The sequence below is a fragment of the Rhinoraja longicauda genome, chromosome 1 (genome assembly GCF_053455715.1).
Source record: "Rhinoraja longicauda isolate Sanriku21f chromosome 1, sRhiLon1.1, whole genome shotgun sequence".
NCBI lineage: Eukaryota > Metazoa > Chordata > Chondrichthyes > Rajiformes > Arhynchobatidae > Rhinoraja > Rhinoraja longicauda.
This window is the reverse complement of record NC_135953.1, coordinates 93,370,200-93,434,059: the sequence shown is the minus strand read 5'-3', so window position 1 is coordinate 93,434,059 and position 63,860 is coordinate 93,370,200. Positions and strand designations below refer to the sequence as shown.

Here is a 63,860-nt window from a genome sequence, read left to right as displayed (position 1 = left end):
GTAGGGAGAGGGGAGGGGGAAGGAGAGGGTGCTGCACCAATGCAGGAAAGGTTTGGGCCCAACGGGTCCACTTGGTCTAGTATTTCTATAAAAGAGATGCTGCCTGACCCAGAGTTACTCCAGCACCATGTGTCATTTTTTTGTAAACCAGCATCTGCAGTTCCTTGTATTTTCCACATTTCTATGTTGCAATGCACACTTAATTAAAATTAAGTCTTGCTTTAGATTAATTCTTGCTTTTACCATTTGGAGAAAGAGATCAAACAACAAGGATAGTAGGCGAGAAACTGGTTACTAGCCCATGGTTTAAACTGCGAATAACAGACTTTTTATTATTTCCAAAATAAATTTTATTCTTAAGATACAAATACACGAAATACAATAATGCATAGCTCTCTTTACACTCGTCGTATCCTTCAGTTCGTACATTCATAGTGTTAATCCTTCTACACATTAATAATGTTCACACATATTGTGTATAACATACCACTGTCATTCATGTAGCCTTCTGAGATGATACGAAACTCAAGTGTTTGAGAGGCTTCTACACTCGACTTAGTCCATCAACAACCAGAGGCTGCAATTCCATAGCCTGCTTCACCACAAAGCCTTTGCATTAACAGCAAGGCTCAGCAAGTCCCTCGGCACTTATTCCTGCAACTAGGAATGTGCCCATTGGCAGGATTCCCTTATGAATATTTCATTGCCTGGGAAGACCAACGGATTTCGATCAGACCAAAGGGATGATTCAAGATGGCAGCAGCAGTGGGGACAAGGTGCTGTAAGGAAAACAATGATGCTGTAAGCGGGGGGTGGGGGGTCACCTCCCGCGTCCTCGGTAGCGATCGTTCACTCAATGTTATTCCCTTATCATGTATCTGTACAATGTGAATGGCTCGATTGTAATCATGTATTGTATTTGTGCTGACTAGTTAGCACGCAACAAAGGCTTTTCACTGTACCTCAGTACAATAAATTAAGCTGAAACTGATCTAGTTTCAGATCAGTCCGAGGTCAGCTGCGGGAGGCGCCCCGGAGCATGGTGTTAGAGCGACAGCCACGTGAGGTGACGGATGGCTCGTTCGTGGGTCAACATGTCCAGATTGGGGCGTTGGTGGAGTGGGCTGCTGGAAGCCCTGCAACAGCCCAAGGGTCAATTAGATAAGGTGCAGCTTCAAGAAGCAGAGTGCATGGTTTAGACGTGGCCAGCAGGCCGGCAGTGCAGTGGAACAGTGGTGGAGGGCACCAACAACTTTGCCTGGCCAGGTAAACCCTGCAACTCCAATCCAGTGCTGCTGCCAGGACAACAGGCCTTTTAATGCCAAGTTAAGACTCTACATTTTTAACATGGGCAAATCATCCATCATGGCACTGGAAATGTGCTGACTCTTGTGTATTGTTTCAGTGAAATCTACTATTCCTACACTCTTGTATTTAAGTATGATTGTGCCTATGTGTAGTAAGATTTTTACAGAATGGTATGGCAAAACTGAATTTCACTGCAGGTGCTCCTCAGCTTACGATGGGGTTCCGTTCCGAGAAACCCATTGGAAACCGAAAATATTATAAGTCGAAATGCATTTAATACACGCGATCACGTGACGGAAGCGAGCTGCGGCAGAGTGGGGGCATGGCTACGTTCTGCAGCTGCGGCTCACCGGCAGTCTCTCTGTCTTTTTTTGTTTTTGTCTTTTGTCATCGTTTAAATGTATGTTTTGATTTATTTTTAGCTCTGTATATGTGGGGGGTGGTGGGGGAAACCTTTCTTCTAATCTCCTCCTCAACGGAGATGCGACCTTTACCGTGTCGTATCTCCGTTCGCGCTACGGCCTAACACCGTGGAGTCGGCGGCCTTAAGCTGGGATCGACCTTGAAGACTCCGGTCTCAGGGCCTGGACTTACCATCTCGGAGGCTTCGGCCGTGGGCCCTGCAGACCGCAACATCTGGAGTTCGCAGGTCCCTGGCTGGCGACCAGCTTTCGGGAGCTCCAGCCGTAGCAGCTTCGACCGCCCCGGAGCGCGAGGTTTGATCGACCCACTCGCAGGCCCCACATCGCCCTGCGTGGCTCGGCCGCGGCACTTTCCATCGCCGGTGGGGGCTCAGGACCTTCATCGGCCTGCTCGGCTCGGCCCTGGGACTTTCCATCGCCCGGTGGGGGCTTCAAAAGTCAGGAGCCTCGATCGCCTCGTGGCACCACGGGAGAAGGATGAGGAGGAAATAAGACTTTTCTTTGCCTTCCATCACAGTGAGGGTGTGCCTGGAGCAATCACTGTGATGGCTGTTTGTGTTAAAATTGTAATTGTGTGTCTTGTGTTTTTATTGTCTACTGCCGGACCCTGACGTGAGAGGACGCTGGCGCTATTTGTTCGTCGCTTCTCCGTCAGGATAGTTCGTCTGTTTGTTTTTATGTCATGACTGTTTTTGTAAAGCGTATTTGAGCACTTGGAAAATCACTATATAAAATAAATGTTTATTATTATTATTATGTGTAGCTGCCGTTTGCACTATCGCAAATTCGAAATATCACAAGTCGAAGCATCGTAAGCGGGGAGCACCTGTTCCTAGATACATGTGACTATAAATTACCATGGAGCCATTGAATGCCTTACACCATGATCTTCCAGCAGCACAGTATAGGTCTTTGGGAACATTCCATAAATCAGAGAATCCTCTGTTTTGCATCTCCTCCAGATGAACCATGGCAAGGTCCCTTGCATCTCTCTCCAGATGTTCTTTGCACATGTGCAGATCAAAAAAACATGGGCAACCTTCTCTTTCCCATTGCAGTCATCCTGAGAAGCTGACTGCATAGATAGTATCTGACAGGAGGAGCCCTCTCACCGCCTGCCTCGCGAGGTCTAGGTGCTTGTTGATAAGTTCTGGTGATGAGGTCTTCTGACAGATGATTTTGGTCAGGATACCACACTGCGGATAGACACAAAAAGTTGGAGTAACTCAGTGGGACAGGCAGCATCTCTGGAGAGAAGGAATGAGTGTCGTTTTGGGTCGAGACCTTTCTTTAGACCCACACTGCGGGATCCATCAAGTCTTTGTTCCATGGTTCCATGTTGACCTCTGCCTGATGGACCTATGTTAAAGGGCGATTTCTAAAATAATTTTTCCGCAAAGTAATTTGGAATTTAAATGACATTTGGACAGTTACATGGATAGGAAAGGTTAGAAAATATAGAAACAAGGAACTACAGGTGTTGGTTTATACTAAAGATCGACACAAAGTACTAAGGTAACTCATCAGCACCAACAGCAGCTTGCATCTGATGACCAGGTTCCGACCCGTTATTGATAGGCTTTGATGTGATTGCCCCCACTGCCTGGCACTCTTCTTTATGCCTGTTGGAATTCCATCCTTCCTGAAGGAATCAATACATTGGTGCAGGTCCTTTGCCAGGGAATGACCACACTGCATCCAATAACTTTATCACACCCAGGGATCCCCATCTCTCCACTTGCCCTGTCCCTTAATACCCTGCCCCTTCCCTCGCCCCACCCCACCCCTCTTCTTCTCTGCTTGCCCTGCCCCCTTATACCCTTACTCTCCATTGCCCAATATCTCCCCTCGACCCTATCTCCCTTCGACCCTAATATCTCCCCTCGCCCCTAATAACCCCTCGCCCCTAATAACTCTCCTCGCCCCTTTCTGCCACAGCCTTGCCCCGCTCCATTTGCCCAGACATCTTACCCCTCCCCTTATCCCTTATACCCCTTCTCTTACCCCTTCCTTCTCCCCTCCCCTTAGAGCCTTTCCCTCTCCCTACACCCCTTCCCTCTCCCCTTATACCCCTTCCCTCTCCCCTTGCCCCACCCTCTCCCTTTATACCCCTTCCCTCTCCCCTTATACCCCTTCCCTCTCCCCTTATACCCCTTCCCTCTCCCCTTATACCCCTTCCCTCTCCCCTTATACCCCTTCCCTCTCCCCTTATACCCCTTCCCTCTCCCCTTATACCCCTTCCCTCTCCCCTTATACCCCTTCCCTCTCCCCTTATACCCCTTCCCTCTCCCCTTATACCCCTTCCCTCTCCCCTTATACCCCTTCCCTCTCCCCTTATACCCCTTCCCTCTCCCCTTATACCCCTTCCCTCTCCCCTTATACCCCTTCCCTCTCCCCTTATACCCCTTCCCTCTTCCCTCTCCCCTTATACTCCTTCCCTCTCTCCTTGCCCCACCCCTTATACCCCTTCCCTTGCCCCACCCCTTATACCCCTTCCCTTGCCCCACCCCTTATACCCCTTCCCTTGCCCCACCGCTCTCCCCTTATGCCCCACCCTTCTCCCCTTATACCTCTTCCCTTCCCTCTCCCCTTGCCCCACCGCTCTCCTTGTCCCGCCCTCTTTCCTCTTTCCTCTTTCCTCGCCCCTCTTCCCCCTCCCCGGTCAACGCCAGTTGAGTTGCGGGTTGCCCTGCTCGCGCATGCGCTGGTGCCCGCCGCGCAGGAAGTGGTGCGCGAGCGGGAGCGGAGCGGCGCGTGGTTGGTGGCCGTTGGCGGCGATGAACAGCCGGTTGCAGGAGATCCGCGAGCGGCAGAAGCTGCGGCGCCAGCTGTTGGCCCAGCAGGTGAGGGAGGGGCCGCCGTCGCCGCCCGGCGTGGGGCGGGGGTCGCAAATGGCCGCCGCCACGGGGACAGGACAGGACAGGACGCGGGCTGCGTCTGCTCTCTCCAGGCCTCTGGCCTGCGCTCCATGTGAGGCGAGCCGGGCAGCTGCAAGCCAGCCGGCCTCTGTAACCAGTCTGAGCCTCATCCAGGGCCCGGCTCAGGGTGGTGTTTGAAGCTGGGTGGTGAATCTGTGGAATTCATTGCCACGGAAAGCTGTGGAGGCTAAGTCATTGGATATTTTAAAGGCAGGGATAGACAGATGTTTGATTAGTTCGGGTGTCGGGGCAGGGGTGATGGGGACAGAGCAGGAGAATGGGGGTTAAGAGGGGAAAATTGATCAGCCATGCCCATGATTGAAGGGCAGAGACAGTAGACTTGGTGGGCTGAATGGACAGGAACCCTGCTTCCTGTAAAACTACCCCCTACTCCCAATTCCTCCGTCTACGCCGCATCTGCACCCAAGATGAGGTGTTCCATACCATCTGAAGAAGGGGCTCGACCCGAAACATCACCGATTCCTTTTCCCCAGAAATGCTGTCTGTCACGATGAGTTACTCCAGCATTTTGTGTACTTTCGATTTAAACCAGCATCTGCAGTTATTTCCAACGCTTCCATACCATCGATGCCCTCATTCTTTAGGGAATAGGGGTTCCCTTCTTCCATCATAGACGAGGCCCTCACTAGGGTCTCCACGATATCCCGCAGCTCCGCTCTTGCTCCCCCTCCCACCAATCGTAACAAGGACAGGGTTCCCCTAGTGCTCACCTTCCACCCCATCAGCCGTCGCATACAGCACATAATCCTCTGATATTTTTGCCACCTCCAACAGGATCCCACCACGAGCCACATCTTCCCATCTCTACCCCTTTCCGCAGAGACCATTCCCTCCACAAATCCCTGATCAACTGGTCCATTCCCACTCAAACCACCCCCTCCCCAGGTACTTTCCCCTGCAACTGCAAGAGATGCAACTCCTGTCCCCATACCTCCCCCTCGACTCCGTTCAAGGACCCCGACAGTCTTTTCAGGTGAGGCTGAGGTTCACTTGCACCTCCTCCAGCCTCATCTACTGTACCTCCTGTTCCAGGTGTGGACTCCAGTATATTGGTGAGACCAAGCACAGGTTCGGCGATCGTTTAGCTGAACTCCGCTCAGTCCACCTGAACCTACCTAATCTTCCGGTTACTGGACACTTTAACCCCCTTCCCATTCCCAGGCTGACCTTTCTGTCCTGGGCCTCTTCCATTGTCAGACTGAGGCCCAGCGCAAATTGGAGGAACAGCACCTCAATATTTCATTTGGGCAGCTTACACCCCCAGTGGTATGAACATTGACTTCTCTAACTTCAAATAACCCTTGCTTTCCTTCTCTCACCATCTTGTCCCCTTCCCAGTTCTCCGACCAGTCTTACTGTCCCGGCCTACATTTTATCTGTTTACTTTGTTGTTACCTTCTCCCTGCTAACAATGATCTATTCTACATGTTCCTTGATCTCTATTCCCTTTGCCCTGTTTTGACACCTTCACACGTCACTCAGAAGAAGGGTCTCGACTCGAAAAGTCACCCATTCCTTCTCTCCAGAGATGCTGCCTGTCCCGTTGAGTTACTCCAGCATTTTGAGTCTATCTATTGATGGGCTGAGTGGCCCAATTCTGCTCCTAACATTTATGAACATGATCTTCAATGTGTGGAGGCACACGCAGCTGCAGATGCTGGAATCCTAGGTGGAGTCAGGCAGCATCCGTTGAGGGAGTAGACAGGCAACGTTTTGGGTTGAATCCCTCAGATGCGGACCTGTTCTATATTCAATTCAATAGTGTTACTTTTCCCTACATTCACCACAGGATCATAAGTGATCCCCTTGCAGAGTTTCAAATCTAGGTATGCCTTTGGTGGGAGAGGAGAAAAGCAAACTTACAGTATTTAAATTTATAAAAAGGTGTGATGCTGCAAACCTACAGTAGTTTCTAAAAGTAAGTAGAAAGGCAGCAGGCGAGAGAGTATCAACGCTGCAGGTTAATCCAAACATTGCGTATTCAGCACAAAAACAGAAATGGACCAGACAGCTTGTGTGGAGTGTTCTGATGAATTATCATTGCCCTGACATTTTAACTATTCACTCTTTGCAGATGCTGCCAGTCCTTGGTACATGCAGCATTTTTGTGTTTTCCAACATTTGCAGTGTTTTCCCTGTGGAATACTTGGGGCTGGTGTTAAGGTTGTGTGCCTATAAAATGGCGCTGTTTTTAGAAGATCAATAATCTCTAATCAGTACAAATGCTGTTTTATTGTGCATCTGTAGAATTTCGAGAGGATCCTTGTGGACGTGCGAATTTTCACAGATGCCTCAAAAAGAAAATATGCTGATGTGCTTTTTTAGTCACCATATCATTGTGAAGGGACTGGCTAGGTTGGTGGTGGCTTGGAATCTGAACCTGTCAATCATCTTTACAGCAGCATCCTTAAGTCAACCACCTTCTCTTTTGTCTTGCTAGCATTGGAGGCTAACTGCAGTGATGTAAGGTTCTTGTTTTCTTTCCTGTCCCCATTATCGTTGTTGATCTGGGCGACAACAGTGATGTGTAAGAAGGAACTGCAGGTGCTGGTTTAAACTGAAGATAGACACAAAAAGCTGGAGTAACTCAGGGGGACAGGCAGCATCTCTGGAGAGAAGGAATGGGTGAAGTTTCGTGTCAAGACCCTTCTGACTGGTGTAATTGGCAAACTTTAAGATCAAAGTGGCATTGAACTTGGGCATAGAGACATGGATGTACGAGGATAGATCAAGCGGCTGAATACACAATTGTGAGGGGCGCCAGGGTGGAGAAAATGTTATGACCAATTTTAACTTACTGAGGTCTGCCAGTGAGAAAGACCAGGTCCATTGCAGATAGAGAGCCTCAAAGCTAAGGTCAAGAAAAATTTGAAAATGTTTATTTGGTATTATTTTTGTTGAAATCTGAACTGTAGCAATGAATAGTTTCCTTACATAGATGTTCTTATTGACAGGTTATCCACAACTGAATATAGTGCAAGAGAGATGGTGTCCTCTGTAGACCTATTTTTTTTGTGTGTACAGATTGCAAGGGGCTGAGATTGTCCAGAAGAGTGATACAGATGTGGGCCACTTTAATCTTTAAAAGCATTTCATTATGGTCGTTAGGAAAAAAAACTGCAGATACTGGTTTAAATCAAATGTAGACACAAAATGCTGGAGTAACTTAGCGGGTCAGATAGCATCTCTGGAGAGAAGGAATGGGTGGCATTTCAGATCAAGACCCTTCTGAAGAAGGAACACTTGATGTTTCGGGTCGAGACCCTTCTTCTGAAGAAGGGTCTCGACCCAAAACATCCCGCGTTCCTTCTCTCCAGAGATGCTGCCTGACCTGCTGAGTTACTCCAGCATTTTGTGTCTACCTTCATGATGGTTGCTGTTAGAGCTGCTGGGTGGCATCATTGAGACTGGTTAATTCATTTTTCTTTGGGACTATAATGATGGAAGTTTCCTTGAAGCAGATGGGAAGAGTAGACTGTTAAAGTGGGAGGTTGACGATGTCAGCAAAGACTTTGACTAGTTGATTGATGCATGATTTCAGACCCTAACAAGGAATTTCATCCAAACTGGCCGCTGGTTTACCGAGAGTTTACCTTCGTGAAAGCAGATTTGAATTTTGCCACAGATATATGGGACAGAACCAGCAAGGATGGGGGAACGTACCTTGTGGAACTTTATTTGCCTGATCAAAATGGACGTAAATGTCACCGAGTTCATCTGGTAGAGATGTGTTGTAGCCAGAGTTTACCCCCAATTTAGACTTGTACCGCTGCCAGTTACCTGGAAGCAGCTTGATTGAATTGAGCCTTGTCTTGGAATCCTCTGTAGGCATCCGTGATAGCCTTTCAGCGATCATACTTTCTTGAAAGTGTGAGATCATCCTTCTTAACAGCCATGGGTCTGAACTTTGCAGAGAGTGAACCTCCCTGTTTATCTGGAATTTCTGGTTAGGATAGATCTTATTTGTCTATCCAAGCGGTAACAGGGAGAACGTGCAAACTCCACACCGACAGCACCCAAAGTCAGGATCTCTGGCACTGAGGCAGAGGCTTTATCAGCTGCACCACTGTTCCGCCCTTCTTGATGAAACCGGTGGTGACTGAGGTCTATTCATTCTGGCTGGATGAAGTGGTCTTGAAGTGGTTGAAGTTCACTGTCTTTCTGTTTAATTTACTGATTGTATGCCACCTTGCCACCTTCCCATCAGCTAACAATGAACCATTCTACATTTCCTTATCATCGTCTGCTTTGATCTGTCGTTTTCACACCTTACCCGTCCATATCTCTAGACTCCCTCTCCCCTGACTCAGTCTAAAGAAGGGTCTCGACTTGAAACATCACCTGCTCCTCTTCAAGAGATTCACTTGATTCCAAATGACTATACCTACCATATGCCTCCTTCTTTTCGTTGACCAGAGCCTCAATATCTCTTTATTCACAAAATGCTGGAGTAACTCAGCAGGTCAGGCAGCATCTCAGGAGAGAAGGAATGGGTGACGTTTCGGGTCGAGACCCTTCTTCAGACTGGGGTTCCTACAGCTGCCAGTCTTGCCCGTCAAAGGAACACGCTGACCATGATCACTATCGCATTTAAAAACCTCCCACTTAGCAGATTTACTTTATTGCTTTACCTACAAAAGTCCTCCCCACAATCAACTACTAAAGTTCCCTTCGAATACCATTAAAATTGGCTTTGCCTGAATTTGGTACTTTTGGACCAGTCCTATTCTTTATCATTTGCAATTTTAAAACTAATAGAATTATGGTCACTTTCCCAAAATACCCATCCACGAATACTTCAATCAACTGGCCTGCCTCATTTCCCAAGATGGGATTGGGTTTATCCCTTCTCTCGCAGCCCCATCTACATTTTGATTGAGAAAAGTTTCCTGAATACATTTACAAATTCCACTCCATTCAAACCCTGTGCACTACGACAATCCCAGTCAATATTTAGAAAGTCAAAATCCCCACTATTACAACCCTCTTATTCATGTAGATCTCCTGTTATCTCCCTACATATATCTTCCTGATGATTACTGAGGGCCTATAAATATAATTCCATCAAATTGATCGCTCCCTTATTTCTCAATTCCACCCATTTAGGTTCACTGGACGATCCCCCAAGGATATCCTCATTAAACCACTATGATTTTCTTTCCCAAAAATGCAACTTCCCCTCCTCTTCCACCTCCACCTCTATCCCCGCTGTAGTGTTTGTACCCCAGAATGTTGAGATGCCAGTCCTGTCTTTCCCTCAGCCATGTTTCTGTAATAGCTAGTTGTAATAGTCCCAGTCCCATGTAACTATCCATGCTTGGAATCGATCAGTGTTACTTGTTAGGCTTTCTGTATTGTAATCAGCAGTTCAAAACCATTAGTTTTCCCTTACTCCCCGCCTGTCTTGTTTATTGAGGACAGAATAGACGGTAGCTGCTGGAATCATGAGCAAAAAACAAAGTGGAAGAACTGAATGGGTCAGGCAGCATCAATGGAGATATTGGAAAGATGATGTTTTGGGTTGGGACCCCTCTTCAGACTGGTGTAGGGGGAAAAAGCTGAAAAAAGGAGGTGGAGTGGGAGCAAAGACTGGCACGTGATTGGTGGTTAAAGATGGGAAGGCCATATTGGCAGATGGGTGGAGATAGTGATAAAGGTTAGGTACAAAGGAGACAAAAGAGTGTCAAAAACGTACTTTGTTTTCGCAGTCAATCGGCAATAATGAACATCATTCACCCATCCCTCCCCCCCGGTCCGTTATAATGACGGTTTACTGTATTTGTGTCAACCTTCTCATCTGCCACCCTTCAAAGTCGCCACCCTTTGAAGTAATTTCTAGCAAATGTCCCTGCCTCAGAAGAGATTCCAATGATCCAAAAATCTGACCCCTGCTGCAGTAGCTCAGCCAAATCAATCTGCCCTAATCTCCTGTTCCTTCTCTCACTTACATTATTGCTATCGGCATTAAAATATTAAATCAGATACATTTTATTATACTCCAACCTTTCAAAAAAATATTATTTTCTTCACTTTTCTTTAAGAATACCTCTTTACCTTTCTATGACCTTTCTAAAGAATGATTCCTTTTGTGTAGCTTAACTAATAAAGTTGTTTTGTTTCCTTAGCTCGGAGCTGAAAATGCAGATAACATAGGAGCAGTTCTAAACAGCAAAGAAGAACAGAGGGAAATTGCTGAAACAAGGGAAACTTGCAGGTTAGTATGAAGGCATTTGTTTTCTGAATCTTTCTAGATAACGTATTTAAAAGAAAACAGTTTATAGGATGTTAAATTTAGATTGCCAATAACTACAGTTTGATCTGTACAGCCAGCAATAAACTCAATAAACTTCGTTCAGGGAACATAAAGCTGCATAGAACAGCATTCTTAAGTTGATGTTCAAAAGAGATGTGACTTCTTTACATAGTGCAATCTTGCATAGCTTCAGCATCATTCTTTAACAAAGATGGAAAGGGAACTATTTCAGTTTGCGGATAGCATTCCCTGACTCTTAGATTCCTTCACTTGGAGCCTATATTTTTAGTGCAATTTACTTGCAAATTTGGTGAGCAAACAACTTTGAAGTTGTTGGCAGAAGTTGCTCTTCAGAAATGTAAGTTAATACATCCTTTGCAGCATGTGTATTTGCTTTTCCGTAAACCCCAAGCTTGGAATCTGCAACTGTACAAATGAAAAATTCTAGGTGTTTGTCTGCGTCCCAGAGTACAATGACATGTTATTTAATAAGTTCAATTATCCTCATTTCAACTTTAGAAGACCAATTTGGTATACTGTAGAATTTTCCTTTTGTATTTGGAAAGAAACAATATGTACTTTGGAGAGAAGCAATTTTCAATTGTACAAGTGCCTATGCTTGGATCTTATTTGTTAACTAGGTGATACTAACTTTATAACTTCATGTAGTAGTCTTCAATTTAACTTTTGATTTAAGAAAAAAACAAAATTTGTAGATTAGTATCACTGTGAATCTCACTTTCATGTTTGCACTTGTTACTTCTGAGAAATTTTACAAAACATGCAGATGCTGCAGAATCAGGCATTATCTGCCATGTTTTGCATTTAAATTTGAATGTTCAACAAATATTACAGCAATCCGAAGAGCAGATTCTTGTGTTTTATTGATGCTAACGAGGCATTGTCAACTGAGGAAAATATCTGAAGTTCACTGCTATTTTGAATAATTAATAATCTCAGTATCTGTAAAAATTATATTCCAGCATAAAATCAAGTTAAATTGAGTCATCAATTTCAAGATCCAGATCGATCAAGAAAATGCACTATTGCCATCAGTGCCCCCTTGTAATATGTTGTGGTTTGAAGTATTTGTTTCTATTCCTATTTATTGAAATCTGCTTGATATTTTGTACTTCAGTTATAAAATCCAAGCCAGGTATTTAAAGGATTGCTTTTGAGCAGAATTTTTTTTTTCAGTGACTAACTTAAGAATTTTAATTATTAAATCAAATATTTTTAATGGAAGAAACTGGCAAAGTTTATCAAATCATTTCTGTTTATTCGTTGTGCAACTGCAGAGTTGTTGCAAATAGGTAACTCGAGTGTTGTACTTTCACATTCTCTGCAGCTGAGCCATTTCATTATGTAAAATGCAACGGTTTTATTTTGATCATTGGCAATTGAGTAACAATGTGGTTGTAATAGTTGGAGTTGATTATAATATTCTCAACTCTAGTGCTACGTGATGACACAGTAAAATTACTCTTTCTATTGCAGCAACCCAGCCTCTATTGAATTGTGCTGTGGATAGATGTGTGTGCGGTCATGGTTCGCTTGAACAAAATAGGGTACTTTGTTTCCTCCTGTGATTAAGAATGGTACTGCACATAATATATACAGAAGTTTATGCATCCATTTTTTTGTACTTTGCATGGTAGAACAGCCATGTCATTAGTAAGACTAACAATTTGAGGTTGAATTATGGGGAATTCTGTTATAATTCTTTTTCACGTAACACAGAGTTGAGACTTGTCTATCATGAAAGTATGTCTTTAAAATTTTAGGAATATTTTTCTCCACACGGATTAAGGGTTCATTCATTCATTATTGAAATAAGTGAAAGAAAGTATTTCCCTTGTTCATAGAAAAGCAGATGTGCACTATTATTTGTAAATATACCTCTTAATCTAATGATTGTTTGTGTTAAAATTTATTTCATTAAGAAATAATTCTTAATGAATTATTAAGAATTCATTGTTCCTACCCAGCCCAGAAGGAATTGGGTTGGAAAGTAGTTTGACCAAGAAAAATAACAAGCTAAACTGAGCTGATGGCCTTTAATTCTTGAAGTAACACGGTTTTGGAAAATTGCTCATTTGTAGCATAGATGAGTATTTTTATAATTGCGAACTATCTGTTTATAGATGCATAGAGATTGAACAGAGTGAAGAAAAGGTATAGATCAAAATTGCATATATCATGAAGCTGGTAAGCACTGTTTGATGAAAAGAACTGATGGGAATAAGCTGCACTGAAGTAATTAACAGTTTCATAACAATGTTAGCAAATCCTGTCAAAGCTAAATTAACTACTTGATTCTTTGAGTGATTATTGCCAAATACACTCTTGTTAGAGGAGTTATATTAAAAAGTCTGTTTTAATCAGAACTGATCTGTTTTAATCAGAACTGATCTCTCTATCCTCGCCCTTATAACTATCCCGGAACATTTTTTGATGTTTAGCTCGTGTTGGATTCAAATTCCTTTAGCAGATTATAGTCAAGCTATTTTAAATAGTCCATTTTAAATATCCTCAGTAACTATGAAATTGCCACAGTGATGAGTTAAAAATACTTCCAAAGGCCTAATGTAGGCAAACAGTTTAGTGCAATATCTTTGAATGATAGATGGCCATTTGACATTGGTTACATTTTACAGCTGTTTTATGGATAGTTGTACACATTTCCTATACAAACATATGGATGTGGCTTGTGGTTATGATTATTTTTATGCCCCAATATTAAAAAGCAAAATGTCTGATACTGTGTTTCCTCTTTTGGTTTCATTGAGGCTGCAGATATGCATTAAATTGAATATTTTACTGTTTTTGCACAGCAATCCTGCTGAATTGCTTAGAATGTTTTCCCAAGTTAAAAGTACAACGTAATCTATAATCTGTGGGAAGTTTCCCAATTTTTGCTAGAAGTTGTGCATAATGTCTAGTGGTCTAATCTTCTGCTAAATGAGAATCAGTGATTGGACAAATCAAAAGATATATCACATAATTGATGCATTATATTATGTTACATGCTGATCAAATTAACTGCACTGTAGTTGAATCTATATGTGCAAATTGGTGTAATAGAAATAGCTTTATACCAACAGCGTAAGGGTTTGAGAAAGTCCAGAAAATCAAATTTTATTATAGTTCTACTTTTGTTTTCAGCAGAGCTGTAAGCATCATTCAAAGAATTGGTCAAGTTTGTACTTGTATTTCTGTTTGTGCTTGTGAACAATCTTTGGACCCATCGGAACTGAAGATTTTTATTTTTGAATGTTATGCAATGTTTAAATCTGGAAAAGCTGTGTGAGGAGATCAATGAAACCAAATTTTGGTACAACAGTGATTCACTTAATGATAAACAAATTTTATAAAGAAAGATCAAGTTTTGTCAAGCTGGTATGAAGTTTGTACCTAAGGTACACAAGGTAGTGAGGAGGAAAGAAGATAGGACATTTTCCAGGTATGGTTTAGGATTAGCAATCTGGAATAATCTTTCCTTGTTGTTCTTGATTAATTATACATAGCTGAGGTTCTACAGCTTCACAGTATGGTTAACACCAGATAAAGAATGTTTTCGCACGGTATTGAATGTCACAGAGGGTTAGAAAAATAAACTTTTACCTATTGGCAATAGTTACAACAGACAACTTGAATGTGTAGTGTCATTAATGGCGATCTCGTGAAATATATTCATTTCAGTCCTAGAACTCTTCTAATTGGCATAAAACCACAACATAAAAGCATTTTTCAAGGTTCATAAGTGGCTTTTGAGTTTAGGATTAGGGTACAAATTGTCCAGTTGGAACATTGGTTTGTGCAAACAATAGGAAAATGTAATTTTCCTAATATATATGACTTCAGAGTGTCAAAAAATAACCATTGCCTTGAAGTAGTGTCTATATTTTTGTTCCATTTTGAATTTTCATGAGAATTCTTGGCGTTTAAAACTAATGCATCAGGTAAAATACATTCCGCCACTTGCAGTTCTGGAGAGATTGCACTTTTCTAAAAATCCCTTAACATTCCATATCAATATATAACCATGAACTTACTGCAATGAACACAGTTAAAACAGTTTATCGATTTCTGATTATTTGGTACAATTCAGTACAGTTCTGTCACCATCAGCTTTTTGTATATATAAAATGCTTAATCACTTCATTAAGATTTGGGATTGGGATTTGTTTCCTCTTGCCCTATGTTACAGTTATTATGCATCAAAAATATGCAAAACTGCAACAAATGGGGCAATTTGGATGCAAACATTGATGAATCTAAGATGAAAGTTTTAGTGAGTAAAGACCAATTTAATCAAAACACAACGATTCTAGATGATGATGCATTTTTGTTTCCTTTTTTTAAAGGAGCAGACTGTTCTGGTGAGTACTTTTCAAAGAAAAAAATATTTCTCCAAAGTTTTGATGGAGAATGCAGCTTTAATATTGGTACATTCCTCCTCTGGTGTCATGTGCTAAAATTACACAATCAATTTAAGAGAATTTATAGTTCGACAATCTAATCTTTTGAATTATAGCATTTGAAAAATCAAGGGTATTTGCATTTCAATCAAAATGAAACATTGTGAAACTCCAACCCATCCTGTAATTCCTTGTTATATTTGTTTCAAGTTTTCATTCCATATTAAAGCTCCATTTGTAACCAGTAGTGTAAACTTCATAATTTATGGTAGCCGATTATTTTGCTCTGCCAGCATCTTTCATGTACAGATTGCAATAGTATTTGATGCACTTATGTGTAAATTAATTCATGGAATGGGAGGGGTGAGAATGATAATTCATTGCAACATTTGGAGATAGCCAGAATAATTTTGGGTTGTTTGCATATTATTGCTGCAATATATTATGCATGTGCATGTAAGAGAAATATTCTTACATCTATGGTATTTCTTAGGAAATAATGCCTTTCGTAACATATATATTTTGTTTGATGCTTCTAGGGCAACTTATGACACATCAGCCTCAATTACGAAGCGCAGACTTCCAGAAGAAGGGGAAGCAAGTGAAGAAGAATTTGAAGAATACAAAGTAATTATGTCATGCAATGCTTCTGGGTTTATTTATCCTAAATATTAATATTGATAGAGGTGCTCCCTATTTCCTTTGTCTGGTACATCACATTTTAAGAATAATGATACGAATTTCAGAATTATTTCCTAAAAAATAATATGTAATTAGCTTGTGGTGTTCATCAGTGTGCTCATCACAAAGATCTGTAAATTAATATCAAGCTGAAAATAATCCAGTATATTTGCTTTAGAATGTGTCAATGTATGAAATTATCTTCAATGTTTGTTCGTAAAATAAAACTTGGCAAAATGTGCTGTTAGAAGGGAAAAGTGAAATTATTCAAAGGGTTTAGATTAAATTTGCTCAGTTTACTTTAAATCAGAAAAAGACAAAGTGCTGGAGTAACTCGGGGTCAGGCAACATCTCTGGGGAACATGGATAGGTGACGTTTCAGGTCAGAACCCTTTTACAGAACAAAAATCGCTGAGTTACTCCAGCACTATAGGAAGGAACTGCGGGAGCTGGTTTATACCGAAGATAGACGTAACATGCTGGAGTAACTCAGCGGGTCAGGCAGCATCTCTGGAGTAAAGGAATAGGTGATGTTTCAGGTCAGAACCCTTCTGCAGACTGAAAGTAGAGGTGGGGCGGTTAGAAGCACTTTATCTTTCTTTTGTAAATCAGCATCTGCAGTTCCTTGTTTCTCCATTTTACTTGAAAACAGGTTGATTTGAAATATGTATTTTTTCCAGAGGAATTTTGCTGACCTGTATATTGATTTAACTTGATGTTTAATTCTAAGAACAGTTTACTGGAAGCTGTCTGCCAGTCTACATTTGGTTTCATCAGTGCAGAGGGGATCACATTGTGAGCACTGAATGAAGTACATTTGTTTGTAGTAGAAACTGCATATGAGTCACTAATTCACCGGGAAAGACTGTTTAGGTTTCTGGATGGTGGAAAGGAAAAAGATGAAAGAAAAGTGATATGTGGGAAATCCTGTGATAGGATGGGAAAGTACTATATAACTGGAATGATAGTTTGTGGGGACTCTGATAAGTTCTGATTGCAACTTCTTGATCCTTGCTTCAGAAAGATTATTTGTCATCATAATTATAGTCCATTACCCACGTATCATTTGGACAATATTTAACCTTCCTAAAATCACAATATTGTTTGTAAAGTAGGATGTTAACACAAAACTTTAACTATAGCCTAAGTAATGATTTTTATAGGTATAGAATGTTGTACTTGGTGTGCTTAGTTATATCATTGATTCCATAATTATGTTCTGCAAATTTATTAACTTGTCCTGGCTCCTTTTTTTGTTTACAATTCTTGCTATCTGTTATACATTGGCTTCCTTCAGAGGAAGGAAGCCGCAACATTTCAACAGGACATTCTTCACCTGGAATGGAGAGCTTTTTGTGACATTAAACTATTGAAAGTTGTTGTATTTTAACTCTTAAACAGATTAATAATATTGGCCACCAGTAAGGTGTTCTCACAAACATTAACTCTAAATTAAATTATACAAACCCTTTTTTTCCTAAATATACTTTATTAAAAATTCATCTATGGTCAGTTGAACTATGCTCATTCTCTGTACTCTGCCTCTGACCTTAATACCATAAGCTGACCTGGGAAGCCCATCTCCATAACATCGACATAAATATGCTTAAAGGGATGGGAATCTGATATTTTAAGCTAAAAAATATTAATATTTAACTTGTTGAAAAGATGTTCTACCCAGCTTATACAAATATACAATTCTAAAATGGCTGTTTTGAACGTGCAAAATTGAATACAACCTGTACTCAAAGGAAACTACTGTAGAATTATAAATCTATTTTAGTGTTCACAAATATTTACTCTGTTGATAGGATGAAGTTGTGGAAGAGGAGGAAACAGAAATGCAATACAATGAGGAAATCTACAAAGATTCCAGCACCTTTCTAAAGGTAAATACATGATTTTTAAATATTGGACCTGACAAAAGTATACTAAGCGGCGAATCATCTAATTAGCAGGATGCACTTTTTAACTTCAATGACAATAAGAAACTTAATGTTTAGTGATATTACTTCAATAACATTGAAGAGCTCGAACTATAAAATATCAAAATTGGACTGTGCAAGCCAACTATTTACTGTACTTCCCAAAAAGCTATAAAAACACGACAATGATAAAACATTATCATTCCATGTACGATCATTACATGCAGCACCTGGGGCGATCTGATCACCATAAAGAGACTAAGTTCAAATATGGTGTGAAATATTTATTGTAAACATGAAAATGATAGTAACGAAGCATTCCTGTTGAATTGCCATTTTTCATTTTAAACAAAGTAACAGCAGGCTTATTTCGTCAGTGGTTGCAAGCACCATGCTAGAAAGTAATAAGCAATGGAGCACAAAATCAAATGTCAGGTATCACAAATTGGATTGTTTAAAGCCTTTGGGAATTAAAGTTTAAATACCTGGTTAAATAAACATATTTATCAGGCATTACTACCTCCAATTAAATTTGCATTTTACCTTTAAGTATAACATTCCATGATTATCCATAGGAATACAATCAAACTAAATTGCCACTTAACCAAAAGAGAAGATATTGGAACTTACCCAAAAGTTTGCTTGGATGTTTCATTTAGAAAATAAATTTGCCATTTACATTGTCCTTCGAAACTTCCCTGTCCCAGTTGTTTTACTTTGGGGAGCATTCTTTAAAGTAATATATTGGAGGCAGATTTGAGCGTAGCATATTTTCACACACAGTCCTGTGTTATTCCGGTTTCCTGTTCTTTTGTAGTCTTCTGCCAGAAAATAGACATGAAAGATATTTTTAGCATCTGCAAAATTAGTCTACATCTCTGTTTAACAGCTGATCTGAAATACTGGGCCCCAACAGAGTAGCCCTCCCTCAATATTATATTAGAGGTTTGGTGCAGGTGCTCAAGTCTTGGCACTGGGACTTGAAATTGCAACCTTTGACAGATTAGTCAATGACATGATAATGAGTATATTACGACTATATTAACTTCTGTGTGGAGAACACAGTACCCACCAGGACTGTATGGTGTTTCTCCAACAACAAACCCTGGGTCAACCCTGACATAAAGGATCTCCTTAAGGAGAAAAAGAGGGCCTTTAAGTCGGGAAATAAGGAGGAACTGAAGGCTGTGCAAAAGTAGCTGAGAAGGAAGATCAGAGAAGGGAAGAACAGCTACAGGAAGAAGATGGAGGACCAGCTGCAGAGGAACAACATCAGTGGAGTCTGGAGAGGCCTCAAAACCATTTCTGGGTACAAGGAACCGGAGTCCGGGGCCGTGGGGGACCAGAAGTGGGTGAACGATCTGAAACTTTTCTTCAACGGGTTCGATCAGTCACCTACCCCTCCCCCAGTCCAGTCACCCCTGCTGCAGCCCCCCCTTGTCTGCATGTCCAGTACACTGCCCCACCTCCCCTCCCACAGCACTTGGGTCACAGTCACCACCCTCTGCTTCTGCTTCTCCTGCCCCAACCCCACACCACCCCCCCACACCCCCTCCTCCTCTCACACCCTTGACCCACAGGACCCAGCTCCTGGGCTCCAATCTGTCTTTCTCCACAGACCAGGTGAGAAATGAGCTCAGGAAGATCAATGCGAGGAAGGCGGCTGGTCCGGATGGCATCAGCTCGAGGCTCAAGTCCTGTGCAGACCAGCTGTGCGGGATAGTGGAGCATGTCTTCAATCTGAGCCTGAAACTGGGGAGAGTTCCACAGCTGTGGAAAACATCCTGCGTGGTACCTGTACCAAAGACGCCGCACCCGAAGGAACTCAACAGCCACAGGCCGGTGGCACTGACATCACACCTGATGAAGACACTGGAGCATCTGGTCCTCGCCCATCTCCGCCCCCTGGTGAGACCATCAATGGATCCGCTGCAGTTCGCCTACCAGACTCGCATCAGGGTGGAGGACGCCATCATCTACCTATGGAACAGAGCTCTTTCACACCTGGAGAAGCCGGATAGCATGGTAAGAATCATGTTCTTTGATTTCTCTAGTGAATTCAACACCATCCAGCCGGGGCTTCTGGGGGGCAAGCTGGAGCGCACAGGAGTGGATCACCACCTCACATCCTGGATTCTGGACTATCTCACCAACCGACCACAGTATGAGACAAAGGACCTGGTCTCGGACAGGGTGGTCTGCAGCACTGGGGTTCCGCAGGGAACAGTGCTAGCTCCATTCTTGTTCACCCTGTACACTGCGGACTTCAGACACAGCTCTGCAGGCTCCTATCTACAGAAGTTTTCTGACGACTCTGCCATCGTCGGCCTCATCACGGGCGACGAGGACAGGGCATACAGAGAACTGATCAAGGAGTTTGTGGACGAATGCCAGCGGAACTGCCTCCGGATCAACGCAGGGAAAACCAGGGAGATGGTGGGAGGTGTCCGCAGGCGCAGCCAGGTGCCCCCGACACCGGTGAACATCCAGGGAATGGACATCGAGAGGGTGGATTCTTATAAGTACCTGGGTGTCTACCTCAACAATAAACTGGACTGGACTGAAAACACCGATGCGCTATACAGAAAGGGCCAGAGCAGACTTTATCTGCTGAGGAGATGCTTTGGAGAGCAGGAAGGCCAGCTCTGTCCTGGATGCCCCCTCGACTCAGTGCAGGTGGTGGGAGAGAGGAGGATGATGGCAAAGCTAACATCGCTGCCGGAAGCTAACATCGCTGCTGGACAACGACTGCCACCCCATGCAGGACACTGTAACTGCACTGAGTAGCTCCTTCAGTGACAGACTCCTTCACCCCAAGTGCGTGAAGGAGACAATAACAGCTAAGAACACCCAGAAAATGGATGACAATTTATGTATCTTTTATTTATAATGAATGATCTCTTGCTCTCTTGCTATCCACTTTGCTGCTGTAACATTGTAAATTTCCCCGGTGTGGGACGAATAAAGGTATATAATATTATTATTATTATTATGATCAGTATATGCTATGACGAATATCTTAGGACATTGTAACTAGATATAGGTGTGTGGGTGAAACAATGAAATCGAGTTTAATGTAGAAAATTGAGGTTTTACACTTCAGTAAGAGGAATCTAAAGCAAAACTAGTATTGAAATGCCCAATAATTACAGATGAGCAAAGTACAGAGGGATGTATCTCCCGGTGGCTGAGCACTTCAACTCCACCTCACACTCCCAGTCTGACCTTTCTGTCATGGGCCTCCTCCAGTGCCATAGTGAGGCCCACCGGAAATTGGAGGAACAGCACCTCATATTTCGCTTGGGCAGCTTGCAGCGCAGCGTTATGAACATTGACTTTTCCAACTTTAGATAGTTCCTCTGCCCCTCTCTTCCCCTCCCCCTTCCCAGTTCTCCCTCTATCTTCCTGTCTCCACCTATATCCTTCCTTTGTCCCACCCCCCTGACATCAGTCTGAAGAAGGGTCTCGACCCGAAACGTCACCCATTCCTTCTCTCCTGAGATGCTGTCTGACCTGCTGAGTTACTCCAGCATTTTGTGAAATAAATACCTTCGAGGGATGTATAAAGGCATATATATAGACTGAAAGATGCTGGAATTTTGAGTAAATTACATAGTGGGAGTGTTGGTGTCACTGAATGGAGGTGTAGGGTCAGTTATTGTATCTTCTTTGATTTTGCAAGGTTTCTACGTTCTCGTGTATGAATTGTGGGCAGTGGATTCTGGAGGCTAGATCAGGGAATATTTAAAGTGGATGTAGATATTTCTCTGCAAGATCAGGGAATTACACACTGGAGAAATGGCACTGAACAGATGATGAGAATTGGGGTAGATCATCAAGACAGCAGAGACCTACGTTTGCAGGAGGCATGTTGTCGTCACCTTCCAAAATCACTATACACTTCTGAACTGAATTGAACTGCTCTTTTCATTGTCCAAAACATAAGGTATTTGGAGCGTGCTCTTTTTCTATGCATTTCTTTGCTTTTACTGAAAATGTGATGGAGAAAGAAGAGTGCTTAGTGAGGAAAAAACAGCAAGAGTGAGGGAACAGTGGATGTGTAGGAGAATAGTGAGAGGGAGAGACTGAGATATGAAGCAAATCTGATGGAAAGGCACAATGGCTAGGCAATAGTAGGAGAGAGAGAAGGCACTTCATGTATCATATCATATATATATACAGCCGGAAACAGGACTTTTCGGCCCTCCAAGTCCGTGCCGCCCAGCGATCCCCGTACATTAACACTATCCTACACCCACTAGGAACAATTTTTACATTTACCCAGCCAATTAACCTACATACCTGTACGTCTTTGGAGTGTGGGAGGAAACCGAAGATCTCGGAGAAAACCCACGCAGGTCACGGGGAGAACGTACAAACTCCTTACAGTGCAGCACCCGTAGTCAGGATCGAACCTGAGTCTCCGGCGCTGCATTCGCTGTAAAGCAGCAACTCTACCGCTGCGCTACCGTGCCGCCCGTATGGAGAGATGATCCAGTAATTTAGTCAATCCCTAAAGCACTGTTAATATCGAAGGTATCACAAAAAGCTGGAGTAACTCAGCGGGTCAGGCAGCATCTCAGGAGAGAAGGAATGGGTGACGTTTCGGGTGGAGACCCTTCTTCAATACTAGATTATAAATTGTTATGCCTACATTGTGTATTTTAAATCCATCACCTAGGAGTGAGTGAATACTACCTGAACAGGCTTTTTAATATTCCTACAAATGCTTGAGGAATTTATAGTAAGTAGTAAATAACTGTCAGATCATGTACAGAAAAATTGAAAAGAAAATTAGATGGGTGAGGGAAGAGGAAGAAAATAAGCAAAATCAAAAGTACAGATTTTGAAAGTCAAATAAAAATTAATGAAATTCCAAAGTTTGAATTGTTAAATTTCTCATCTAGTGAGATGGATGGTGTTTGTTTTATGAATTAGCATGCTATTGAATGTATGTATTAATTCACATATTTAATGTTCAACTAGACGACCCATGGATCTGTTGGGTCCTGTTGTTACCAAAGGTTCTTTAGTAACTGAGCAGCAGGTGGAGCGGGCTGTGCGGCGGCCGGTTGTGGCCTCCACCCACCAGGCTGCCGCGGGCCAGCTTCTGCAGCTCCACCGGCAGCACAGTGCTGGCGCAGTGTTTCTCCGTGTACTCCTGGAAGCCCTGCAAGCCCATGGCCGCCACCTCAACCAGCTCGCTGCAGGCCAGGGGGCGGGCACTGGGCAGTGAGGAGCAGGAGGCAGTGGGGGGTGGGGCGGTGGGAGAGAAAAGTGAAGAGGAAGCCACTGACTCAGGCCCCGGGCGGCCATCGCGGTGGCCAGCAGCAGGAGAGCGGCCGCAAGATGCTGCTGCATGTTCGTCCTTCCGGCGGCCATCTTCTTTCACCTTCTCTTTTCCGCTGCGCTGCACCACAGGAGGAAGTAACATACATACATACAAGATGAGAGTTTTAGTCATATGTAGATAATGTATTTGAACAATTGAAATTTTAGTTTAAAATTAAGGATGTCTAAGGAAAATGACCTGGTTGTGGCAAACAACGGTTAAATACAAATAAATAAGCACGTTTTGATGGTTTTAAATTTATTTTGGATTAGCATTACACCACCTTATTACTGACCATCACCATCCCTACTGTTGGTATCGATAAAATAATGTGATAGGGTTGTAATGATCCTTCAGATCAAAAAGGAAATGCTAAGATATTTTGAAGGCAAGTAATTGTGCTTACTCACCGTTGACCCTTTGGTGCTAATGAAAGAAGTTTAATTGAAATCGGTTATATTTTTAAAGCTAAGGGCCTGTCCCAGTTACGTGATTTTTAAGGCGACTCAAAGTCGTAGCAGATCGCCAAAATTTTATTTTACCCTACGACAATGACCACGACAATGCCGAGTCAGGTCGATACAAGTTACTTTTTTGTGAAACTAGCACCTGGCTAAGAGATTACACCATCTTTAGAAACATCGCGAAATTCCCAGGCTTACCTGACCGTCAAACTGTCACCTCCAATCTACCTGTCAAATGTCCTGACGGTAAATAAATTGGTTAAACGAAACTATCTTCTGGTATCTTCAAATGCCTTTTCTTAATTTAATATCACGTGCTTCTAAATGCATCTGCGACAACCTAGCAAACCCGGGGACAGCATGCAACTGGGAGGATATGGGAGGTTGAGGGGGATGATGTGATGGGGATGATGTGATGGGGGGGATGAGGAAGAGGGGGAGGAGAGGGTGGCGAAGGAAGGAGGGAGTGGGGGCGGACAGTGTGCTGCACCAATGCAGGAGAGGTTCGGGGTCCACTTGGTCTAGTATATATATATATATATATATTAGACCAAGTGGACCCGAACCTCTCCTGCATTGGTGCAGCACCCTCACCTCCCCCACTCCCTCCTTCCTTCGCCAATATATATATTAAAATTCTCATTTGTTTGTTTGTTCCTGAACTACAGCCAAAACGGTACACGATAGCATGACAATTTTAGGCCCACCGTCCATTGGTGCTAATGGAAGAAGTTTAATTGAAATCAGTGTTATATTTTTAAAGTCATTCACATTTTAAAGTTTAAATCTATCTCCTAGGGAGTGAGGGGTGGAGAGAGGGGGAGGGAAGGGGGAGGATGGAGGATAAGGGGGGTTGAGGTGGATGGAGTGGGGGGGAGGGGAGGAGAGAGGGGTGGGGCGGAGGGGGGAGGAGAGAGGAGAGGGTGCTGCACCAATGCAGGAGAGGTTTGGGCCCAACGTCCACTTGGTCTAGTATATATATGTCATATATATATATATATATATATAAGTTATACACACACACACACACACACACACCAAAACCAAAACGGTACATGATAGAGCAAATATTTTAGGCCTACCTTACTCACCGTCGTCCCTTTTATGCTAATAGAAGTAGTTTCATTGAAATCGATGTTATATTTTTTAAGTTAACACATTTTAAAGTTTAAATCTCTCTCTTAGGGTGGGGGGGGGGGTGTTGAGGGGGAAGGGGTGGGGAAGAGGGGAGGGTGCTGCACCAATGCAGGAGAGGTTTGGGCCCAACGGGTCCACATGGTCTATATATATATATATATATTGCTAAAACTCTCATCTTGTTTGTTTGGCCGTTTGTGTCCGTTGATCCGGAAATACAGCCAAATCGGTACACGATAGCGCGACAATTTTAGGCCCACCTTACTCACCATTGTCCTAGGGTCTGCAGTGACAGGTTTCGTTCAAATTGATCTTATATATTTAGTTATTGACATTTTAAAGTTAAAAATCACTTTTCCATTTTTCCTGGCCGTTAGCCCCGTTCGACGTCACAATGGGACCTGCCAGAGTGACGGGTGTGGTGGCCAATGAAGTGGGGGGAGAAGTGCTGCTGTGCCGAACAGCTGCCACTGCTGCTGAGCCGTCGAGCTGAAACTTTAATAAATGCGCTCCCCGCAATCCCACCCTGCCGGGAGGACCGGCCCCCGTCCTGGCTTGCCCCGCGCCTAACCTTCCTCCCATGGTGCAGCGCGGCGGCAGAGGGTCAAACAAGATGACCGTTGCCGCTGAGCTGTGTTTCGACGTCACAAAGGGAGGTCCGTACGTGCGCAGTTGGGGCTCGTTGATCTAATACAGATGCTCTCTGACTTACGATGCTTCGACTTTGCGAATGTGCAAACGGCAGGAACCAGTAGCGAGCCGCAGCTCGCTTCCGGCCACGTGATTTAATACAGATGTGCCCCGACTTACGATGCTTTGACTTACGATAGTTCAACTTTCTGATGGTGCAAACGGCGTGGGGGGAATGAGGTGGGGTTGAGGGGAGATGGGGTAGGGGGGGAGGGAGAGGGAGGGGGGGATAAGGGGGGATGCAGTAGGTGAGGGGGTTAAGGAAAGGAGGGGTAGATAAGGGGGGGCTGATGTCGGTGAGTGTGGAGGTATTGCACGGAGGGTTGCCGGGCCCGCAGGAGAGATTTGGACCCAATGGATCCATGACCGTCTTGTTATCAATTAAAGTTAATGTTACTGGATTACTGCCTTTTGATCCCACCAATCTGAGCTGTGATTTTAAAATAACCTTACAACAGAGACTTGCTCAAGAAATTTCTGTGAAAATGGCAACATTCTACAATTATTTCAATTAATGTTAGTTAAGGCAGGCTGTGCATTATCTTCATCTTGGGTTGTAAGATTACCTATAAATTGGTTCACCTGCAAACAATTATTTGATTGGTGAGCCTCCACAGATTGATAGATTAAATCGTACATGTGGAGTCTTTTCATTGGCAGCATTAATTGAAATCTCTTTTACTGTACCTATTTGTCTTGGATTTTTTTTCCAAGTGTTGTCTTTTGGACAAGATGTTAAACTAATAACTTCTAATAACATAATTTTGTAGTAAAATATGCAGATAATCCCTTGGGAACCAAGTCAGCAAAACCAGGATTACAAAACTAGCTGTTGTTGCATTGCTGTTTGTGGCTGCTCCTGTTCTTAATTACAGCATTCCCTACATTACATACAAAGCCATTTCAAATGCATTAGGTTCACCGAGACACCAATAGGACATAAAAAGGAAATTTTTTAGTTGCTCGTCCAATAAGACTTTTATAGTCTCTTCAGTTTTAACATGATATTGGTTAGTGACTTTGGACTTTGGCAGGCCCTTTGGCCCACCGTGTCTGTGCTGGCCTCATACACTAACATTATGCTACACTTGGGACAATTTTACAATTTTTCCCGAAGTCAAATATCCTACAAACCTATACGTCATTGGAGTGTGGGAAGAAACCAGAGCACCTGGAGAAATGTCACTCGATTGCAGGGAGAATGTAAAAACCACATACAGACAGCACCTGCACTCAGGATCAAAACCGTGTCTCTGGCGTTGTAAGGCCGCACATTCCACACCCCAAACGCCACACCGTGCCACTTAGTCCTCATTCAGATATGTTACTTTACTAGCTGATAAACTGCACTAAATGTGATTTTGGTGCTTTCAGTGCATGATTTTACAAAATTTACAGGTCATGGCCATGTGAATTTCAGAATGACTTGTCAGCCTATTCAATGCGCTGTTGAATCAGGAAAAGAGGCCATTTTGGCCATCTTCCAGCCTGGCTATCATCAAAAGCAAATAATTTTCTGCAGAGCCGTACCATTTTATTTTTTCCCTATCTATCCACGTTGTGGAAAACCCTTTGTGCAAATGTTAATCCTCTTTGGTAGAGAATTCCAAGGTGTTCAGCTGAACAATATTTCAAAAATGTTCAATGCTGAAGAAATAATTTTTGCCAGTAACCTTAAATGTTTCTCGTCCCTTATGTCAATGGAAATATTTTCTCTCAATTCACTTTGTTAAGACTGTCGTTGATATTGAACAGTATAAAAATCATTTTGGGTGTTACACTGTTGCCATCCATCTTCAGAACACTTTGTATAATCTAGGTTCACATATACCTGCACAAGCCCATATCCCTCCATTCCCTCCATATTTGAGTCTCTAAAAGTCTCTTAAATGCCATCTAAATGCCCCGCAACATCTCGTGATGCTGAGAATTGAGGGAATAGACTGAGATTGCAAATAAGGTGAAGCGAGTTTGCATATTTCCTCTATTTGAGCTCTAGCTTTTTATTTGTATGTGCCTTTGATCATTTCTAAAGCAACTTTGCATTGGAAGTTTCCTTTCATCATCAACTTGATGGCACTTTGATCTTTGACGTGTCAATCCTCTGACCAAGAAATTAAAGAGATTTCCTGTCAAACCACTTAGTGCAGATAATAGCACCCTGACAGTACAGGTAAATTAAAGGTCATTTGACATACTCTCTGAAGGATTCCAGGTCTTTGGTTCTGTCATCTATATTAGTCAGACAGAAACTTGTTTCAACCTGCTTCTCATTCCAGTACTTGACAGTCATCTTCGTTCAGGAAATGGTGAAAAGATATAGCCAGTGTTAACAGAATGGTCTTTAATGACCAGGGAAATGAGTTGCCTCTTGGCATCAGTGATATCAGCCCAGTCCTTAACTCAGTATCTGCTCCTCCACTAAAGGTCTACACCATAGTTCTAACATCTGCTTTGCATTTTTGAAATTGGGACACCCCACAGGTTCTACTTTAAACAATGCGAGCAGTTTCACCTCTGCTCCCTCTCTTTAATAATGAACATTCGCTGCTGTTTATTGTTGCATAAACAACTATAATGAGGAAATGCTGCTAAAAATACAACTTTTGTGGACTGGAGATTAGATCGCATGGGATCCAAGGAGAGATAGCTGAATGGATAGAAAGTTGGCTTCATGGAAGTAAAAAGAGGGAAATGGTGGAAGGGTGCTTCTCGGACTGGAGGCCTGTGACTAGTGGTGTACCTCAGGGTTTGGTGCTGGCCCCGCTACTATTTGTCATCTACATCAATGATTTGGATGAGAACATACATGGCAAGATTAGCAAGTTTGCAGATGATAGAAAAGTGGGTGGTTTTGCAGATAGTGAAGATGGTTGTGAAAAATTGCAGCAGGATCTTGATCGATTGGCCAGCTAGGCTAAGGAATGGTTAATGGAATTTAATACAGAGAAATATCAAATTTTGGGAAGTCTAACATTAGCAGAACCTACACAATGAATGGTAGGGCTCTGGGGAGTGTTGAGCAGAGGGATCTAGGAGTGCAGATGCATGGTTCTTTGAAGGTCAAGTCACAGGTAGATAAGGTGGTCAAAAAGGCTTTTGGCACATTGGCCATCAGTCAGAGTATTGAGTAGTGAAGTTGGGAGGTCATGTTGCAGTTGTATAAGACATTGGTGAGACTGCATATAGAGGATTGTGTTCATTCAGTTCTGGGCACCATGTTATAGGAAAGATGTTGTCAAGCTGGAAAGGGTACAGAGAAGATTTACGAGGATGTTGCCAGGACTAGAGTGTCTGAGCTATAGGGAGAGGCTGAGTAGGCTGGGACTCTTAATCCCTGGAATGCAGGAGGATGAGGAGTGATCTTATAGAGGTGTATAAAATCATGAGAGGAATAGCTCGGGTAGATGCACAGAGTCTCTTGCCCAGACCAGGTGAATCGAGGACCAGAGGACTTAGGTTTAAGGTGAAGGAGAAAAGATTTAATAGGAATCTTATGGGGTGACTTCACACAAAGGGTTGTGGGTGTTTGGAACAAACTGCCAGAGGAGATTAGTTGAGGCTGGTTCTCTCCCAATGTTTAAGAAACTGTTAGACATGTACATGGATAGGACAGGTTTGGAAGGATATGAACCAAAAAGAAGCAGGTGGGACAAGTGTAGCTGGGACATGTTGGCTGATGTAGGCAAATTGGGCTGAAGGGCCTTTTTCCACATTGTATCATTCTATGACTGAGATATCAGTAAAATGGAATGCCACAGCTTCTTAAAGCAGACTGTGGTATGGCTGCCTATGGCAGAGGAAAAATAAAAGTCATGCACACAATTCACTTAATCAAAACACAATTTCTGATTGGCCAGCATCAAACCCCAAACATCTCGTGGAAATGACTCGCTAGCTTATTTGCTGGATGACCTTGACAAGATCGTACAGTAGTTTTGAGTGAGATCACCTTCATGCTGTATGCAACAAATGCTATAGATTTGCAATATCAGATTTTATGATTACAGACTTGACAGCCTAAGCAGAGTGATTAGGGAGCTAGAATCCGGATAAAAATGGGCAAAAAGAACAGTAACATGCAAATGCAGAAATATAAATTGTAGGACAGAAACAAATAAGAGCATGCTACAAAAATAAGGTAAGATGATTTTAAAAATGGCTAAAAGCTCTGCACCTTAATGCACAAAGCTGAGTAGGTATGGTATTATAACCATTATGGAGCCATGATTGCAAGTGGATGAAAACTGGAAGCTTTATTCAGTCAAATTTGACTTTTATGAAATGGGCAGAAAGAAGAAGGTGGTTAATACAAAAACTCATTGGTGAGAGACAATCCAGGGTTAAAAGAGAGTGCAGTTGGGTGGAGGTAAAAATACACCAAGTTTAGGTTTTTTTAGACCCCTACGTAGTAGCTCCAATGTACCAATGGGTATAAATCACCCAATAATGGGAATGCATAAACTAGCATTGAAATGATGAAGAGGACATTAATTTTCATGTAGATTTGGTTAACAACGTTGGGAAATGCAACCATACAAATGAAATTGGAGTACATTTGGATAGTTTAATGAGGCAGATTCAATGAAGCACCTCAGGGTAAAAAAAATTGGGTGATAGCAGCCATAACAAGAATTATAATATTCAGCTTGAGAGATGAAGCTTTGACCAGAAACGTTTTTACTCAAATAAGGAGAATTGCACTGTAACCGAGATAGATTTAACTGAAGTTAAATTGGGCAGATATTAGCAGAAAGGATGGTTTGGTAAGCAGTGGGAAACATTTAAAGAGATAATTAATGAAGATTAGCAAAAATGTCCCAGAAATGAAGAAAGATTCTTCCACTTTTGTAGAAAGAAAACTGGAGAAGATGGGAGACACCATATACAACTATGGGGCAGAGAGATTTGGGGTGAAGGTCAAGAAACAGAGGACACAGAAGGAACTATCACTCCAGTACAAGTCCAGGAGGCAGCAGGAGATAAAAAAAAGACTGGTGAAGGAAAGGAGGCAGCTGAGAAAACAGTGGAGGAAGGCCACAGAGGCAGAAAGGAAAGGACTCGAGGCACTGCAGGCGGAAGTAAAGCAGCACCTGGCAATCCTGCGAAGAGCAGAATGCCTGAGAAAGCAACACAAGAAGAAAGAGCGGGCGAGGACGGGCTTTTGCAGAGATCCATATAAGTTTGTCAAAAGCCTCTGTCAAATTTGTGCCACAGTATTCTGACTGAAAGGTTGTCGATTTTGTTAGACAACATTATATAGATGTTATATTATTTGTCATTGAATCTGTTAATATGATTTTATGGACCTGCCTTTGATTCACTGTACCTAGTTTATTGCAGATGTGTAACTTTTGTGCTGCATGTAATTTTGTATAAACTTCCTTGCAATCTGGTTACAGATTTCTTTTTAAATACGTTCAGGAAAATGTTAAAGATTTAAATAATTATTTCAAAGTCAGAAATAGACCAATAGTTAGCATCTACACTTTTTAATTATACATAATAAATAGAACAAGGCAGAATACTGGGTATACTTTGGCATGTTATCCTTTATGCTGATCTTTAAAATCCTTGTCTAAATGTCTGTAGGTAAGAGAAAAATGTTGGTTTCATCTAGACCACGTCACTTCCTACTTTTCTGGAAATAATTCAGAAATTTAAAATTTTAACTTGAATATTAACTACCTTGTTATTTTACTGAAGTACACGTCCATAACAAGATTGTGTCCATCCTTTTTGTCTTTAAACCTGCTTAATGCATTCAATTTTCCACCAGGGTACACAAAGCTTAAATCCACACAATGACTACTGCCAGCATTTTGTGGACACTGGTCATCGCCCCCAAAACTTCATTCGTGATGTAGGTAAGCTAAAGCAATCATCATTGGGTCCTTGAAACTTTATCCCCAGAGAAAGCTCTGATCAATTGATGCTATCTGAAAGTTTCTTTGATGTAAAAGTAATTCAAAAGTTGTATTTGTTTTGAATATTTTCATGGCAGTGACTTATTTTGCCAGGTTTATACAGGTGATCCTGATTTTTATTGAGATTTATACCACAATTTTCTTGTGTTAAAATGTTAGAGTAAAATCTTTTTAGTTGTTGACATAATTTCATCATTTGCAGTAAAATAGACTGTGTCTGTTGGAGTGTATGTGTGTTTGTCAGTGTGAGATTGAAGAAAATGCTTTGAATGCTGTGGGTACGGATGAGATTTAAACGGGTTACATTCAACAAGCACAATCCTGAAATGATCACTGCGTAAATAGCAGATTGACAAAAAGCTGGAGTAACTCAGCAGGTCAGACAGCATCTCTGGAGAAAAGGAATAGATGACTTTTCGGGCCGAGACCCTTCAGACTGAGAGTTGGGGAAAGGGAAACAAAACATATAGATGGTGATATGGAGAGATATAGTACAAATGAATGAAAGGTATGCAAAAAAGTAACGATGATAAATGAAACAGGCCATTGTTAGGAGTTAGCTGGTTGAAAACGAATTACAGACGATGAGACTCAACAAGACGACTTTGAAGCTAGTACAACTTGGGTGGGGGAGGAATTTAGTTTAGTTTAGAGATATTGCACGGAAACAGGCTCTTCAGCCCACCGTCTCCACGCCAACCAGCGATCCCCACATATTAACACTATCCTACACATTCTAGGGACAATTTACATTTACACCAAGCCAATTAACCTACATTCCAGCTCCATTAAGAGCAGGAATGCACCTTGAAGCCTGTCAGTAGATATATATTTTTAAATCAAATGTAGATGAAGATTTCAAACTCAACTTCTTGGGTTTTTTGTATGGTTTGAATTTTGTTTTCAATTATAAGATGCATAATTATGTAGATATATATTTTTTAGATATAAAGGAATAAAGTAAGGAAGTAATGTGATAAAAGTTCAACTATGATCTTCTTTGTATAAGGGGCTGAATGGTTAACTATGATTTATGTTTCAACTATAGTTCATTGAACTGAAGCTTATCAGAATCAAAATGTACATTTTAATTTTCTTTCAGGCCTTGCAGACAGATTTGAAGAGTACCCTAAACTTCGTGAGCTGATCCGGCTGAAGGATGACTTAATTTCACAAACTAACACTCCGCCCATGTAAGTGCTTCTCGATGAAGACAATTTTGTGTTAGATGCAGGATTGAGCCAGTAAGGTGAAGTTCTCTGCACAAGCATATGTTCATAAAGTGTACTTTGAAATTAACCTTATTTTGTTTGTAAATAGGTATTTGCAGACTGACCTGGAGACATTTGACATTAGAGAAATAAAGTGCAAATTTGATGTTATTTTGGTGGAACCACCCTTAGAAGAATATTACAGGGAAACTGGGGTAACAGCCATTGAAAAATGCTGGACATGGGATGATGTGAGTTATTTTGTGCTTAGTGCTTTTATTTGCAATGATCAATCTACTAAATTATTTCTCTAAATATTTGCCCTTTTTAAAAAAAAATGGTGTAAGTTATTTCCAGTTATTTGCCATTAACTTTCAGAATTTTAAGAATTTTGTGTGACTAAGGAAGATTGGTGTATTTGCCAAATATCATAATTATTATTTAAAAGTAAACATTACCAAGTAATTTCCTTGAACAGTGGACGCAAAGTTGTTTAAGCTGTTTATTAATAGTTAAAAATAGTATGTATGCAGTACAATTTGGCATATGTAAACAGTTGACTGTGTCATTATAGTTTAATGTACTTAGTCTATTTATTCATTTTTCTATTTTGTTTTATATTGTCTATTTGTCGGTTGCATAACTGATTTTTTGGTAGCATTGGCTTTCTTACCTCAATGGATGATATGCATTCATAGGTTAAAAAAAGTTTTCTGGTTTACAATGAAACATAGATTGGCACTGATTGCCTCCCACTCGGTGAAAGATTGCTAAATCTGCTCACAATTTCCAACTGGTGAATTTTGAATGGCAAATTCTCACTTGGCCATGTGAGAATTTATGAAAATATAGAGCAGAATGACAGCATCAAAGGTACAATGTAAAAACAATATGAAACATGTTGAATGTTATGCAGGTATAAATATCAAACCTTTAATGGGTGAAATACTCTAAGCGGAAAAATCCATGAATAAAAATTAGTTTCACATTTTACATTTGTGAATAGGTTGGCTTCCAATATTAGTGAAGCCAAAATTTTTAATGGAAATTACCGACTGGATTACCATTGAAATTCTTACAACTATCTTAAGTCCCATACAAATGGGTTGTGTGGCTGCAAATTAATTTATTTCCATTAAAATAATTCAAGACTACTGTGCTGATATTGAAAATCCGATCTAAAAACAAAATATTGAGTATGCTAACAATGCTTCCAGTGTCCATGCAACATTAACAACTTCCACTTTCCTGGCCAAAGTTATATTATTTTGATCATATATAGAACAATGCACCACAGGAACAGGCCCTCAATCCATAATGTTTGTGCCGAATATGATGCAAAATTTAACTAATCTCTTCTGCCTGCACTTCATCATCATCATCATTTTTTTACAGCCGGAAACAGGCCTTTTCGGCCCTCCAAGTCCGTGCCGCCCAGTGATCCCCGTACATTAACACTATCCTACACCCACTAGGGACAATTTTTACATTTACCCAGCCAATTAACCTACACACTTGATCAGTACCCCTCCATTCCTTGTATGTTCATTGCCTATCTAAAATCATCTTAAACACCACTAACATTTCTGCTTTCATGCCTGGCACCCACCACTTTCTGTTTAAAAGTAACTTGAACCAAAAGGCATAGGAGCAGAATTAGGCCATTCTGCCCATCAATTCTGAACTGCCATTCGATCATGCGTGATCTATGTTTTCCTCTCAACCCCATTCACCTGTCTTCTCCTGATAATCTTTGATGCCCTTACTATTCAAGATCCTGTCAAACTCATCTTTAAAAATTGACTTGACTTCCACAGTCGTCTGTGGCAATGAATTCCACAGATTCACCACCCTCTGTCTATTCCAAAGACACATCCTTTTATTCCTAGGCTCTGTCCTCTGGTCCTAAACTTTGCCAGTACAGGAAACATCCTCTCCACATCCACTCTCGGACTTTCATTATTCAATAGGTTTCAATGAGAACCTCCCTCATTCTTCTACGTTCCATCGAGCACACACCCAGTGCCATCAAACGTTCCTCAAATGTTAGCCCATCATCCCCAGGATCATTCTTTTAAACCTCTTCTGTACCCTCTCCAACACCAGCACATCCTTCCTCAGGCATTGGGCCCAAAACTGCACTCAATATTTTAAATGTGACTTGAACAACAACTTATAAAGCCTCAGCATTACATCCTTGCTTTTATATTCTAATCCTCTTGAAATGAATGCTAACATTGGATTTGCCTTCCTTACTATCGACTCAACCTGCAAATTAACCTTTTGGGAATCCAGCACCAACTCTCCCGAGTCCCTTTGTACGTCCGATTTCTGAATTGTCTCCCCATTTAGAAAATAGTCTTTTATTCATTCTACCAAAATGCATGACCGTGCATTTTGCTGTATTCCATTTGCCACTTCTTTGGCCAATCCCAACCTGTCCATGTCCTTCTGCAGACTCCCTGCTTCATCAACACTACCTACTCCTTCACCTTTCTTTGTATCATCCTCAAACATGACCACCAATTTAATCGTCCAGATCATTGACATATAATGAGAAAATTAACAGACTCAACACCAACCCTTGCGGAGTACCACAGGTCATCGGTAGCCAAGTCGAAACACTCCTTTATTTTCCACTCTGACTTCTGCCTGTCTTCTATCCATGTTAGAATGCTGCCTCTGATGCTGTGGAGTCTTACCTTGTTTAGCAGTGTTGTATGCAACCCCTTCCTTATCAAAGCCTTCTTAAAATCCAAGATTGGCAGAGCATCACCAGAGAAGGCACCCAGCAACTGGTGATGTCCATGAATCGCAGACTTCAAGCAGTTATTGCATGCAAAGGATATGCAACAAAATACTAAATATGACTACTTTCATTTACATGACATTGCTATGTCCCAAACATTATGGTGCCCTGAAATGGGGGGACTATGTATAAACACTGCTGTAATTTCTACATGGTGAAACCAAATTGTATAAAAATGGGCCTTATTAAATTCTGACAATGTGCACTTTAACCACATGTGATTTTTTCTATTACAAATCTCAAATTGTGGAGCACAGAGACAAATAAATAAATGATGGGTCTTTGTCCCAAACATTATGGAGGACACTGTAAATAGAATGGCAAAGGTCAAGTCAAGTCAAGTCAATTTTATTTGTATAGCACATTTAAAAACAACCCACGTTGACCAAAGTGCTGCACATCTGAAAGGTGATGCATGGTATACTTGCTTTTATCGGTAAGGGAATATAAAAGTCAGGAAGTCATGTATTTGAGGACTGCACAGTGACGCAGCGCTAGAGTTGCTACCTTAGTGCCAGAGACCCAAGTTTGATCATGACTACGGGTGCAGTCTATATGGAGTTTGTACGTTCTCCTGACTGCGTTGGTTTTCTCCGGGTGCTCGGGTTTCTTCCCACATTCCAAAGATGTGCAGGTTTATTTGTAGGTTAATTGACTTCTGCAAATTGTCCCTCGTGTGTAGGCAATAGACAATAGGTGCAGGAGTAGGCCATTCAGCCCTTCGAGCCAGCACCGCCATTCAATGCGATCATGGCTGATCACTCTCAATCAGTACCCCGTTCCTGCCTTCTCCCCATACCCCCTCACTCCGCTATCCTTAAGGCTCTATCCAGCTCTCTCTTGAAATCATCCAATGAACTGGCCTCCACTGCCTTCTGAGGCAGAGAATTCCACACCTTCACCACTCTCTGACTGAAAAAGTTCTTCCTCATCTCCATTTTAAATGGCCTACCCCTTATTCTTAAACTGTGGCCCCTTGTTCTGGACTCCCCCAACATTGGGAACATGTTTCCTGCCTCTAATGTGTCCAATCCCCTAATTATCTTATATGTTTCAATAAGATCCCCCCTCATCCTTCTAAATTCCAGTGTATACTAGCCTAATTGCTCCAGCCATTCAACATACGACAGTCCCGCCATTCCGGGAATTAACCTAGTGAACCTACGCTGCACGCCCTCAATAGCAAGAATATCCTTCCTCAAATTTGGAGACCAAAACTGCACACAGTACTCCAGGTGCGGTCTCACCAGGGCCCGGTAGAACTGTAGAAGGACCTCTTTGCTCCTATACTCAACTCCTCTTGTTACGAAGGCCAACATTCCATTGGCTTTCTTCACTGCCTGCTGTACCTGCATGCTTCCTTTCAGTGACTGATGCACTAGGACACCCAGATCTCGTTGAACATCCCCTCTTCCTAACTTGACACCATTCAGATAATAATCTGCCTTTCTATTCTTACTTCCAAAGTGAATAACCTCACACTTATCTACATTAAACTGCATCTGCCATGTATCCGCCCACTCACACAACCTGTCCAAGTCACCCTGCAGCCTTATTGCATCTTCCTCACAATTCACACTACCCCCCAGCTTAGTATCATCTGCAAATTTGCTAATGGTACTTTTAATCCCTTCATCTAAGTCATTAATGTATATCGTAAATAGCTGGGGTCTCAGCACCGAACCTTGCGGTACCCCACTGGTCACTGCCTGCCATTCCGAAAGGGACCCATTTATCCCCACTCTGCTTTCTGTCTGTCAACCAATTTTCTATCCATGTCAGTACCCTACCCCCAATACCATGTGGTATAAGCTTACATGTGATCGTTGGTCTGTGCGGACTTGGAGGCTTCAAGGGCCTGTTTTCACGCTGTATCTCTAAACTAAACCTCCAGTTTGGTTGGCTGGAGGTCACAGACCTCCAGCCGAAATTACACCCTTCCACCACTTTCATGTCTTTCAATATAGCAGTCTAACTTGTGCATAATACAAGTTTTCAATCTGCAAACATGACCTTAAATTTCTGCTCACTCAAGAGTTTAATTGTTCATCGTACTTCCATTTTGACCTTTTCCTTACTTCCTGCTGCTTCATTTTGCTTATCCTGAATATGTAGTAAGAAGTAAGTCTTTTTTTTTCATCAACTTTTACTCACTCATTTGTAGATATCAATAATTCATACATTAGTATTGCATGACAATTTGCAAAAGTCTGCTCTGAATTACTAAAATCAGTTGTAGTTTATGGAATCCATGAAAATAATTATGGATAGTTTTTTAGGTGGATAGGAACTTTATGGCATTTTTTTTCTTTTATAGATAATGAAGATAGAAATTGAAGAAATTGCAGCTCCGCGATCATTTGTCTTTTTGTGGTGTGGCTCTGGGGATGGTCTGGACCTTGGTAGAGTGGTAAGTTGCAGCAGTAATCTGAGCCAGCAAAGGCCTTCATTTACCGAGTACTCTATTCAGATGATAAATAGTGTCTGGTGCACAACTGACCAATTGTTTGCCAACAATAGTATGTGAATGTTAAGTCTTAAAATTCGTATACAATTCACACTGAATACCTAATGTCCTATTCTGTTTTGTGCCTGTCATTCTGATTAATGGTTTTCTTCTTCGTGAGTATGTTGGAAGCAATGCTCATTATAATGCCTTTCATGGGATGAAAAATCTCTTACTGCATTTTTTTACCATCTAAAACAATATTTGCATCTGGAATGCTGTTGATACTATTGGATCCATTTCTTTGATTTATTTAGCTATTACGTGTTAACGCATAGCTTTATTATAAATATGTGATTTGAATTACTCCCTTTGGAAAAAAAATGCAAAAAAAGTAGTTCCTATCCAATTTAAAAATAATCCGTAATTTAAATTTTTTAAATTATTTTTTCTTTTAATAAAAATTCTGAATATTCATTCATAAGCATTGATTTTAACAATCATTTATTTATTTCATAATATGACGACTAAAGAAGAGATTCCGTGCTTTTGTAATTTGAAAGTAATTTCGCTACAGCATTCTGGTAGTTACTTCAATGTGTTTAAAGATTGCGTGATTAATAAATTTGTTACGATAAATTCCTCAGCAAACCTCTTATCTTTTAAAATGTAATGTGGTTTACAATTAGTAAGCCTCAAATTAGAAATTTTATTTTTACATAAAGGCATGTCTTTATTAATCCAGTGTTTACGTAAATGGGGATTCAGACGTTGTGAAGATATTTGCTGGATCAAAACCAATAAAGATAACCCTGGGAAAACCAAAACCCTGGACCCAAAAGCAGTCTTCCAGCGAACAAAGGCAAGTGTTTTGTCTGACCTTCGGGGCAGACGTATATCGCAAGTCCAAACTAATTCCTGTAGTCACAGCGAAAGAATTGCCTGTTTTCTCTTCTCCTGTTACATTGAATTACACGAGGAACACAGCTCAGAATGGACAATTAATGGCTTGTCAATTCCAAAGGGGGTTTTTTTGGTGTGAGATAATATGGAGGCATTGTTCACTTTTGCATTGTTGTATAAAGTTTTGTTTAAATTTACATAGTTAATTTACTTATGGGTAGGAATGAAAGAAAGGGCTGTCAAAGGAGTATTCCAGCATAGAGCACAAGTGTATTAATAGGCTGGACAGAGCCCATTTTCTGGAATTGCTGCTCCCTGTCTACCCACCCTTGAATGAACGAAGGTCAAGTGCAAAGAGACTTTGTCATTGTCCACACCCTGGAATCCAGCAGCACAGCAGGTAGTTGTTCTGCTGTGCGATCAAAATGCAGAAGTCCTATTCCCCAGAAATTCCATGGCAACCAGTTGTAAAATATGTAATTATTATTTAAATTGGAAAAAAACATAATTTCAAGTATTTAATTTTAAATAGAGTTATCCATAACATGAAAAAGCATATACAATTAAAAGCATTTAAACTCGGGGGAAATGGTTTAAAAATAATAATTTAGTTCCCCTTTATCTCCTAATCCATAGACCTACAATCTCTGCAAATCAGTGGGATGTTGGATTCTGGACCCCGTGATCATTTTTTTCCCAGCAATATGGCAAGCTGACAGAATCAGCCTTCCGAGAATTGCAATTTAAATGGTTGATTGCCATCTGTTTAGATCTGAACCGGCAACATTCATCACCATCTAACCTTGTAATTTGGGTTAGAGGTAGTGTTCCGGTTATTCTGAAACAACATTCCCCTAATCAGAATTCCTAATAAGTACAAATGCATGTCTGAATATTTTCAATATTTTAAATTTATTTTGGATTTCCAGCATCTACAATATTTTGCTTCTGTAGAATGGTAAAGATGTGATATTATTCAGATATGCACTTTAAAAAAAAAGTAATCTGCTGTTTCAAACTTTCGTCCAAAATTAAAAGAAAAAATCGTACGTTGTGATGTATCTGAAAGTGCTTTGCTGTGCTTTTCTATCATGGGTAATTTGTGCACCGGATACTGCCACAATGAGCAATGTGATGATGGTTGTGATAGGTTGGTTTTCCTGTGATAGAGTGATAAGCATTGCCCAAGGCACCTGTTGCTTTTTGAAATATTAGCATAATTTGGGCCAAGGGCTCAGTTCAACGTTTCATTCAAGAAACAATGCCTCCAATAAAGTGGTACTGAATTAAGTACCACCCTGGGTTTTATTTTTGTTCTCAAGTATCTGGAGTTTCACTTGAACGTCCATCGTGGACTCGGAGAGGCTACCAATCAGCCACACCTGATGTGAATATCTATCTTTTCTTTTGCCAATGTAATTTTTCTTCCCCCACCCCCAAATCCACCCAAGAAATGGTTCTATGAAACCTACTGAGCTAATATGATTTACCAGAGTTGCAATTAATTTCATTGCAATAGTTTTCGTTATGAATTACGTTCTTTCCTTTCTGTAAAATCTTTGTTTTTGTGCACATTTGCAAAGAAGCTACATCACAAAGTTCTGTGATGTAAGCTGGTCAACACAGTCCTGTTGATGAAAATGTTATTTGATTTGCAGTTCCCATGGAATATATGTTGGTGGATTGAAATTAGGAGTGGGGAAATGCCAAGTTTCTCAGCTTTTTTTGGTTTTGTTTAGTTTATTATTGTCATATGTACCGAGGTACAGTGAAAAGCATTTATTTCCGTGCTATCCAGTCAAAGAAAAGACTATACATGATTAGTTCAAGTGATCTGAGAAAAGTTATTTAGAAATGTTGACTAACAGTTGTTTTCAGCAGAAATGCTGCAAGCTGCTGGAATGCCTAATGATGGATAAAACATGGTTTGGAACAAAGAAAATGAAAACATCAAAGTTGTGGAAATAAGGAACTGCAGATGCTGGTTTACAAAAAAGGACACAAAGTGCTAGAATAACTCAGCGGGTCAGGCAGCAATTCTGGAGAAAATGGATAGATGACCTCTTGCCGATGTAAAGGAACTAGTCAGAGGTTCACGTGCAACTCCTCTAATCCCATCTACTGCATCCAATGTTCCGATGTGGTCATCCTTACGTTGACGAGACCAAATGTAGACTCTACGACCGTTTCTCCGGACTCCAATGTGTACAGGATCTCCTGGTTGCTAATCATTTTATCTCCCCTTTCCATTCCCATACTGACTTTTCTGTCCTGGGCCCCCTCCATTGCCAGAGAGCTGTCATTCGCCGTCTGGAGAAACAGCACCTCATATTCTGATTGGGTAGCTTACAACCCAACTGTATGAACTTTGAAATCTAAAATAAAACCAACCAAACTCTTTCCCCCTCCCCCCCCCCCCCCCCGCCGCCTTTTCCATATGCCCCACCTGGACTTACACCCATTTCTTTCCTCTCCCCTCCCCTTTCACCTACATCGCTGCTTACATGATTTGTAATTCTTCTATCCTTATCTCATACCTTTTGTCTTTTCATTTCTGGCATTTGTCCAACCATTTTTCTATCAAAAACGTCCCTCACTTGTATCTACCCATCTCTTGCCAGGCTTCGTCCTGCTTCACTTCTCCAGTTCTTCTCTCTCTCCCCCCCCCCCCCCCCCCCCCAATCAATCTGAAGAAGGGGCCCGACCTGAAACATTACCTATCCTTGTTCTCCAGAGATGCTGCCTGCCACTGGGCGAAACTATTTTTCTGAGCATGCTAATAATTTCCTTTCCTGAAATAAAATATCTTTGTTGACCAATATTTAGTTCATGAATACTGTACCAAAATTAACTGAAGATAAGCATACTCTGAACCTCTTGTTTAAAGTGGTGTTAAGCATCAAATTATGCTTTTCGGCTATTATCATGAAAGATCTTTTCAAATAAATAGTTATAAGTACTTGGGCCTCTTGATTGTGGAAAGATTAACATAATAAATTCACAATAAACCACTATGTTTCTCAAGAATTCAAAATGTATTAATAATATATCATAATGTAGCATTAATGTCCCTCAATAGCTGCAGCAAGTGGGAATTTAATTACATTCCCAATGCATATGACAATTAAATACACTTGACTTTACTCTTGACTTCAGTTTCGAATTAAATGGAGATAGTTTTCTGATTAGATTTAAATTTGCTGAAAGTATAATTAAAAAAATATATTTCCTCAGTAAATTAATCATCGCACAATCAGTGTTGTAATTATGGCAGATGTTATGACATTTTCAAGCAATCACAGTATTTACTTTTCTATTGTGAACATTTTCTGGAGACATTGGGCGAAATACAAAACTAAAAAGTTATCTAGGATCCCTGTACAGTATTACTTGATGTAAGAGTTAATGGCTGTAATTCCCAAATGTGTTGTGTTTTATTTTTTAGGAACACTGCCTAATGGGTATCAAAGGAACGGTTCGCCGAAGTACGGATGGCGATTTTATCCATGCAAATGTAGACATTGATCTTATTATTACAGAAGAGCCTGAGATTGGGAACCTTGAAAAGCCTGTGGAAATATTTCATATCATTGAACATTTCTGTCTGGGACGAAGAAGATTGCACGTTTTTGGAAGGGATAGCACAATAAGACCAGGTATGTGACTCGTTGCTTCTAAATGTAAGATGCTATTAACGTGCTCTTTATTTTTGCGATTATCTGAAAGATAATATAAAATTTCATTTTAAAATATTTTCTGGGCACTTATTGATAACTCAATGCATAAACTAACTATTCTATTCCTATGTGACAACTAAAATAACATAATCCAGTCGCTAGAACTGGATTTTTGTTTGACGTAAGTATGAAAAGATAAAATAGTAACAGTCAAATCAGAGGTTGACCTTGCATTACTATAGATTTTTACTGAGTCAAATTGCTACTCAATGGGTGGGTGATGAGCAGATAGAGGGGAAAGAAACTGAGCAATTGGAGGCTGATGAATTAGTTATAAAAAAGGCGGTCAATGAAAGAACATGGGTGGACCAAAAGGAGAGAGAGGAGCACAAGCATGTCGGTTACCTGAAACAGGAAATTTAATTGTTCATACCATTGGGTTATAGACTGCCCTGGTGGAATATGAGCTATTGTTCTAGTTTACAATTTTCCTCCTACTGGCAGTGGAGAATGCAAAGGAAGACAAACACTAATGTATTTTCCAACAAAATAACCTAGCAATGCACGTAATCTTGTTGCACCAGATGTTAACAATCCCAGTGGACCACTGATTATTGTTTGATGTTAAAATCTAGGATTTTATATCCCACATAAGAAATATGCATTTCAATAGAACTTGAACAAATTAAGGAAACTGAATTAATGCTATGATTGAAGTGAATCTAACAATTATGTAACCTTACATCATGTTTAAAGGCTAAAGGGCCTGTTTCTGTTTTGGAATAACATTTCATATATGTCAGTAACAAAATGTAATAATAAGCTGGGTAAATTTGCTAAGACTTTGTTCAAAATTGTGCACTGTTGAGATTTGACTTTTTATCGGCAATATTGCTAACAGTGGTGTGTGATGGCATCAACTGATCTGTGATGTAGCTCTCCACCACTGTGACAATTCAGTTAAGGAGAACCCGGCGTTGACTTTATCTATTACACCAGCAGGGAGACCCTTCTGTAGCCATGCCTCTTGAAGAGAAGTCACAGTTACCCCAAAGTCACAGCCAAAATCCCCTGATTTAACCTTATTTATCCAGATGAGGTTGTGAATTCTCCACTAAGTTTTGGAACCTCTGCAACCATCTGCCTCTGTGACTTTGTTAGTTTTCATTTGACATCTGGCCTTATCAGTCTGGGCTCGGGTAGAATGGTTCTTCAATGTTTGGGTTATAGATAGTCTTGCTGGCTCTGAAAATTGCACATTATGATTATCAAGTGCACATTATGATTATCAGGTGCAAATGGGGGGACTTTGTATAAATACTGCTGTAATCTCTACATGGTGAAACCAAAAAATGTATATAAATGGTCTTTATTAAAATCTGACAATGTGCACTTTAACCACATGTGATTTTTTCTATTACAAATCTCAAATTGTGGAATACAGAGGCATAAGTGATGGGTCTTTGTCCCAAACATTATGGAGGGCATTATAGTTATTCTCATCAAAATGCCCCTGATGTCTTCTTGTAGAGAAGCCAAAAGTATGCTCGCCAGAGGTCTAATTGTCTTTAGCACAATACCTTGTTTTATGTGCACTGAATATTATGTAAATAAAAAAACTGCTGCATCTGATCTAGTTATGCAGTGCAGCTTCCAAATAATGTGAATGTTGGGAAACAAATTTAACACTTGTGTTATGATGCACTCACTTCACAAGGAAAACTAACATTATTTTTGGAATTCCTCTTCAAAGATCTAAACCTCAGTTCCATTTACAAGGCATGGCTTCACATCCCAGTATCCTCACCCATTACAATACTAAATCACAGATACTCAACTTCTGTGACGTACATGCATACAGATGTTTTGGGCAGATTTCCCCAATGTCCATCTTCAATCTTCATTGTTATTGCCCACAACTGCAGTTTGTCCTGTTTCCACGCTGTATCTCTAAATCTAAATCTAAAGATCCCCAGCCCCAAATTGCTGGTCCTTTCCAGAATCTATTGCTCCCTCAGTTCCACTGTGAGAGAGGACATTTGTTCAGAAAATTATGATGCAATCTTTTGGTAATTTTTACTTCTTCAGCATGATCCCTGTAACAACCAGACACAGTTGGGCATAGGGAATACCTTGAACACATTGGAGCTGTAAAATTCCAGCTGGCAATGCAGAGCAGTAGACAGGTGCATGCACCAAGGCTCTGCAGAAGAGTGGAAGGGGGGGGGGGGGGGTTTGGTGGGCTGATGTGTCCTACATATGCTGGTTCTCCCCCAGATGGCGGGGATGGACTGTAGGTCCTACACATAGCACCTCTGCCTGAGAAAGTGGGGGCAAAAGTTGGATTGGATCCCATGTGCACTGGCTCTGCCAGAGGTGGGGAGGGGAGAGATACGATGAAGGTTCCACATGGGCCAGGGTCTCTGCTTGTGGACTGAGTATATAGGGAGAATGATGTATTATTTATCTTTGCTAATATAATATAATATTTAAAAGAACTCAAGAATCCATAAAATAATGTGCTCACACATAGCTGACTGCATACTCTGCCTGCTAAATTGCAATGAGAAAAAAATCAATCTCTCTTGAGGATCATGATAGTATCTGCCATATATCGGAAAGTCAGACATAACAAAGTGCCTAATGCACTGAAGATAGACAAAATGCTGGAGTAACTCGGCAGGACAGGCAGCATCTCTGGATAGAAGGGATGGGTGACGTTTTGGGTCAAGACCCTTCAAATTGAGAGTCAGGGGAGAGGGAGACAGAGATAAGGAAGGGTAAAGTGTGAAAACAAGACATCAAAGGAGATGCTGTTCAAAGATGAAAGGGAGGAGATGCAGGTGAATCTCTGCCTCGCCTGAAAAGACTGTCGGGGTCCTTGGATAGATGAACTGCTTAGCTTTTGTGTGTATATATGCTTTTGAGATGCCCATTATTCTGAACTACTACAAAATGACTTCATGGAGAAATCTGACTAATAATAACTAATGGCGTGAGGAAGATCATATTTTTTTGAGTTTATGATTAAGTCCACCATAAAGTAAATGAACTCCTTTTCTTACTATAATATAAATTTATTATATAAAATGTATTCTTTGACTTCAATATTTACAGCTGCTTCTACCTTTGATTTGTATGCTTTTGAAATTTTAAAATTGCTTCAGTATCTATTTATTTTACCTTTCAACAGGATGGTTAACTGTGGGTCCTAGTCTTACAAACAGTAACTTCAACGCTGAAACCTACAGCTCCTACTTCACTGGAACAAATGTACATCTGACTGGTTGTACAGAAGAGATTGAGAGACTTCGTCCCAAATCACCACCTCCAAAATCTAAATCTGACCGAGGGGGTGGAGCCTCCAGAGGTGGAGGGAGAGGTGGCCCTTCAGCAGGACGTGGAGAGAGAGGCAGAGAAAGAAACAGAGGAAATTTTAGAGGAGAGAGAGGATTCAGAGGCCGAGGGGGCGCTGCCCATCGAGGATTTGCTCGGTGATGACAGTGTTCTTATCTAATTTAGGAGTGCAGTTTCAGAATCTAAATCTGCGCCACTTTTCTACTTTTTTATATATGTGTATATATATATATATATATATATATTAAACCATGGAATAAAAGATCTGCAGTAATAAAATGCACACCAGCAATATGTTCAGTGAAAATGGTTTTGCAGTTTGGTCACAGGTTTACCTTGTAATGAACAAAGTGCAGTGCAAATGCCTTTAAATGTACATTCAGGTTGTTTACTGGTTTAAAATTTGTTGCAATTTTTTTAAAAGTCTGCAATATCTCAATTTGTGTAGCATTTAAAGATTAGTATTTTTAACTTTTAAGCGTTGGATTTTGTCACTTTTTAGTGACACAATTGTAGATTGAGTTCTTAAAGAGGTGCTGAATAAAAGGCAGTTCCTGCAAAACCGACTTGGAAGCATTGATTCAAAGATAAAGTAATATTCTGTAACCATTGGAACCAGCATCTTGTCCCCTAACCATTACATCTGCTTCAGCCTGACTGTTGGAACCTGCCAAAATGCAGAGTTAAAAAAGATCAGTTTATTCAGCTGCACATGTCTAATGCTCCAGCTTTTACACTGCATTTGTAAATTTATAGTTCTAAAATTCGTGTGTGATTTAAGTAGTTCCTTTTTAGCGCATCTCTTTTGTAAGTAGATTTGTGCCCAGTAGGAATAAATATTTGAAATTATTTTGCATCCAGACCTTAGACGGGAAACTAACGTAAGATGCCATTTGTAGCCATCTTTATAAATGTTTTACTATTTGATTTGTTTCTCTTTTCCCTATTTTTTTGTTTTGAACTAATTTTTTTCATTGAATGCAATCTATGTACAGCACTTAACAGCAAATCATAAAATAAATGTATATCTTGTGTCAAGTTGGTCACAAGTGAGGATGAAATATCAAGACATCGTGGGACCATATAAATTACTGAGTAAATATTTCCAAACCTATAAATTCATTTAACTTAAATCACACAGTTGGCTGATAAACTGTCTAAATATGTGTCATGGTGTTTTTGGTTAGCATCATTGAAACTGCTTTTTTAATAAACACAAGTCTTTTTATATTTGTTAAATTTCCTGGAATTCTTTAAAGAAGTAAATAGCAGGACAGACAAAGGAAAGTCAGTAGGTGTTGTTTACTTAGATTTTCAGAAAGCCTTTGATAAGGTGCCACACATTAGGTTGCTAAGGAAGATGAGGGCCCATGGTATCAATGGGCAGATACTAGCACAGATGGCAGAAGACAGAGTGGCAATACAGGGGGCTTTTTCTGGTTGGCTGTCAGTGTCTAGTGGAGTTCCAGAAAGGTCGGTGTTGGGGCCGCTACTTTTCACGTTGTATATTAATGATTTGGACGAGGGGATTGGCGGCTTTGTGGCAAAGTTTGCAGATGATACAAAAATAGATGGAGGAGCAGGTAGTGCAGAGAAAGCAGGGACTCTGCAGAAGGACTTGGACAGGCTGGGAGTGTTGGCAGAGAAGTGGCAGATGGAATATAGTGTAGCAAAGTGTAGTCATGCAGTTTAGTAGTAGGAATAAAGGCGTAGACTATTTTCTAAATGCGGTGATAATCCAGAAATCAAAGGTGCAAAGGGACTTGGGAGTGCTGGTGCAGGATTCCCAAAAAGTTAATCTGCAAGTTGAATCGGTAGTAAAGAAAGCAAACTCAATGTTAACATTTATTTCAAGAGGGCTTGTATACAAAAACAGGAATGAAATGTTGAGGCTCTATCAGGCGCTGGTCAGACCATATTTGGAATATTGTAAGCAGTTTTGGGCACCATATCTGAGGAAACGTGCTGGCTCTGGAGAGGGTCCAGAGGAGGTTTACAAGAATGATCCCAGAAATGATTAGGTTCACCTTTGATGAGCGTTTGTCTGTACTGGGCCTGTACTTGCTGGAGTTTAGAAGAATGAGGGGGGGACCTCATTGAAACATACAGAATGTAAAAGGCTTGGATAGAGTGGATGTGGGGAGCATGTTTCCGCTAATGGGAGAATCTAGTCGAGGTCTTAGCCTCAGAATTAAAAGACGTTCTTTTAGGAAGAAGATGAGAGGTTTCTTTAGTCAGAGGGTGGTGAATCTGGAATTCTTTGCCACAGAAGGCAGTGGAGGTCAAGTCAGTGGATATTTTTAAGGCAGACATAGATTCTTGGTTATGGGGAGAAGGATGGAGAATGGGGTTAGGGGGGAGAGATTGATAAACCATGATTGAATGGCGGAGTAGACTTGATGGGCCGAATTGCCTAATTCTACGCCTATTCCTTAGAAACATAGAAAATAGGTGCAGAAGTAGGCCATTCGGCCCTTCGAGCCTGCACTGCCATTCAATCCAGCTCAGTAACCTGTACCTACCTGCCTTCTCTCCATATCCCCTGATCCCTTTAGCCACAAGGGCCTTATGACCTATATTTTCATATTTAAATTAATATGTTCTGTTGCAGAGAAATAACAGGATTAATCTGATTATTGTGATGTCCAAATGCATGTAATATATTCAACAACTTAAAAATGAAAGCGACCGTGTCTGACCATAAGGTTATCTCTGTCTCTGACCATTTAAGAATTACAAGTTTAGATTGCTTAATTTCCAAAGGTCTTTAGTGTAATGTGGAATTATTACATTTATCATTTAAATTATTTTAAATTATTCTGCACCTGTATTTTAATACATGAAACATGTTTTAATTCCTTATAAGTGAAGAATTTATCTATATTACATTATAGTTTCAGAGGTGCTTTATGTTGAATTGTAACCTCAAATATAGCCAGATGATCTTGTTTTACAGCATAGATATACTTGATAATGTTAAGTTTTTTTTAGTATGCAAGTATTTGACTGACAGACTTCTGTGATGTTGCAGGTGGCAAATACCTTTTTCATGCATGTTTAGAATATAATTAGATTTGCCAACTTTTTAAAAACAAATTGAATTGGAGTTTGTAATGTAGAGTTCTTTACTTCGGTTCTGTAAACATTTCTTTGAGAAATTGAGTACACTCTGCCACATCCACTTAACGATGTTACCCTCAGGTTTATCTAGGCACATTCAGATACTTTTAAATTCGTAAATCACTGCAGTAAATGGAGAAATATGCTGCCTAAATATATAACACACTGAAGCACATGGTCCCTTTTAAGAATATGATTGCATGTGTATGTTTCCCTTCCATATTGAGTTTGGTTCTCTTTCTATTTTCATCAACATCAATAACAGGTATTGAATAGTGAAGCTGAAAACTGAAGCTTCCACCATTTGGATGACAGAATAACACCAATCTGTCATTCACTTTATTTAGGCATCCCTATTCTAGGTCTCTTCGAAACTGAAACTATGGAGTCCTGCCGTTAGAATGTATGAAGCACCACATTCTGCAAGAACTAGCAAGATAAATTACATTCCACTTGAGTAGCTTACAACTCAACGGTATGAACACTGAATTATCTAATTTTAGGAAACAACCTCTTCTCCCTTCCCTTTTCCCCCGTCTTTCCTATGCCCCACCTGAATGTGGTTACCACGCATTTCTCCCTTTCCCCTTCCCCACCAAACCCTTCCACCTCCATTCCTTCCTCTGGCTTTACTTTTCATGCCTCCTCTATCTCTTATCTCTTACTGCTTGTCTTCTTCATCTCTGGCTTTTGTCCAACCATCTGACAATCAAACCCCCTCCTCGACTGCATCAACCTCTCATTTGTCATGCCCCAAGTTCTCCTCCAGGTTTCTCCCCAGCCCCTTCGACTAATACAATCAGTCTAAGGAAGGGTACAGTGATGCTGGCTGACCCACTGAGTTACTCAGCATTTTGTGTCTTTTTGGTAAACCAACATCTGCAGGTTTGTGCCTACAAGAGAATTTACCATAGGAATTTTCCTTTTGAAAAGTCATAATGGGAAAACAATGTGCATTTTATATTGGTACCTTTATTTTAGGCATAGAAACAGTTTTAACATGGGGAAAAGCAGCAGAAAGCATATTGAGTTTAATGATTTTTTTAAAAAACCTGCAAATGCTGGAAACGAAATAAAAAGTAAATACATTAACTAAGAAACATTAGCGAGTTAGGGAGCATTAACATAGTTTATGGCCAGACCCTTACCAGCATTGATGTGCAGAGTAATCTTGGGAGTCCAAGTTCATAGCTCACTGAAGGTGGCAGCACAGAGATCGGGTGATAAGACATATAATATGCTTGCCTTCATCGCTATATGATTATTAGTCAGGAAGTTATGATGCAACACTATAGGGTTTTGGTTAGGCTGCATTTGGCATATTGTGTGCCATTCTGGTCACCCTAATACAAGAAAGATGTCAAGGCTTTGGAGAGGGTGCAGAGCAGATTTACCAGAATGGTGCCTGGATTAGAGGGTTTCAGGTACAGGAAGAGGCTGGATAGACTTCAATTGGTTTCTCTAGAATATCAGAGGTTGAGGGGAGACTTGATGGAAGTAAGTAGATTTATGAGAGGCATAGATAAGGTAGGCAGTCAAAACTTTTTTTTTCCCAGGGTGGAAATGTCCAACACTGGAGAGCACAGCTATAAGGTGAGAGTGGGAATGCTTAATAGAGAATGTGCAGGGCAAGTTTTTTTACACAGTGTTAGGGGGCTGGAATGCATTGCAGGGATGGTGGTGGGGGCAGATACAATAGTGACATTTAAGGCTTTTAGACAGGCACATGGATGAACTGAATCATCCTACCACAACCAGAGAGCAGTGCTGAACTACTATCTACTTCTTTGGTGATCTTCGGACTATCCTTGATCCGACTGCTGGCTTTACCTTGCACCATACGTTATTCCCTTATCATGTATCTATACACTGTAAATGGCTCCATTGTAATCACTATTTATCTTTATGCTGACTGGATAGCACGCAACAAAAGCTTTGTTGTACCTGTACCTTGATACACATGACAATAAACTAAATTAACGAATTGTAACCAGTACGTTGTTTAGTGGTCTCTATTGTGTTGAATCCCAGTAACCTGCCAGAACCTCCACAGGTAAAGTCTGCGTATCATTAAAAATAACCATGGTTAATACCAGTATCTTCCCTGGCCCTAGAAACCTAGAGTTCACTTTTTTGTATGGACTTGTTATCGTTGTATCTCAACTACTGCTGTACAAAACAATTTGGGTACATATCCATTTCTAACATCCCCTGTGAAATTGTGATTCGTCATTCTTATAATGTAGGACCACAACTGTTTATCTTTTTATGTATTCCAATAAAAGTATCTTTCAGTTTCAGAATTTTGAATACTGTTTTGCTTCAAGTTTTTATCCACTTGAAGTTCGCCTATTGGTTTTGTTCCAGTCTTTTCGGAGTACTAATCACTTACCTCGTCATTTAACTTTGAGCCCCATGGGTGCACATGTTGACCTGTTGCTAAAGGATCTATTATGTATTTGTCTTAACCTGAATTGATGCCAGTTTAACAAGAGACTATTATTCTGTCACTGAAAACATCCCATCTCATTGAGTCTCAATAAAGTCGATCCTACAGGAAAAAAAATCATTTTTCTGCAAGCACATTGCTGGAATGCTATTGTGCAACTTTCTTTGACAACACTGAAGTTTAAATCGTACAGTGGAGAAAGATCTGAAAGAGGTACAGTTGCTCCTCAGCTTACGATGCGGTTCCGTTCCAAGAAACACATCGGAAACTGAAAATATCATCCGTCGAAATGCATTTAATACATTTGATCACGTGGCCGGAAGCGAGCTGCGGCTTGCTGCGGGTCGCTGCCGTTTGCACCACTGCAAAGTCGAAATATCGCAAGTCGAAGCATCGTAAGCCGGGTAGCACCTGTAATTCCATAGCAAACCTCTAGGAAGTGACATCAGATAAGCTTTGTCTATTGGCCTATGTCTCCCTTCACCCCTTCGATTAGTCCAGGCGTTAACGTTATGGGGGAGAAGACAGGAGAATGGAGTTAGGAGGGACAGACAGATCAGCCATGATTGAATAGAGTAGACTTGATGGGCCGAATGGCCTAATTCTGCTCCTATCACATGACTTTCTGCAGCATCCAACCCTAAAAAGCATTTGGCAAAATAATCCCCCCTCAGGAAGAAAGGACATCAGTCAAATTCAACCGAAGTATTTTCTTTAATAAAGGCTAAGGTACATTATCCTTCAGCCTTATAGAGCATTTATCTGTTTTTTATATTGTCGTGAAAACTTTTCTTGCAATAATATCTATTGGGTGACAATCTAGATTTGGGGTTATTGGAACCACTTTTTTATTCCATCATATTTTGATTTGTTTTTATATTTAAAGGTTAGAAATACTTTTTTCATAATTATGTTCTATTCAGTTATAAATCCAGTCTCATTCAAAATGCATTTCTCGAATGGGAATTCTCTAACCAGATGCTGTAAATATTTAAATTTAGGAGATATAAATATCTTACTAGTTTAGTGCACAAATGGCTATCTTCTCTTTCTAATTAAGGCTAATGGACTAAATAAGATAATGATACATATCTGTTAGTTTCAAACAGGACGCATGATTTTTTTGGAAATGAAGAATAACATGCAATTATAGATGACACCAGTTTGGACAAATAATTCAATCAAATATCTTCACTCTTACGTTTCTAGTTTGTGAATATTATGAATATTATAATAAGAGTCCAATCCTCAATACACAGTTGTAAAAAGTAGTGGTATATGAATTTAACTACAAAAGTTATTTTGATTTAACTTGAAACATGACATTGCAAAAATCCAAGTATATTCTGAAAGGAGGCTCCCTTATAACTAGGTTGTAGGCTACGTAGTGTTGGCTATGATGGGATATAATTCACATCAATCCTACAATTTTATGAAGGTCCGGAAACAGGCATGGGTTAACATGCTGTACCATGTTTGAATCAAGAGGTTTTTATGAAGGTTACATAGGCATGAATGTCAGTTGATCTATCTACTATCTATATATTATTTTATTATTATTATATTACTAAAACTGTGTATGTGTGCAGCATAACTTTTGTCGCTCGCACAGCCAAAACGGTACACCATAGCGCTACAATTTTTGCACCACCATACTCACCATTATCCTGGCCCTATATTAAAACCGCTCTCATTCAAATTTAAGCTATATTTTTCAAGCTAGAGAGGATTTTAAAGTTTTAAATTTTCCTTTCTAACCCATTTTCTGAAGGTCTTCAGCGTGTGACCTCACAATGGCACCCGTGCGCCTGAGAGATGAGCTCGCGCTCCCCCCCCCCCCCTCACGGCGGTGTTCAGCGTGTGACGTCACAATGCAATGCGACCCGCGTGTCTTCAACAGATCACCTCGCTCTCACCCCCCCCCCCCCCAAACCTTGACTGATGCGTCCCGCCCCCCCCCTGGACCTTTAACTAATGCGCTCCCCCCCCCCCCCCCCCGGCCCTTAACTGATGCGTCCCCCCCCCCCCCCCCCCGGACCTTTAACTAATGCGCTCACCCTGACCTTTAACTAATGCGCTACCTCCCCCCCCCCCGGACCTTTAACTTATATGCTCCTCCATCCTCACGTAGGATGGCCACCAGACCAGCGCCTACACTTACGTAAGATGGCCGCCAGGTGAACGCACGTGCGCAGTTGGGGGAAGGATCATCATTTTCGTTCAGCTCCCACTTCCCGCCAGACGCCCGTTTGGTTTGGCGGCCCAAGTGGGGGGAGCCTCACCGCCGCCGCTCCAATCCCGGGAGTCTCCATCATGGCCGTCGCTCTGCCCCGGATTCCCTGCCCCGTCCCGCCATTACCGCTGCTGCCGCTCCAAACCACGGGCGTCTCCATCATGGCCACCACTCCGCCCCGGAGCCCCCGCCATCACTGCTGTCGCCGCACCAAACCACGGGCGTCTCCTTCACTGCTAGACCCCAGAGCCCTGCTGATCCATTGCCCAGCCGCCGCTGCTGCTCCTTTCCACTCTAAACCCCGGGCATGGCAGCCGCTCCGCTCTCCAGCTCCGCTGAGCCATCACACCGCCGTCACCGCTCCCGCTGCCGCTCCAAACCCCGGTCGTCTCCATCGCCGCCGTCGCCAACGAGCCTTCAGCTCTAGCTCAGCATCACCGCTGCTGTTGCCGCTCTCAGCCACGGGCGTCTCCTTCACCGCTCAGTCCCAGAGCCGCCGCCGAGCAGTTAAAGGTCAGACTAATTAGACCAAGCGGACCAGCTGCGACCAAACCCCTCCCACATTCACGCAGCGCCAGAACCCCCTCCCCTCCCCACTCCTCTCTCCCGCCCTCCTCTTCCCGCCCCTCCACCCCCCACCCCTCCTTTCCCCCCCTTCCCTCCCCCCTTCCCCCTCCTCTTCCCCCCCTCTCCCCCCCTTCCCCCTCCCCCCCTTCCCCCTCCCCTTCCCCCCTTCTTCCCCCTTCCAGCAGCACCAGCAGGTTTGTTAGCTGGCGCAGCAGGGGGTTGTTGGCGCCAACAACCCGCTGCTGCTGCAAAAATTAAACGCAAACTAAATTTTAACTTTTAGTATAAATGTCTGTTCAAATATTTCTGGTTTTATGTATTTCCTTTTTTTCATTCTACCCCTTCCCTTGTTATCACCTATCCTTGTGCTTTAACTCTTTTCCATATTTCTTAAATGCATTACTTTTAACAAAAATCTTAATTTCATTGACTAAACAACTGACAAAACCTCCGGTGTTCTCAAGGCAGACAACTGCACATTTCCACTGTCATAAAGAGAAATAAGTGCTTACTGACATCATTCACAGACAGATAAAACGCTATCAAAAGATACGTCCAATATTCTTTGCTCTTCCATGACAGAGCTGATAGCTTCTCTTTGTTAGTTCTTCAATCTTAATGCTGAATATAGATAATATCTAAAGTTTCAGGGATACCGGCACAACTACCCACTATAGTCCCAAATCATCGTTGCTAATTAGCATTTTATTCTACTCCAAGGTCATATTTCCTTCCTGGTTTATTTACCGGCACTGAACAGAATAATCTTGAAGAGAATGCAAGCATTAACTTTAGAGTTGTATCCTTGATGTTATGGCAAAAATCCATTTGACCTTTTTATATATTTTGCCTTTCCACAAAGGGTTCTTCAGTTAGATTCTTGCTCGTCCATATTTCTTGTCTTCTTGGAAAAAAAAATCTGTGGTGTTTAATTAGAATCCAAAATGGATGACTCCACATTCAATGGTGAACTCCTTTGTCATCGTTTTCATCACTCCCAATTTGTTAATGCCGTTTCTCAATTTTCTGTTTCTATCTACACTATTTACTGCATGAGGGTGTTGATCTGAAAAGTCACCTATCCATATTCTCGAGATGCTTGACTCACTGGGTTACTTCAGATTTTTTTTAAATCTGCAGTTACTTGTTATTACACTATTTACTGTTAGCAATGTCATTAAAAGGTTTTACTGGTTTGGGAACTATCCAAGTCTGCAAGAAATTGCAGTAAGGTGGGGATATAGCCCAGTCCGTCATGCAAACCAGGCTTTCTGCCTCTAACTCCATGTGCACTTCACGCAACCTCGGAAAAGCAGCCAACGTAATCAGAGACTTGTCTCACCCTGGTCATTCCTTCTTCTCCCTGCTCTTTTTGGGCAGATCCCCATCTTTTATCAGGATTTTGAATAGTCCTTCCATAAGTTAGGGCACTGTCCGATTCACCTCTACTACTTGAGATGTGACCTCTACTACTTGAGACTGCTTCTCCATCATGTAAGATTCGTCGAGAACACATGACGGACATATTCTTCCTTCCTTCAAAAACGTCTGCATAGAAAGAGGTTTGTTGCAAACTGACAACCATTGGCAACAGACGATGGAAGATGCTGAACGGACAAGACTCCCCGAAGCAATGAGAGATTTGTTTGTTTTACTGACGATTGCTGAGTGGGGGTGGGGAAGAGGGGAGAAAGGGGAGGGGGTGGGGGAGGAGAGAGCGGTGGTGGGGGGAGAGTGGGGGTGGGGAGGAGGGCAGGGTGGGTGGGGGTGGGGAGATGGGAAGAGTGGGGTGGGGAGAAGGGAAGATTGGGGGTGGGGGGAGAGGGGTGTGGGCAAAGAGTGGGGGTGGGGAGGAGGGCATGGTGGGGTGGGGGTGGGGAGAAGGGAAGAGTGGGGATGGGGAGGAGGGAATATTGGGGTGTGGGGAGAGGGGTGCGGGCAGGGAGAGTGGGGGTAGGGGAGGGAGGTGGGGGTGAGGGGAATAGGGGTGGGGAGGGGGAAATGGGGGTGGAGGCAGGGCTGGGGGGAATGGGGGTAGGGATGGGGAAAGTGGGGGTGGGGGCAGGTAAGGGGCAAGTTGGGGTGGGTAGGGGGGATGGAGTGGTCAGTGGGGGAGGAGGGGGGGATAAGGAGGATTGAGTGGGGGGGTTGAGGGTGCAACAATACCGGAGAGGCTTTGGGTCCGGGGCTCACTCAATCACACCCTCTCCCCTTCCCTGTCCCCCATCTACGAGGAATGGGCCCAACGGGTCCACTTAGTCTAGTATATTACTAAAACTCTTATTCTGCGGGTCTGAGGGATGTTATCCGATGCCTGTGATGTAACCGTATTTTTGTGCCCCGTCACATGATAGCGCGACAATTTTAGGACCAACTTACCTTTGCCCTGGGGACCCTTTCATCCAAGTTTCATTCAAATTGGTCTTATATTTTTAAAGTTAGAGAGATTTTAAAGTTTAAAAATTACTTAAAAACCCCGATTTCTTGCCTTGTTCAGTGTGTGACGTCACAATGAGTCCCGCCCGAGTGACGTCCAATGAGGGAGGGGGGCAGGGAGTCGTGGCCAATGAGGGAGGGAGTGACTTTAACAAATGCGCTCCCCCCCACCCCCGCGCCTGACCTTCGTCCTGTGGTGCAGCGCGGTATTAGAGGCGGCGGCAGTAGGACGAACAAGATGGCCGTTGCCGCCGATCAGCGCTGCACGCACGGGGCATAGGTATGTAGCTTTCGCCACCAACGGGTCCACGGATCGGTAGAGTTGCACGACACTGGGCGATACCTATGTTTTATTTACAACAAATCACTGTAGGTCCACAAAGCTACATCTGCATAATTTGACTACTTCAATTATATGGTATTCAGTCTTTTCATAAAATACTTAAGCTTAACTTTAAACAAAAGATGCGGACAAAATTCTCTTGCTTTGAAGAGGTTCTTTCTTAAATGTGCAATGCAGGCAGGTAAGTGTTAACAAAATATTGTCATTTTAGAAGAAAAACAATGGGAAAAAAATTAAGTATAAGGTGGGCAGCAAATGTCGGGGGAAATAAAGGATAGAAATATAAACTAATGGTTAGCTTACGTAGTGCTTGCAGCTTTGGTTTAAATTAAATTGTATTCTTAATACACTACATTGTTCTTATTCTAAGAGTAATCCCTCATGCATGAGTGTTTTAAACATTGCAATAGTTCAAGCTTCAGTGTCATATCGCTATTGCTGAAAGAAAAAGCAACATTCTATTCAGCCCAGGAAGATGGTACGTTCCTTGAAACTCATCAACCATGTTAAAGTATCATTGAAAACACTTTTGGAGACTGTCTTTACAAATGAAATTGGTTTTCAGGAGTAGTGCAAGGCAATTGATAGCAAATCATCAGCCTGTTGTAAAACCACCCTCTCCTCACATCCCAATTTTCTTTCCATTATTATCTGTTTTGTGATGAACACTTCACTCATTTTCATATTTTATTGGAATCCACAGAGAAAGAAGTTAATTCCAAATGTTATTACTTGGATAACCCAATAACAAGCATATGTTTATCTTCATTCATGCCCAGTTCTCTGTGATTATACTTATTTTTCAATGTGAACATTGTAGATAAGTAAGAAGTATTTTGTAATTCATTGTGCTTTGCTTTTGACTTATATCAAAAGATAATAATTCTTGAGCCACTGAAAAAAGCAGATTTGATATGATTTATTGCCTTCCTCAAAGATTTTTAACATTAGTATGCATTCTCCCATGTGGAGAATGAGCTAGTTGTTCTGAAGTGAGACACCTGATTCAGATACAGGAATACTAACACCAAAGGCAAAAGCTTTGGCACACCACACAAGTTGCACTTAGACTTGTGGATCTTTCAGTGTTGGTGTGCCCAGGGAATGTCCAAACATTTTCTATGGAATTGGGTACTGAATCAGGCAGGTAGGCTAAAATCCTGCAATTGCCCTGCCTTAAATTCCTCAATGTGAAAATTCAGTTCGTTTTTGGAGGCCATTCTGAGAAAGGATGTTACTTTCACAACATCTGTGAGATTTATGTAAATCTCTTAAAGCAGCCTCCATGGCCAAGTATCTTTTGTTCAAGTCTGTACACTGATAAAAATAGATAGCACATAGAGAGTCATAGTCGTACAGCACAGTAAGAGGTCCTTCAGCCCAATTTGGCCATGATAATTCTTGAGCCACTGGAAAAAAAAGGTTTGATATGATTTATTGCCTTCCTCCAAGATTTTTAACATTAGTGTGCATTCTCCCATGTGGAGAATGAGTTAGTTGTTCTGAAGTGACTAAAGACTAAACAAGTCCTATTTTCCCGCATTGGCCCATATCCTTCTAAACACTTTCTATCAATATCCCTGTCCAAATGACTTATAAATGCTGTTCCTGTCCTTGGCTCAACTACTTCCTCTGGCAGCTTGTTCCATATTACCACTATCCACTGTGTGAAAAGGTTGTCCCTCGGGTTCCTGTTACATCTTCACCCTCTCACCTTAAACGTATGCCCTCCAGTTCTTAATTCCTCTGCCCTGTGAAAAAGATTCTGTACAATCTCCCTATCCTTATAATTTTACAGACATATACACCCGTAACCCCTCTGTGCTCCAATACATTCCTCACTTGACAACCTCTCCCTACAGCTCAGTCCCTTGAGTCCGGGCAACATCCTTGTAAATCTTATCTGCACTGTTTCCAGCTTAATGGCATCTTTCCTATAGCAGCATGACTAACACTGAATACATTACTCCAAGTGCGGACTCACAAATATCTTCTACAACTGGAAGATAATGTCCCAACTTCGATACACAATACTGATGCAGCCAAGCATGCCAAAATTGTTCTGCACCACCCTATTTACCTGTGATGTTACTTTCAAGGAACTATGTACATGTACTCTGGGCACCATGTTATAGGAAAGATGTTGTCAAGCTGGAAAGGGTGCAGAGAAGATTTGCAAGGATATTGCCAGGGCGAGAGGGTCTGAGCCGTGGGGAGAGGTTGAGTATGCTGGGACTCTACTCCTTGGAGCTCAGGAGGATGAGGGGTGATCTTATTGAGGTGTATAAAATCATGAGAGGAATAGATCAGGTAGATGCACAGTCTCTTGCCCAGAATAGGTGAATCGAGGACCAGAGGACATAGGTTTAAGGTGAAGGGTAAAGATTTAATAGGAATCTGCGGGTCAACTTTTTCACACAAAGAGTTGTGAGTGTATGGAACAAGCTGCCAGAGGAGGGTTAGGGACAGGGCGGCAGGGACTATCCCAACATTTAAGAAACAGTTAGACAGGTAGATGTATAAGCAGGTTTGGAGGAAATGCAGGCAGATGGGACTAGTATAGCTGGGACATGTTGGCAAGTTGGGCACAAGGGCCTATTTCCACATTGTTTCACTCTATAACTCTGCTCCTAAATTCTTCTGCTCTACAACACTCCCCAAGGCCATACTGTGCACTGTGAAGGTACTGTCCTGGTTTGACTTCCCAAAATGTACCACTTCACACTTATCGTAATTGAACATTTGAAAGCACACTTGCCCACTGTAATTTTTGATAACCATCTTCACTGCCTATGATACCGTCTGTTTTAATGTCATCTACAAACATGCCTTGCTAACCACGCCTTGTACATTTTCATCCATATTGTTGATATTAAATCTTAAACAGCAATGTGCCCAGCACTAATCCCTGAGGCATACCAAAACTGAATCAAATTTGTGAGACATGATCCCCCATGCATAAAATCTTGCTGACTATTCCTGTCTTTCCAAATGCATATATATCTTATCCCTTAGAATTCTCTCCAGCAACTTTTCTGCACTTAGGTTCAGTGGTCTATAGTTCCCAGGTTCTTCGTAGCCCTTCTTAAATAGAAGCACCCTCCAGTCTTCTGGCACCTCACCCATGTCTAATGACAATTCTTATTACTCAGCCAGGACTCCAACAATTACTTCTCTAGCTTCCCACAATGTCCTTGAATGTATATGATCAGATCCAGAGGATTAATCAACTACAGAGAGGAGTTCTTAAAAACCAAAGTGATTAAGTGCATGGAACTGCAGCAGTTGAATAAGGTCCTCACTGAGCACTTTTCCTCTGCTTTACATTTAGCACCTTCTCGACTGCAATAGACTATCTTTAAAAGTGATGCAAAGTGCTGAAGTAACTCAGCAGGTCAGGCAGCATCTCAGGAGAACATAGGTGATGTTTTGGGTCAGGACCATACTGTCCTCAATACCTTCCCAAGTTCCCTAAATTTTGTGTCTTTCTCCCCAGTAAAAACAAAGGAAATATATTCATTGAGGATTTACCCAACCCTGCAGCTCCACACATAGACGACTACTTTGGTTTTTGAGGACTCTATTCCCTGTTTCTCCTAATCTATTTATAGAATCTTTTTCAATTCTCTTTAATATTATACAATAAACCCTTATTTTAACTGACTCCTTTATAACAGATTTTAGCTCTTTAATTAGCTAGCTCTCTTTGGATCCCATACAATGTAGATCTGTCTATTGTGACAGACTTATCAAAGGCCTTGCTGAAATAAATCTGCCAGTGTTATCCCATGCCCCCCTTTTTTTTGCATTTGTAATTTCCTTCTCAAGTGTGCTCCTTAATCCCCTGTACTCGTCCAGGTTCCACAATATCGCGGGAATCAAAAGGCTCGCCCATTTATACTTCAATTACTTGCCTTGTCCAATTCCCTAACAGTTCGTCAAGCTTTGCCCTCTCCCTGGTAGGCCTCTTCACATATTGCCTTTCCTGAACATACTTGACAAATTCCACTTCGTCTAAGTTCTTGGCATTATGGCAGTGCCAGTCTATAGGGAAAGCTAAAATCCTCCTACAGTGAAAACCCTATTACATTTGAAGATGTCTGCAACCTCCTGGCATATTTTCCCTCTAATTCTTGCTAACTGTCGTTACAGGGCCTTTAGTGCGATCATCCCCTTCATATTCCTCATCTCCATCCATATCACATTACTGAATGATCCTTCACAAACTACTCTCATGATGTTTTCCTTGATCAATAAAGCAACTAATCCTCATCTCTATCTCGCCTGTAGTAGCTGTGGCCTGGACCTTAAACTGTCAGTGGTGCTCCTTCCATAGCCATCTTTGATATAGAGAAACATCCCATGCTGTTTCAGAGCAAGGCAATAAAACAAAAATGGGCTTTCTGCCAATAGAGATATTGGAAACTTGATTAAATAAGTGAGGTTTACAGTATACTCAGTCATGTGGATTCTACTTCATTTCATTTCTCCTTAAAGCGAGCTTTGATTGGAAAGATTGATGAAAGGATACAGACAGGATAAGAGAAAAAATTCTAAGAGCATAAATACTAGGTGATTAAAAATATAGCTGGCAACCATGATGATTAAGAGGGAAGAGGCTAAAGGCAAAAGCTTGGCTGTGGTGCTCTTGAACTTTGTAAAATAAGTATGTTTAGCATTGTTGCTCTTCCCCTTGTGCCTTGAGCAGCGTCCTTAAAAACAGTTGTGAGATGTAATGCTAAGTGAAAATAACTCATTCAATTGCAAAATCAACAATTAATTTGATGTAAAATTTACTATTTTTTCAACACAATATTAGAAATGATGCCTTGCATGAAAATGCTATGTTTGCTGTTGAATACTAAGATTTCAAGTGTATTCCCTCACATTTTGGAAGAGACCACCAGTTAATATAAATATTTGATACCTTCAACTTTGTGTCCCATTTATCATTTAACCTTTCCTGCAACCTATATCATCAATGACCTGTGCTTTTTTCTTGTATGTACACATTCCTTGACTCTTCCTTAAAATCTGTCTGGAAGAATTTGTGGTCTACTCAAGTGACCAATTTGCCGAACACTTGCTCATGATCCGCCAAGGTCTACTGGATCTACCGGTTGCTAAAGATTTTAACTCCCCTTCCCCTTTCCATAGTGCCTTTTCTGGCCTGGCCCTTCTCCATTGCCAGAGTGAGGCAAAATGCTGCCTCCCCTTCTCTTTCTCCTCCACACACCCCTTACCTTCTCCCCCCCCCCCCCCTCTACTGTGCCTTACCCGGACCCACCTATCTATCCCCTCCCCCTCGTCTTCCATCAACATTCCTTTCTCTTGCTTCACAATTTGCAACTCTTTAATCCTCTGTTTTTCATCTCTGGCCTTTGTCTAATCTTCTGCCTATGAAGCCACCCCCCAACTCCTTCCCCCACACCCCCTTGCCAATGTCCGCCTATTGCCTGCCACATTTTGTCCTGCCCCTCTTCTCTTTAAGCTTTCTTTCTCCCGCTCCCTCCCCCCTCCCCCTTATAGATCCTGAAGAAGGTTCCTGGCCTAAAGTGTCATCTAGAGGGTGATTGGTCGGTAGGTCAAAAGGTCAAAGTGTGTGACGCGCAAAGTCGCTCAAGCGTACTGGAGGATAAGCAAGCCTCTGGCATACACTCGTCACACACGCAACACATAAGTTCTTACCTGGAAAATACCGTCAAAATAGTCAATTTTTGTGCTGTTAAAAATTGTCGGAATAGGGCTAACCGTGAGAGCCATTTATCGTACTACAGAATTCCAAAAGTGAGGAGAAATGATGGTAGAGAGAAGCAAGAGTTGAAGGCACAACAACAGCTAAAGTGGTTTAGTCAACCTGTCCTCATACTGCAAAGAGAATCACCTGAGAGCCAATCCATCTAAAACCCAAGTCTGCACCTTCCACTTGAAGAACAAGTATGCAAATCAAAGGTTGAAGATCATATGGAATGGAGTCAGATTGGAGCACTGTGACAATCCAGTCTATCTCGGTGTGACTCTCGATCAATCTCTGAACTACAAAGCACATATCACCAAGCATAAAGGAAAAGTCAGTTCCAGAAATGCTCTTCTTAGCAAGATGAGTATCTCAAAATGGGGAGCAAATTCTAAAACCATTCGATCAACAGCTCTGTCTCTCTGCTTCTCCACTGCTGAGTACGCCTGCGCAGTATGGGAGCGCTCAGCTCATGCAAGGAAGATTGATCCTGTGCTAAACACAAGCTGTCGCTGCATCAGTGGATTCATGAAACCTACCAAGACTGACAACATCTACCTACTCTCTGGCATTGCACCTCCTGGAATCAGAAGAGCTGTAGCCAGTCAAAAGGAATGCCTCAGACAATCAGAGGATGAAAGACAGAAGAACACAAGAACACAAGTAAATAGGAGCAGGAGTAGGCCAACCGGCCCCTCGAGCCCGCTCTGCCATTCAATACGATCATGGCTGATCCCACCCCAACCCCCTTCCCACTATCGCCCTTCTTCTCACCCAAAAGAACCGTGTGATCTCCTGGGAGAGGTGAAAAACCGGATAAAAACCCAGGCCAATTTGGGGAAAAAATCCGGGAAATTCCTCTCCGACCCCAAGCTAGGCAATCAAAACTTGTCCAGGAGATTACTCAGGTCTTACTATACTAACAATAGCTCATGTCCACTTCCCTGCCCGCTCCCCGTAACCCCTAATTCACTTGTCTATTAAAAAACAATCTATTTCTGTTTTAAATTTATTTAACGTTCCTGCTTCCACAGCTCCCTGAGGCAGCGAATTCCACAGACTAACCACCCTCT

The 63,860-nt window shown here is 41.6% G+C and overlaps 1 protein-coding gene across 4 annotated transcripts; it reads left to right on the top strand.

Moving 5' to 3' along the window:
- The first annotated feature begins 4,448 nt into the window (after positions 1-4,448).
- mettl14 (methyltransferase 14, N6-adenosine-methyltransferase non-catalytic subunit) lies at positions 4,449-51,267 on the top strand. 4 transcript variants are annotated; one of them, XM_078402456.1, is made up of 12 exons: positions 4,449-4,573; positions 10,795-10,883; positions 15,290-15,304; positions 15,883-15,970; positions 17,836-17,913; positions 31,352-31,439; positions 32,602-32,692; positions 32,820-32,961; positions 37,837-37,929; positions 38,711-38,827; positions 42,314-42,524; positions 45,739-51,267. In XM_078402456.1, the coding sequence occupies exons 1-12, from the start codon at positions 4,508-4,510 to the stop codon at positions 46,041-46,043; spliced, it is 1,383 nt and encodes a 460-aa protein (XP_078258582.1). In that variant the 5' UTR covers positions 4,449-4,507; the 3' UTR covers positions 46,044-51,267. The 4 variants fall into 4 exon arrangements, with proteins under 4 accessions (XP_078258582.1, XP_078258592.1, XP_078258599.1 ...); XM_078402473.1 differs by lacking the exon at positions 4,449-4,573 and adding an exon at positions 12,420-12,490; XM_078402466.1 differs by lacking the exon at positions 15,290-15,304.
- The last annotated feature ends 12,593 nt before the right edge of the window (positions 51,268-63,860 follow it).

What these genes read in the sequence shown, in the direction of transcription:
- mettl14 (XM_078402456.1), top strand. Translation starts at nt 4,508, where the DNA reads ATGAACAGCCGGTTGCAGGAGATCCGCGAGCGGCAGAAGCTGCGGCGC. An exon ending in GCCAGCTGTTGGCCCAGCAG is followed by an intron (nt 4,574 to 10,794) that starts GTGAGGGAGGGG and finishes TTGTTTCCTTAG; the next exon opens with CTCGGAGCTGAAAATGCAGA. An exon ending in ATTCCAGCACCTTTCTAAAG is followed by an intron (nt 17,914 to 31,351) that starts GTAAATACATGA and finishes ATTTTCCACCAG; the next exon opens with GGTACACAAAGCTTAAATCC.